Source organism: Mesoplodon mirus (genome assembly GCF_964341445.2).
Source record: "Mesoplodon mirus genome assembly, chromosome: 9".
NCBI classification, from domain to species: domain Eukaryota; kingdom Metazoa; phylum Chordata; class Mammalia; order Artiodactyla; family Ziphiidae; genus Mesoplodon; species Mesoplodon mirus.
The window spans coordinates 21,634,252-21,706,340 of NC_138985.1; the positions used below are offsets into that span (position 1 = coordinate 21,634,252).

Genomic DNA, 72,089 nt, shown 5'->3' on the forward strand with positions numbered 1-72,089 from the left:
ATCTAAAATCTGATACAAATGAACATATCTATGAAACAGAAAACAGACTCATGGACATAGAAAACAGACAGGTGGTTGCCAAGGGGGAGGGGGCTGGGGGAGGATGGAGTGGGAGGCTGGGGTTAGCAGATGTGAGCTTTCATATATAAAATGGATAAACAACAAGGTCCTACTGTATAGCACAGAGAACTATATTCAATATCTTATGATAAAGCACAATGGAAAAGAATATTAAAAAAAGAATGTATGTATATATGTATAACTGAATCACTTTGCTGTACAGCAGAAATGAACATTGTAAATCAACTATACTTCAATTAAAAAAAAATTTTTTAAATCATCTCCCAAATTAGAACACATGTCTATGTAACAGGGCAGAAGCACAAAAGCTTTCTTTGACTTCTCATTTGCCCCAGATGCACACTCACTAGTTCTTGCATGATTTTTCTTCAGTCCTTTCCTCCATTTCTCCACTGTTACCTCTTCTTCATCCACAGCCAGGACTCACTCTATCTATAGGAACCAGCTGAACGAGCTCTCTTTCCACTGCTGCTATAACAAATGACCACAGACTTTGTGCTTTAAAACAATACAAATGTATTCTCTTACAGTTCTGGGGGTCAGAAGTCCGAAATGACTCTTAGGAGGCTAAAATCAAGGTGTTAGGAGGGCTGTGTTCTTTCTGGAAGCTCCAGAAAGAATCAATTTCCTTTTCTCTTCCAGCTTCCAGAGGCTGCTGCTGGCATTCCTTGGCTCATTGCCCTTTGCTTCATCTCCAGAGCTCATCATTCCAACCTCTGCTTCAATCATTCCATCTCCTTTTGCCTTTGACTCTCCTGCTTCCCTCTTATAAGGACCCTTGTGATTGCACTGCGTATCTCCAGTGATTATCCAGCATAATCACTCCATCTCAAAATCCTTAACTCAATAATGTCAGCAAAGTCCTTCTTGTTTTTTGGCATGTAAAGCAACATATACACGTATTTTGGGGATTAGGATGTGAACACATTTGCTGGGGCCAGAGGAGGAGAGGGGACATTCTGTCTATCACATGTCCTGAAGCTTTCTGGCCAAGCACCATTTCGATCACTTCCTCCTTTAAGTGCTAAAATGTATTCAGTTGAATTGTGCCCCCCTCACTACCACCATCAAATTCATGTCCTTGGAACCTCAGAAGGTCACCTGTTTTGGAAACAGGATCTTTGCAGATGCGATTTTAAATTAAGATGAGGTCATACTGGATTAGGGTGAGCCCTAAATCCAGTATGACTAGTATCCTTATAAAAAGGAGAGATTTGGACACAAAACCTTTGTATGTGTTTGTACCACAGAACTTTATATCAAAAGAGTGAATTTTTCTGTATGTAAATTTTAAAAGTGAGTCATAACAAAATACAATGTGGCCTTTTATTGCAGATCTAACATGTAAAGAACTTGGAAGTCATCACTCCTATACTCACAACAAGATAAAAACTGAACAGACTGAAAATCAGTGACTTTTCTTAGATCCATCAGAAAACTGAGATCACATAATAACCTGTAACACCAAAAGGCAACAGAGAGAAATTCATATCTACATAAAGAAAGGAAAAGTACTGGAGAAGGAATAAATGAAGGTAAAATAAAGTTTTGTATTTTTCTTAGCCTTAATTGATCTAATAGGTAAATATTTGTTCAAAATAAGAACCACATTCTGAGCCATAAAACACATCTTTACAAATGTAAAACAACAGAAATCATACTATGGTCTTAGGCCACACTGGAATTAAACTAGAAATCAGTAACAGAAAGACAGTTAGAAAAATCCCCAAATATTTGGAGATTAAACATTATACTTCTAAATAACACATGAGTCATAGAAGAAGTCTCGAGAGAAATTTAAAAGTATTTAACTAAATGAAACTGAAACTACAACCTATCAAAATGTGTGGGATTCAGTGAAATCATTGCTTAGAATGAAACTTATATAACACGGAATGCATACACTAGAAAAGATCTAAAATTAGTAGCCTAAATTTTCACTTTAGGAAACTAGAGAAAAAGTATAAGTGAACACTAAAGCAAGCAGAAGAAAAGAAATAAAAGTTAGAGCAGAGATCAATGAAATTAAAAAATAAAAATTAAAAGGAAATCAATAGAGAAACCAAAAGCTGGTTCTTTGAAAAGATCAATAAAATTGTTAAACTTATAGCCAGGCTGTATAAGAAAAAAACCCAAAGGCACAAATTGTTAATATCAGAAATGAAAGGATCCCATACCTGGAATCTAAAAAAACGGTACTGATGAACCTAGTGGCAAGGCAGGAAGAAAGAGGCAGACACAGAGAAAGGACTTGAGGACACAAAGAGGAAGGGGAAGCTGGGATGAAGTGAGAGTGTAGCATTGACCTATATACACTACCAAGTGTAAAACAGATAGCTAATGGGAAGCAGCTGCATAGCACAGGGAGATCAGCTCGGTGCTTCGTGACCACCTAGAGGGGTGGAACAGGGAGGATGGGAGGGAGGTTCAAGAGGGAGGGGATATATGTATACTTATAGCTGATTCACTTTGTTGTACAACAGAAACTAACACAACATTGTAAAGCAATTATACTCCAATAAAGACACATTAAAAAAAATTTGAACCACAAAAAAAGAAAAAAGGAAATGAAAGGATCGCTACTGATTCCATGAACATCAACAGAATAAGAGCAGAATGTTATGAACAACTCTATATCCAAAACTTTGATAACTTAAATGAAATAGACCAATTCTTTTAAGAGACACTCCCTACTAAAACTTACACAAGGAGAAACAGATGATCTGGATAAGCCTATACTTATTACATAAATTTAATCAAGAATTAATAACCTTCCAAAAAAGAAAGCATCAGGCCTAGATGGTTTCACTGGTGAATTCTACCAAATGTTTAAAGGAAAAATGATGCTAACTGTCTACAATCTCTTCCTGAAAATAAAGCTAAGGGAATACTTCCTAACTCATTCTATGAGGCCAGCATTAATAAAACCAGCTAAGAACAAAATGAGATAAAGACATTATACAAAAGGAGAGCTACAGACTAGTATCTTTCATTTATATAGATACAAAAATCCTTAATAAAAAGTTAGCAAATTAATCCAACAATATATAAAAAAATTATATACCATGACTAAGTGGGGTTTATTACAGGTATTCAAGACTGCTTCAAGATTTAAAAATCAATTAATGTAATCCATCACATCTAAGGGCTAAAGAAGAAAAATCATATGATCTTAACAATAGATGCAAAAAAAAAAAGCATTTGGCAAAATCCAACACCCATTCATAAAAAAAAATCATTACGTTGAGACTTAATCAACTTGATAAAGAACTTCTATAAAACAAAACAAAAACCCTACAGCTAACATCATATGTAATGGTGGAAAACTGGATGCTTTCTGAAATCATTCCGTAGCTTATTATGAAGTAGCCAGGTAGGTAGAAGACATCCAGGGAAGATCACCTTCCCTATAGTATCTTCATGGGCTTACTTACAAAACAGAAGACCTGCTTGTTTTACCTTTTTTTATTTCATCACTTCTTAGAGCAGGGTCAAGGACCCCTCAAATAAATTATTCCCTTCCCTTATTCCTCTAGCCATTTCTTTGGACCCTCCAAGCAGTAATCCCTTCTTACACGATCTTTTTACCTACCTGTGATATTACACACTGTTGGGCTGCACTTTGCAGTCCTACAAGCCTTGTAATTGCCCAGCCATGAGACGGAAGAAAGAGCCTGGAGACAGCAACAGAGACAAAGACAGCAGTGGTTTAATGGACAGGGAATCTTACAAGTCCGAAGCAAAGCCCTGGAGCAGCATGCCACCATGTACGGCAGACGGTGGGCAAGACTCGGCAGCCACCCTTGCTATTCAGCGGGGAAGGAGGCTACCATTTATAGGGGGAATTGACATCAGGTTGGTTCATCAGTTACCAGGGAAACCAGCGGCTGGGGCGGGGGGGCAAGCATGTAGGCAGTTACTGATTCAGCCCTATGATTAAGAGGATTGGATAGTCATGTGAGTAGGGTATAAGTGAAGTAGGGACTGGCTGAGCAGGGGATGTACAGGGAGTAAGAGAACAACCATCTTGAGTGGCCTGACCATACACAAACCCACTCCTCCCAAACCTTCAGCCTTCGAAGTCCACACCTTCCAAGATACCCTCCTTAACAATTTCCCCATTTAACTTATCTTCATCCCCAAGGTACAATCAGATTCTGCACTTTCCCTAGATGAAAACATAATCAGCCTGATTTTGAATAAAAACAACTCATAAATAGGACGTCTGTTCCTCCTTCCCTAAACCTGCCTCACACAGTGCAGCACTTTAGAGCCTGTATTAATTGACGAAGATGATGACATAGTATCACAGTGAGAACAATTCTGTTCTGTTGAAGCTTTTCTGGTTCTGCCCCGACACTCACTGTTGACCGACTACCAGCTTGTGATCCCATCTTTAACTGGGAGCAAGAAAGTACACCCAGTCAACTATTCAGAATATAAACATCTCTACCACTGAATGGTACTTCACATGGTCAGGGGGAAGTCACGTGCCACCTCGCAGTTTACCCAGAGCTACTTGGAGTTAATAATGTATTACTCATAGCCAAAATATTACCTGCAAATGGCATCTCTGTCTTTAGAGCCTGTTGCTTTTTCTCCTTTTTTTATATTCTGTTGCTTTTAAAAAATGCAAATCCAGAGTAGTGTAATGGATGATGCTACAAATCTTAGGTTTTTAGTCATTTGTTTAGATGTGAGTTTCAAAACCATGGCTGTCTAGACAGTGAAAACTGGCTAAGCGCAGGGAGTTTCCAGTTTCCATAAATGTGAACTGATGGAAAGAGTCAGCTGAGGAAGCCATCGTGAGAGCAGGATGTTGCTGGAACCCCAAGGAGAGGAAGAGTCAGTATGAAGAAGTTAGCTTTAGATGGTTCATATAGAGGAGCTTCTTAAATATACCTCCAACATACATTCCACATAATAACAAATAAATGACAGGAGAAGTACAACAGAACCACATCAACAACAGCAATCTGTGCAGTAAAGAAGACACTGCGGAGAAAATAGATGGTTGTAAACGTTGCACACCTTATGGCTCTTGGGGTTGCCATACATTGTGGTCCATAACAATCATACCTCCTAGAGTTGTGCAGTGCACAGCCTGTGCAACCATAAGCAACAAGCCTGAAAACATTCTGGTGCTAAATATATATAATAGCAAATGCATGCCACAAAGAGCACAAATTTTATGTCTGAAGTTAAAAGTTTTAATTGGGTTTATTTAAGAGCGGACTTCAATAAGCTGGACTTCATCAAAACCAAAACTTCTGTTGCATCAAAGACACTAAGAGAACAAAAAGACAAGCTACAGACTGGGAGAAAATGTTTGCAAATCATATACGCAGCAAAGGTCTCATATCCAGAATGTCACACATTTAAGTACGTGAAAAGATGCTCAACATCATTAGGCTTTAGGGAAATGCAAATTAAAACCACAATGAAGGGGGCTTTCCTGGTGGCGCAGTGGTTGAGAGTCCGCCTGCCGATGCAGGGGAAACGGGTTCGTGCCCTGGTCCGGGAAGATCCCACATGCCATGGAGAGGCTAGGCCCGTGAGCCATGGCCGCTGAGCCTGTGCTCCGCAAGGGGAGAGGCCACAACAGTGAGAGACCCGTGTACCGAAAAAAAAAAAAAAAAAAAACCCACAATGAGGTATTGCTACACACCCATTAAAATGATTTTTTAAAAGACAATACCAGGGCTTCCCTGGTGGCGCAGTGGTTGAGAGTCCGCCTGCTGATGCAGGAGACACGGGTTCGTGCCCCGGTCTGGGAAGATCCCACATGCCGCGGAGCGGCTGGGCCCGTGAGCCATGGCCGCTGAGCCTGCGCGTCCGGAGCCTGTGCTCCGCAACGGGAGAGACCACAACAGTGAGAGGCCCGCATACCGCAAAAAAAAAAAAAAAAAAAAAAAAAAAAGACAATACCAAATACTTGAAAGGAGGCGGAGCAATTGCAATGCTCACGCATCACTAGTAAAAATGCGAAATGGTACATCCACCTTGGAAAATTGTTTGGCAGTTTCTTATAAAGCTCAACAGACACTTGTCATATGACCCGTTAATCCTACACCTACGTGTTTTTTCTAGAGACGTGAAACTTATATTCATATAAAAACCTGTACATAAATGTATATAGTAGTTCTATTCATAATTGACAAAAACTGGGAACAACACAAATATTCTTTAGGAGGTGAATGATTAAACAAACTCTGCTATACCTCTACAATGGAATACTACTTGGAAAAAAAAAGAACGAACTATTGATATGTGAATAACGTGGATATATCTCAAATGCATTATGCTAAATGAAGGAAACCTGCCTCGAAAATTTAAATACAATAAGGCTCCACTTCTCTGGTATTCTAGAAAAGGCAAAGCTACGGGGATGAAGATGAGTGGCTGTGAAGGCTTAGAGGTGGGGGAGGGGTGACTACAACAGGAGGCGTTTCTTGGGGGGGGGAGATGGAACTATTCTACATTACGATGGGGGGTCATTTACATGACTCTACATTTGTTAAGACTCATAGCACTATACACCAAAAGCTGTTCTTTTTACAGTCTGTGAATTAAACAACAAAAAGCATTTTTTAAAATTTAGTTACTTGTTTGTTTATTTTTGGCTGCTTTGGGCCTCTGTTGCTGTGCACGGACTTTCTCTAGCTGCGTCATTGCAGCGCGCAGACTTATTGCGGTGGCTTCTCTTGTTGCGGAGCACAGGCTCTAGAGGGCAGGCTCAGTAGCTGTGGTGCACGGGCTTAGTTGCTCTGTAGCATGTAGGATCTTCCTGGACCAGGCTTCGAACCTGGGTCCCCTGCATTGGCAGGCGGATTTTTTTTTTTTTACATCTTTATTGGAGTATAATTGCTTAACAATGGTGTGTTAGTTTCTGCTTTATAACAAAGTGAATCAGTTATACATATACATATGTTCCCATATCCCCTCCCTTTTGCGTCTCCCTCCCACCCTCCCTATCCCACCCCTCCAGGCGGTCACAAAGCACTGAGCTGATCTCCCTGTGCTATGCGGCTGCTTCCCACTAGCTAACTACCTTACGTTTGGTAGTGTATATATGTCCAGGTCTCTCTTTCGCTTTGTCACAGCTTACCCTTCCCCCTCCCCATATCCTCAAGTCCATTCTCTAGTAGGTCTGTGTCTTTATTCCTGTCTTACCCCTAGGTTCTTCATGACATTTTTTTCTTCTTAAATGCCATATACATGTGTTAGCATACAGTATTTGTCTTTCTCTTTCTGACTTACTTCACTCTGCATGACAGACTCTAGGTCTATCCACCTCATTACAAATAGCTCAGTTTCGTTTCTTTTTATGGCTGAGTAATATTCCACTGTATATATGTGCCACATCTTCTTTATCCATTCATCCGATGATGGACACTTAGGTTGTTTCCATCTCCGGGCTATTGTGAATAGGGTTGGCAGGCAGATTCTTAACCACTGCGCCACCAGGGAAGTCCAACAAAAAGCATTTTTAAAAAACCCCAAATCTGTCCTCATCTCTCCATCTCCTCTCCCAACTCTAATCCCTGTCACTTTCCCCTCTCCTGGACTATTGTAGTGACTCCTGACTAGCTTTCCTCCCAATTACAATCTTTAAATATATTCTTAAAATTAATTAATTATGACATATTTCTATTATATAAAACCTTATAAAAAATCAGTCAGATCTAAATGGCTCTCCTCCCTTTAGACTGGGCATGTACACCACTCCCTATGGTATCCCCAACACTGAGACCCAATGTGAAAATTAAAATAAGCCTCCAAAAGATTATGTATTTGTAGCATGTTACATATACCATCGTATAACGAAAATAAGAAAAGTTTGATTATAGTGCTGGAAATAGTGGGATTTTTTTTCTCATACCCAGTCCATTGTGCTTATTTGTGGTTCATTTCCGGGTCTCCTGCCCTAACCACTATGTACACTGCCTCTAGCAGGTGCTAACCTAATCCTAGTTGAATTGAATTTCTAGCTGTTTCAACTCAGTAGCTTCTTTGGCCTGTTGCCTCTGTCCTGTGGACCTGGAGGGAAAGTCAGTGAAAGAATTAACACGCTAGGCCTGGCATGACAATACTAATGCCTGGCAAAGAGCCATAACCTCCCAGAGACGGTGCCTATTAGACAATTAATTGGCTATTTAGGAAACATGAGCCAGAAAACAGAAGAAACCATGGGACGTTAAACTTCCCAATGGGATGCTAAAAAAAAATGCACTGGAGTTAAAAATTGGAAAAACAAATAGAACGAAAGAATTTTATCCCCAATGTCACTGCAGATGTTTCTGGATTGACCACATGAACCTGAGGAGAATGATTTCAAAACAAAAAACCAAAAAATGTTAAATATGCACTGGGTATGATTTAGCATGATTTTAGGTATAATCAAAGCTGCAGAAAACTACCTTTATGTGGAAACAATTAGTATGCCATAGCTACTCAGAGGAGCCACGTTTATTGCTAGTAACTGATGCTCAGGTGGTACTGATCATTCGATCACCCAAACCTAATTAAGGGTCTTGAAAGGAAGCAGGAACCCACACAGGGAGACAGAGATGGCTAAACAGATGGGGTGGCTCAAGGGCTCAGTGAAACGGGAGGCCTTCATTGCAAAGTGAACAATTAGCCTGAAAGTTCAGGCATGAACACAAGGCCTCTGGGTGCCTGGCATGAGCGCTGGGGACTATTAGGGAGCAAGGACATGAAGTGGCACTTCCTCTGTGCCGGGCACACTACCTGATAGACGCCTCCCCATCACCCCTGTGCGTACAAGGAGGAACTGAGGCTGAAGGGGGCTTTGGAACCTGCTCAAGGTCACACACCTAAGAAAGTCCCAGAGGTGGCCTTTAGACCCAGCCCACGATCTTAAGCATGACATGCTATGTCTCATGTACGCAGACTCAGCTTTGGACGCTTTTGCCATCTCTGATGATAATCAGTGTCACAAGTACAAGTTGTGGCCTATGTTCAGAAATGTTCTACTTGCAACCCTCTCTCCACCCCCGACCGCAATTCACTTGTTTCCAGATCTCTGGTGTCTGAGCTGGAATAACATGAAAAACAAATTGAAAAATAAATAAATGGTTAATATATGAATATGTTATCCCTTGATCTTAGCAATATATTTACAAGCATCAGAAGTTCAATATTGTAATAAAAGACATAGCTCTGATTTCACAATGGAGGCCAAACTCTTTGTTTGTTTGTTTGTTTGTTTGTTTGTTGGGGGGTACGTGTTTTTCTTTACTCATTCATCTTTACCCCGTAAAGAGGTGCCGACTTTCTATGTGCCTAGGTTGGCTGGTATGTTTCCTTTAGGTTGCAGTAAACAGAGTAGTGGGTATTTATTGTAAGGGCAGAAGCGGAAGTAAAAACCACAGGATTCTCAGCCACTGGACTGACTAGACTACAGAGAAAACGAGGAACCACGGCAGAGGCACGCCTTGCAGGCTCTGCAGGTAGTTCAGAAACTGACAAGCGGGTGACTGAGTACCCATCACTCTCTCGGCAACACAACCTGCTGATCCCTCCTTCAGAGGCCAGCTTCTCTCAGTCTCTGCTTCTACTTCATTTACCTTCACTATCACTTTTCCCTACACTGTGTCTGCTCACTCAAAACTTATGCTTGTAGAATTGTAGAGACATACAGAAAATATCCAAGGTAAAAAATGAAATGAAACCACCATTCCAGCATATCTTTCAATAATATATACATTACTATATACATACATATATGTACATACATTTTATATATATGCATATATGTATATTTTAAAATTAAAAGTTCCATTGAGCAAATAGTGCCGTAACAACTGAATGCCCACACAGAAAAAAAAAAAATGAACCTCAACATTCCTTCAGATCATACACAAAAATTAACTCAAAATGTATCATAGACCTACACTGAAAAACTAAAACTATAAAATTTCTACATAAAACAGAAAATCATTGTGACTTTGGGACAGGCAAAGACTTCCTAGATGGGTCACAGGAAACATAAGCCATATTCATTGGTTGTAACAAATAAATCATATGAACATTTATAAAAGGGAAAGCTGGGTATGGGGTTCATGGGAACTCTCTGTGTTGTTTTTGCAATTTTTTGTATAAATTAAAACTATTCTAAACAAAAAATGTATTATAAAAAAGCATGGAACATAAAATTTAAAACAGCTAAGCTGATAAATTTAAAACTTTTGTTCTTTAAAAGACATTATTATGAAGATGAAAAGATAAGTTATAAACTGATAAAAATATTTTCAAATCACATATCTGACAAAGGAATTGTATACAGCATATATAAAGAACTCTCAAAACTCAATAATAAGGAAACAACTAATTTTAAGAGATTTAAATAGATTTAAAAGATTTAAATTGTACTAGGAAAGATACATGGATGGCTTATAAGTACACGAAAAGATGCTTGACATTAGTCACTAGGAAAATGAGAAACCATTGCACACCTATTAGAACAGCTGAAATTTTTAAATGGGCAATACCATGAGCTTCGAGGATTCAAAGCAATTGGACTTCTCATTGCTGGTAGGAATGCAAGATGGTACAGGCACTTTGAAAAAGACATTGGCAATTTCTTAAGCATACACTCATCATACAACCCAGTAATCCTTCTAAAATGTTTATCCAAGAGAGGTAAAAACATTATGTCCTGTACACAAATCATCCATAATCATCAGAAACTGGAAACAATCCAAATGTCTATGGACTGGTGAATGAACAAACTGTGATGCATCCATACACTGTAATGTTGCTCCACAATAAAAGGAGTGAAGCCCTGATGTACAACATAAATGCGTCTCAGGTGTGAAAGCAGCAGATGCAAAAGGCAACACACTGTGTGATTCCATTTAGCTGACTTTCTGGAAAATGCAAAACTATAGTTTGCAGGGACTGGGAGCAGAGGGAGAGGACCGACTACCAAGGGGCAAGAGAAACTTCTTGGGGTAGAAGAGTCTATATCTTGATTGTGGTGGTTATCACATGACCACATACATTTTTCAAAACGAATCAAAATATAGACCTGAAAAGGGAAAATTTTATTGTATGTAAATTATACCTCAAAATACTTTGAGGTATTTGATTGAATATATAAATGAAACTGGGAATATATCTTCTATACAACTTTACATACTGCTGCTCTTTTTCGTTTAACATCAGAGCACTAAACATGCTATGAAAACATGACTTAAATGACTACATAAACTTTCACTGTGTGGGTGTATTGTAACTCAATTACCATCCCATTATTGGACTTCATTTATTTCCAATTTTCTTACATATATTCTTACACAAGCATCTCTGTACACCAATTTCATCTGTCATCTCTGATTATGGCATTAGGACAAAATTCTAGACGTGAAATTACTGAGCCAAAGGGTATAAGCAGCAGTTTAAGCTTCTGGGTATTTACTGCCAATTTTCTCTCCAGAAAAGGTAAACACAGCTTACATGCGCCAATCCTCATAACAGTGGGTCTATAATAGAAATCTTAAATACATCTGTTTTTTCTGAACATGGAACAATCATACAGGAAAAGACTTATTCAAAGTATTTTAAGGAGGCGGTACCGTAACTCTCAGATCTAGAACACCAAGCTAAAATGTGAGAAAAAGGTCTATAGGATAGTGAGACAATGAACAAATCTACATAAAAGAGGATTTTCTGTGAAATGTCCAGGGGCCCTTTATGATCAAAGAACTCTTGAATAATATTTTTTCTCAAGAAGAGAGATTCGTTTTTCCATCTAGAACAAAATACTTTGCATAATGCAGAACAATTAGCACAATAATGCGTTAGAATCTGATTTACACTTAAATTTTCAACAGCAATAATTTATTTCAACTAAGTTATCCCTCTCCTCTTAACCATCAGGAGTAAGAATGTTGGAATTTTCATAATCATGTTTCAATGTAAGAAACCCTGTATTCCACAATAGAATCCTAGGCTCACAATATTCTTTCATGTGCTGGTCACTATAATCAAGGCATGTTTTATGCAAATCGATGACTATTCTTTACCAAAGAAACAGAAAAACCTTATTAATTTTCTGACGACGTCTCTATCCAGATGTTAGCTCTGCTATAACTAAGATAAACGCATTGCTAATCTAACTAACATTTTAACTAAAAAGTGACCAAAATAGAAGAACTAAGCCTGGACAACATTAAATTCAATATCAAAACGTCTTCATGGTGAATGAATAAAATTTCTGAACCTCAGCCATATGATCCTGGAGTCCTGATCATTTTCCATCGCTGACTTGAAAGATGAAGAATGTCTGTCTGAATGGCTCCACCTGAAACCCTCTTTTCTGACTTATTCCAGCAGGCATGAATTTTGATTGTACAGAATTCACGTAGAACTTGCATCATGAAACTTCAGAATAGAAAGAACCCTGATTTGCCCAAAGCCTCACAGCGGGTTGGTAGTTGTGCTGTGAACTCAGCGTCTAAACCTTGCACTCTCCGTACTCACCCCACTCCGCCTTGCTCTCTATCCCACGTTGGCTGTAACTCACTTGACTGTACACTTCAGTTGTCTCCGGCCAGAATGTTCGACCTGTGAAATGAATCAAAAATCACACCAATAAAGGTCCCATTCCAAACCATCTTTTAACATTCCATTACATCTTCCAGGATTCAGAGGAGACCAAAGCCAACTTCTAAAATCAAAGAAACATATTTAGAAGGAATCGCTGTGAACAATGAACATCAATTCCTAGATCCAGTGTTATTTTTGTTATTATCATTATTACTTACGACTTACTTCTTTTTAAGAAAAATGCTCTATAATTTGAAACATTTGAAAATGACTTGAATGGGAATCAGAATAAATGTCACATCCCTCCACCGTGAGCCTCTTCCCCTCCCTCAGACACACACACACACACACACACACACACACACACACACATTTCCCACAGACTGCCAGGTACCCACGCAAGGCGTCCCCTACCCTCTGCGCTCAGGACCGTGCTGCCCCGAAAACCTCACTAAGACCAGCCTGGAGCAAAATGGAAGGAGTCAGAGTGTCCCCCAGGCCCACTGTCCTGGTCTTTCAGGGTCCTCTCTCCTTCCACGTCTCCCTGCCTCTCACCCCACCCAGTTGTCATGGCCCCTCCCCCAGCTCCAACTACCTGAGAAACCTACCTAGCGTTAGATTCCTACAGCAAAACCCAATAAAAGCCCAAGAAGGGCTAAGCCCTCCCAAGGAAATGGATCTGCAGAAAACAACGCTGGACAGACGACAGACTGTGAGAATTCTCCTCCCAGCTGTACCCACTCATTAGCTGAACAACCCTGGGCAGGCGCTGTGGCTCTCTGGGACAAAACAGGAAAATAAGGAGGCTGGGCTGGGGTGTTCTCAGAGCTTGTTCTAAGCCACACCTTTCAAGGTCCAGGTTGGCTGCACCTTAATAGGAATAAAGGCCCTGCAGCATGGGGACTCACCCCACAACTGTGTCCCTTGACCAGTGCTTTCCACAAAAAACCACTGAACGTTCGTCGATCCGTTGGGAATTTTGATGAGCCCCTTCTGGTTTGTTTTGCCTTGTTTAAAATATCTAGCTCCACACAGGGGAGTGTGACGGGGAGTTGAGTGGGCAGGGCTCTGGCTCCAGCCATCCCAGGCGTTGGTGTGCTCCACAAGGACGTTGTGGGATTTAAAAAAAGAAAAAAAAATCTAGCTCAAAAGTAAACGAGCTTTTGGAAAAAATGCATACAATTCACCAAGACAACAGACACATCCAGCAGTCCGTTCACTATAGAAATTCATATCCCCAAAGCACTGAATTCCACCTTGTACGTAACGAGAGAAAAGCCTCAGGCAGACACCTGCCAAATGACAATGAAAAAGCAACAGAAGGCTACGGAGTGACCCCCTGATGTAGTAGCTGCAAGCACAGCACATAAGCGTCACCCACCAACCTGTGAGTACGGGGAGGCAGGGTTTACCTCTAGCAGAGATCCTGGCCCAAAGAGGTCCTCGATAAATTTTTGTTGAATGTCTGAATAAAGCCATGGGTGGATCAATGAACTGAGAAGAAGAAGAAAGCAAGTAAAGTCCGGCAGAGGTAAACCTACCTGTTCTATCATGAGAAAAATAGGTGCTTTTAGCAATACCATCCAGGGAGTAAGCATTACAGGGCAAGAGAATGAGCAAAATCTCTTGGTGGTGTTTTCCCCCGTGATTGCAGGACCAGCTGATCCATCCTACAGCTGGGAAGCAGATAGTGCCCGGCTACCACGAGTTCTGGTACAAAGGAAGCAAGGGCCAACTCTCCACCTTTGCGAGAATCTGAACTTCCATTTAAAGACTCTCTGGGTGCTTCCCCACCTTGTCTTATCTCCCCCATTTTCTCCCACCTATCCTGTTCTTATTTCAGTATTATCTCTGATTCTGTGTCCGTTATTCCATTTTGCCTTGTTTTGTTTTTCAGCTCTGCAGTTTATCTAAGTAAAACCTCAGACGTAACCCTTATGAAGGTGTTTAGGAGATAAAAGGGAATTTGAATATATAATTTTTAGAACCCCACCCATATTGTCATGTTGTAGCAGTCCAACATAGCTGATACCATTATAAATTGGAAGAGGTGTCTGCAGTTGGCCTGCAGGATTCCAATACCGAGAGACTCTAGGAAGGCAAGTCTCTAGGGCGGGTGGAGGAAGGGTTTAAAACTCTAAATGAGTTGCATTCATGAAGTCTGTTTTTTAACTGGCTTACAAGTAACTTGAGACAACAGTTATATTCGATAACCTTCTCTTTCACCTGCTTATGGCATTTAGAAGAGGAGGCACATACAGTGGCTTTAGATGTCAGCCAGGTTGCCCTGAGATCCTCAGCCAAACTAAACGATCTAATCACAGGAGTAAAGGAATTCCTGCTTTAGTTCATTCATTCATAAACTTATTCATTTCACAAAGATTGAACATCTCTACTGTACACCAGGAGAAATACAAAGGTGAACGAAACAGGGTTCTTAAATTGATTTTTTTTTCCACCTTGGGATTTCACAATCCTATGATAGGTTCCTCCAGGGGTGACTAATTGACTTAACTTCCTCCAAATGTGTTTATAAAGATTAGTGGAGAAAGCGGGATACAACAGGTGTAGGTTCAAATCCTGGCTCTGCTACAGAGATGTGTGACATTTGACAAATTTCTTAACCTTTCTAAGCTTTAGTTTATTCATCTATTAAGTGGGAATGATAATGCCTATCTCACAGGATTGTTATTTTTGCTTGAAAGAAAAACAAGCATAAAATGCACACAGTAGTACATGGTGTATGGGAAGAATTAAAATTAATTTCTTCCTTCTATTGTCCTCTGTATTTCTGACCATTTTCCCCTCAGTTTGTACCCTTAGTACTTTTAGTGAATTTGACCTCCTCTCCCAAATAAGCTTGGCTCTAATATGCCGTTTTATGTACTGCAGCTGTTCTTTGCTTTCAGCACATGCTGATATGAAAATGTCAAATGAGCAAACTGAGGCTTTATAATGTTTTTTACATTAGTACTAATGAAAGCTAACATGTATTAACTCAAAGCCAGCCAAGTTGCAGGCACAATCCAGTGTTTTACCTGCGTCACCTCGCTTAATTCTTAATAAGAGCTCTATGAAGTAGGTGCTATATTGCACCTGTTTTTACAGTTGAGGAACAGGGTGAATAAGTAGCTTGCCCAAAGGTCTGCTGCTGGTCAGAGGGGAAGATGGGATTCTTGAACCCAGGCAGCCTGGCTCCAGAGGCCACCCTCTTAACCTCTTGCTAAGGGGCTGTAATGTAGTGATTATTAGGTAGCATTGGGTTGCAAGTAAGATCGTAAGAGAGATCAAAGTTTTCAGCCAATTGGTTTGATCACAAAATGCTAGGAATTCATCAGAAGTTTATTACATAGGATTCTGTAAAAAAAAAAAAACTATGTCAAAACACACATTATGTATTTTGTATATCAAAAATACATACATACATACATATTTATATATATATATATATATATATATATAACATTTGGGAGAATGAGGTCAAATATATATGTATATGTACATATATATATATTTTACATTATAGATTGTTTCTGTTATACATAAACTGAATCGACACAGCTAGTTCTTCTTAAAATTTGGGAGCCTGTGTCTGGGTTTGTCTGAACTCTGTAAACACAATGCATTCATTCAGTATCTACCAAGCACTTTGCACATGGCTGGCGTTACGCTAATGATAAAAAGATTAGCCCTGCCAATGAGGAATTTGTGGCCCAGAAGGGGAGAAAGAGACTTAGCAAGGAGGTAATTACACCATCATTGGTGTGAAGAAGTACTGCAGACACACAAGGGTCAAGTAAATATCCCCCCCAAGACCCTTTATTTAATAATAATAAAAAAAAGAACAAGTCCCTTTTAGACTTCTGGAGGCACCCTTCACATGGGTTCTCATAAGTATATTTTTCACTAATTCCACACATGTGAGGGCTGAGCCCTGCTGAGCCAAACCCTTCCAAGACAGAACTTCCCTCGGCTCAGTTGGCTTCAAGTAAACCAGAATATTCTGCACTTCTGCAGTCTCTGTCTTCCACCACCCAATCCCCAGCCCTCTCAATGCCTACGTTTCTAGAAAAATAAATATATGAGGTCAAATCAGACAGTTCCTTCCAGAGACAGGGTCTCCACTACGTTATGGATGATTTCAATGGAATCCTGTCCAAGGGCTAGAAAAGGAGCTCTGAGAGATGAACTCAGAGTCTCCTCAAATGCTAACTTTTATGACAATAGAAATTCACTGGGCTTGGGTTAACAATTGTCAACACTATTCCCATTCTCAGACCTGGTTTTGTACGAAGCATGGAGAGAAAAGAATTATTATACAAAAACACATTTTTAGATGCTCAGCTTTAAGATGGCAAGAAGAAAATATAGGGGGAAAATGTCGTTTCTTTTCATGTTAAAAGCAGAAGTAAAAAAAAGTCTTCAGCTCTGAAGAACAAGGAATAATAGCACTACCCAAAGCAAACTTTTAAAAGAAAAGTCTTATATAGCAGCAACTGTTTTAGTACAAAATTTACAGATTATGGTATTTCTCATAACTCCTTGCTGCCATAGGGAAAAAAATATTTTATTTAACTTTTATTTGATTTCATGGCTATCTTTCCTTTTATTTTTTAAAGCACAACTTATCCTCATTAATTAGATTAAAATAGTTTATCTTTTTTTCTTTTTATTGGAGTATAATTGCATAACAATGGTGTGTTAGTTTCTGCTTTATAACAAAATGAATCAGTTATACATATACATATGTTCCCATATCCCCTCCCTCTTGCGTCTCCCTTCCACTCTCCCTATCCCACCCCTCCAGGCGGTCACAAAGCACCGAGCTGATCTCCCTGTGCTATGCAGTTGCTTCCCACTAGCTATCTACCTTACGTTTGGTAGTGTATATATGTCCATGTCTCTCTTTCGCTTTGTCACAGCTTACCCTTCCCCCTCCCCATATCCTCAAGTCCATTCTCTAGTAGGTCTGTGTCTTTATTCCTGTCTTACCTCTATGTTCTTCAAGACATTATTTTTAAATTCCATATATATGTGTCAGCATACAGTATTTGTCTTTCTCTTTCTGACTTACTTCACTCTGTATGACAGACTCTAGGTCCATCCACTTCACTACAAATAACTCAGTTTCATTTCTTTTTATGGCTGAGTAATATTCCATTGTGTATATGTGCCACATCTTCTTTATCCACTCATCTGTCGATGGACACTTAGGTTGCTTCTGTGTCCTGGCTATTGTAAATAGAGCTGCAATGAACATTGTGGTACATGCCTCTTTTTGAATTATGGTTTTCTCAGGGTATATGCCCAGTAGTGGGATTGCTGGGTCATATGGTAGTTCTATTTGTAGTTTTTTAAGGAACCTCCATACTGTTCTCCATAGTGGCTGTACCAATTCACATTCCCACCAGCAGTGCAAGAGTGTTCCCTTTTTACCACACCCTCTCCAGCATTTATTGTTTCTAGATTTTTTGATGATGGTCATTCTGACTGGTGTGAGATGATATCTCATTGTAGGTTTGATTTGCATTTCTCTAATGAGTAAAGATGTTGAGCATCCTTTCATGTGTTTGTTGGCAGTCTGTATATCTTCTGTGGAGAAATGTCTATTTAGGTCTTCTGCCCATTTTTTTTTGTTTGTTTGTTTTTTTTTTTTTCATTTTAAATGACTTGATCTTTATTTTATTCTGGGAACTCCAGGGAGAGAAAATATACCTAGTGAAAAGATCCAAATGGAAACAAATTCTTTTTTTCTTTTTTTTTTTTTAATTTTTTGCCTTATAACAAATTTAATCAGTTATACATATACATATGTTTCCATATCCCCTCCCTTTTGCGTCTCCCTCCCACCCTCCCTATCCCACCCCTCCAGGCGGTCACAAAGCACCGAACTGATCTCCCTGTGCTATGCGGCCGCTTCCCACCAGCTATCTACCTTACGCTTGGTAGTGTATATATGTCCATGCCACTCCCTCACTTTCTCACAGCTTACCCTTCCCCCTCCCCACATCCTCAAGTCCATTCTCTAGTAGGTCTGTGTCTTTATTCCTGTCTTAACCCTATGTTCTTCATGACATTTTTTTTCTTAAATTCCATATATATGTGTTAGCATACAGTATTTGTCTTTCTCTTTCTGACTTACTTCACTCTGTATGACAGACTCTAGATCTATCCACCTCATTACAAATAGCTCAATTTCATTTCTTTTTATGGCTGAGTAATATTCCATTGTATATATGTGCCACATCTTCTTTATCCATTCATCCGATGATGGACACTTAGGTTGTTTCCATCTCCGGGCTATTGTAAATAGGGCTGCTATGAACATTTTGGTACATGTCTCTTTTTGAATTATGGTTCTCTCGGGGTATATGCCCAGTAGTGGGATTGCTGGGTCATATGGTAGTTCTATTTGTAGTTTTTTAAGGAACCTCCATACCGTTCTCCATAGTGGCTGTACCAATTCACATTCCCACCAGCAGTGCAAGAGTGTTCCCTTTTTTCCACACCCTCTCCAGCATTTATTGTTTCTAGATTTTTTGATGATGGCCATTCTGACTGGTGTGAGATGATATCTCATTGTAGTTTTGATTTGCATTTCTCTAATGAGTAAAGATGTTGAGCATCCTTTCATGTGTTTGTTGGCAGTCTGTATATCTTCTGTGGAGAAATGTCTATTTAGGTCTTCTGCCCATTTTTGGATTGGGTTGTTTGTTTTTTTGTTATTGAGCTGCATGAGCTGCTTATAAATTTTGGAGATTAATCCTTTGTCAGTTGCTTCATTTGCAAATATTTTCTCCCATTCTGAGGGTTGTCTTTTGGTCTTGTTTATGGTTTCCTTTGCTGTGCAAAAGCTTTGAAGTTTCATTAGGTCCCATGTGTTTATTTTTGTCTTTATTTCCATTTCTCTAGGAGGTGGGTCAAAAAGGATCTTGCTGTGATTTATGTCATAGAGTGTTCTGCCTATGTTTTCCTCTAAGAGTTTGATGGTGTCTGGCCTTACATTTAGGTCTTTAATCCATTTTGAGCTTATTTTTGTGTATGGTGTTAGGGAGTGATCTAATTTCATACTTTTACATGTCCCTGTCCAGTTTTCCCAGCACCACTTATTGAAGAGACTGTCCTTTCTCCACTGTACATTCCTGCCTCCTTTATCAAAGATAAGGTGACCATATGTGCGTGGGTTTATCTCTGGGCTTTCTATCCTGTTCCACTGATCTATCTTTCTGTTTTTGTGCCAGTACCATACTGTCTTGATTACTGTAGCTTTGTAGTACAGTCTAAAGTCAGGGAGCCTGATTCCTCTAGCTCCAGTTTTCGTTCTCAAGATTGCTTTGGCTATTCGGGGTCTTTTGTGTTTCCATACAAATTGTGAAATTTTTTGTTCTAGTTCTGTGAAAAATGCCAGTGGTAGTTTCATAGGGATTACACTGAATCTGTAGATTGCTTTGGGTAGTAGAGTCATTTTCACAATGTTGATTCTTCCAATCCAAAAGCATGGTATATCTCTCCATCTATTTGTATCATCTTTAATTTCTTTCATCAGTGTCTTATAATTTTCTGCATACAGGTCTTTTGTCTCCTTAGGTAGGTTTATTCCTAGATATTTTATTCTTTTTGTTGCAATGGTAAATAGGAGTGTTTTCTTGATTTCACTTTCAGATTTTTCATCATTAGTATATAGGAATGCCAGTGATCTGTGCATTAATTTTGTATCCTGCTACTTTACCAAATTCATTGATTAGCTCTAGTAGTTTTCTGGTAGCATCTTTAGGATTCTCTATGTATAGTATCATGTCATCTGCAAACAGTGACAGCTTTACTTCTTCTTTTCCGATTTGGATTCCTTTTATTTCCTTTTCTACTCTGATTGCTGTGGCTAAAACTTCCAAAACTATGTTGAATAAGAGTGGTGAGGGTGGGCAGCCTTGTCTTGTTCCTGATCTTAGTAGAAATGCTTTCAGTTTTTCACCATTGAGGACGATGTTGGCTGTGGGTTTGTCATATATGGCCTTTATTATGTTGAGGAAAGTTCCCTCTATGCCTACTTTCTGCAGGGTTTTTATCATAAATGAGTGTTGAATTTTGTCGAAAGCTTTCTCTGCATCTATTGAGATGATCATATGGTTTTTCTCCTTCAACTTGTTAATATGGTGTATCACGTTGATTGATTTGTGTATATTGAAGAATCCTTGCATTCCTGGAATAAACCCCACTTGATCATGGTGTATGATCCTTTTAATGTGCTGTCGGATTCTGTTTGCTAGTATTTTGTTGAGGATTTTTGCATCTATGTTCATCAGTGATATTGGCCCGTAGTTTTCTTTCTTTGTGACATCCTTGCCTGGTTTTGGTATCAAGGTGATGGTGGCCTCATAGAATGAGTGGGAGTGTTCCTCCTTCTGCTATATTTTGGAAGAGTTTGAGAAGCATAGGTGTTAGCTCTTCTCTAAATGTTTGATAGAATTCGCCTGTGAAGCCATCTGGTCCTAGGCTTTTGTTTGTTGGAAGATTTTTTATCACAGTTTCAATTTCAGTGCTTGTGATTGGTCTGTTCATATTTTCTATTTCTTCCTGATTCAGGCTTGGCAGGTTGTGCATTTCTAAGAATTTGTCCATTTCTTCCAGGTTGTCCATTTTATTGGCATGGAGTTGCTTGTAGTAATCTCTCATGATCTTTTGTATTTCTGCCGTGTCAGTTGTTACTTCTCCTTTTTCATTTCTAATTCTATTGATTTGAGTCTTCTCCCTTTTTTTCTTGATGAGTCTGGCTAATGGTTTATCAATTTTGTTTATCTTCTCAAAGAACCAGCTTTTAGTTTTATTGATCTTTGCTATCGTTTCCTTCATTTCTTTTTCATTTATTTCTGATCTGATTTTTATGATTTCTTTCCTTCTGCTAACTTTGGGGTGTTTTTGTTCTTCTTTCGCTAATTGCTTTAGGTGCAAGGTTAGGTTGTTTATTCGACGTGTTTCCTGTTTCTTAAGGTGGGATTGTATTGCTATAAACTTCCCTCTTAGAACTGCTTTTGCTGCATCCCATAGGTTTTGGGTCATCGTGTCTCCATTGTCATTTGTTTCTAGGTATTTTTTTATTTCCTCTTTGATTTCTTCAGTGATCACTTCGTTATTAAGTAGTGTATTGTTTAGCCTCCATGTGTTTGTATTTTTTACAGATCTTTTCCTGTAATTGATGTCTAGTCTCCTAGTGTTGTGGTCGGAGAAGATACTTGATACAATTTCAATTTTCTTAAATTTACCAAGGCTTGATTTGTGACCCAAGATATGATCTATCCTGGAGAATGTTCCATGAGCACTTGAGAAAAATGTGTATTTTGTTGTTTTTGAATGGAATGTCCTATAAATATCAATTAAGTCCATCTTGTTTAATGTATCATTTAAAGCTTGTGTTTCCTTATTTATTTTCATTTTGGATGATCTGTCCATTGGTGAAAGTGGGGTGTTAAAGTCCCCTACTATGAGTGTGTTACTGTCGATTTCTCCTTTTATGGCTGTTAGTATTTGCCTTATGTATTGAGGTGCTCCTATGTTGGGTGCATAAATATTTACAATTGTTATATCTTCTTCTTGGATCGATCCCTTGATCATTATGTAGTGTCCTTCTTTGTCTCTTCTAGTAGTCTTTATTTTAAAGTCTGTTTTGTCTGATATGAGAATTGCTACTCCAGCTTTCTTTTGGTTTCCATTTGCATGGAATATCTTTTTCCATCCCCTTACTTTCAGTCTGTATGTGACTCTAGGTCTGAAGTGGGTCTCTTGTAGACAGCATATATATGGGTCTTGTTTTTGTATCCATTCAGCCAATCTGTGTCTTTTGGTGGGAGCATTTAGTCCATTTACATTTAAGGTAATTATCGATATGTATGTTCCTATTCCCATTTTCTTAATTGTTTTGAGTTCGTTATTGTAGGTCTCTTCCTTCTGTTGTGTTTCTTGCCTAGAGAAGTTCCTTTAGCATTTGTTGTAAAGCTGGTTTGGTGGTGCTGAACTCTGTCAGCTTTTGCTTGTCTGTAAACGTTTTAATTTCTCCATCAAATCTGAATGAGATCCTTGCTGGGTAGAGTAATCTTGGTTGCAGGTTTTTCTCCTTCATCACTTTAAATATGTCCTGCCACTCCCTTCTGGCTTGCAGAGTTTCTGCTGAATGATCAGCTGTTAACCTTATGAGGATTCCCTTGTGTGTTATTTGTTGTTTTTCCCTTGCTGCTTTTAATATGATTTCTTTGTGTTTAATTTTTGACAGTTTGATTAATATGTGTCTTGGCGTATTTCTCCTTGGATTTATCCTGTATGGGACTCTCTGTGCCTCCTGGACTTTACTATTTCATTGCCCATATTAGGGAAGTTTTCAACTATAATCTCTTCAAATATTTTCTCAGTCCCTTTTTCTCTTCTTCTTCTGGAACCCCTATAATTTGAATGTTGGTGCTTTTAATGTTGTCCCAGAGGTCTCTGAGACTGTCCTCTGTTCTTTTCATTCTTTTTTCTTTCTTCTGCTCTGCAGTAGTTATTTCCACTATTTTATCTTCCACGTTACTTATTCGTTCTTCTGCCTCAGTTATTCTGCTATTGATCCCATCTAGAGTATTTTTCATTTCATTCATTGTGTTTTTAATTATTTCTTGATTCATCTTTAGTTCTTCTAGGTCCTTGTTAACTGTTTCTTGCATTTTGTCTATTCTAGTTCCAAGATTTTCGATCATCTTTACTATCATTATTCTGAATTCTTTTTCAGGTAGACTGCCTATTACCTCTTCATTTCTTAGGTCTGGTGGGTTTTTATCTTGTTCCTTCTCCTGCTGTGTGTTTTTCTGTCTTCTCATTTTGCTTATGTTACTGTGTTTGGGGTCTCCTTTTTGCAGGCTGCCGGTTCGTAGTTCCCGTTGTTTTTGGTGTCTGTCCCCAGTGGCTAAGGTTGGTTCAGTGGGTTGTGTAGGCTTCCTGGTGGAGGGGACTAGTGCCTGTGTTCTGGTGGATGAGGCTGGATCTTGTCTTTCTGGTGGGCAGGTCCACGTCTGGTGCTGTGTTTTGGGGTGTCTGTGGACTTTTTATGATTTTAGGCAGCCTCTCTGCTAATGGGTGGCGTTGTGTTCCTCTCTTGCTAGTTGTTTGGCATAGGGTGTCCAGCACTGTAGCTTGCTGGTCGTTGAGTGAAGCTGGGTGCTGGTGTTGAGATGGAGATCTCTGGAAGATTGTCGCCGTTTGATATTATGTGGAGCTGGGAGGTCTCTTGTGGACCAGTGTCCTGAAGTTGGCTCTCCCACCTCAGAGGCACAGCACTGACTCCTGGCTCCTCAATTTGGGATGATTCGTTGTCTATTCATGTATTCCACAGATGCAGGGTACATCAAGTTGATTGTGGAGCTTTAATCCTCTGCTTCTGAGGCTGCTGGGAGAGATTTCCCTTTTTCTTCTTTGTTCTCACAGCTCCCGGGTCTCAGCTTTGGATTTGGCCCCACCTGTCCATGTAGGTCGCCGGAGGGCATCTGTTCTTTGCTCAGACAGGACAGGGTTAAAGGAGCAGCCGCTTCGGGGACTCTGGCTCACTCAGGCCGGTGGGGGGGGGGAGTGGCACGGAGGCGGGGCGAGCCTGCGACGGCAGAGCCCGGCGTGACGTTGCACCAGCCCGAGGCATGCCGTGCGTTCTCCCGGGGAAGTTGTCCCTGGATCCCGGGACCCCGGCAGTGGCGGGCTGCACAGGCTCCCGGAAGGGCGGCGTGGACAGTGACCTGCGCTCGCACACAGGCCTCTTGGCGGCGGCAGCAGCAGCCCCAGCGTCCCACGCCCGTCTCTGGGGTCCGCGCTTTTAGCCGCGGCTCGCGCCCGTCTCTGGAGCTCCTTTAAGCAGCGCTCTTAATCCCCTCTCCTCGCGCACCAGGAAACAAAGAGGGAAGAAAAAGTCTCTTGCCTCTTCAACAGGTCCAGACTTTTTCCCGGACTCCCTCCCGGCTAGCTGTGGCGCATTAGCCCCTTCAGGCTATGTTCACGCCGCCAGCCCCAGTCCTCTCCCTGCGCTCTGACCGAAGCCTGAGCCTCAGCTCCCAGCGCCACCCGCCCCGGCGGGTGAGCAGACAATCCTCTCGGGCTGGTGAGTGCCGCTCTGCACCGATCCTCTGTGCGGGAATCTCTCCGCTTTGCCTTACGCAGGTATGTGGGGGAGTTTCTTGCCTTTTGGGAGGTCTGGGGTATTCTGCCAGCATTCAGTAGGTGTTCTGTAGGAGTTGTTCCACGTGTAGCTGTATTTCTGGTGTATCCGTCGGGAGGAAGGTGATCTCCGCGTCTTACTCTTCCGCCATCTTACCCGGAAGTCTCAGTTTATCTTTTTTTTGATGACACAAATGGAATATAATTTATACACCAAGTCTTCTTGTTCTTCCTTGTAGTACCTAGGATGTTTCCTTGCACATACATTTGCTGATCAATAAGGAAGATATTTTCATTTGGGACCAAAAAAGACATTAGTTTATTTATTCACGCTCCACAGAAAATACCAGCTCCTACCAGAGATAATAAAATATGTGGGTATTGAACATGTCAGTGTTCTTCCAAATGTTCGTATTCAATTTTAGGAAAAGTTTATTTGACAAGTTTGGTCAAATACGTAATGGAATAATGCAAAGGAAGCAAACGAAGCTCTGGAGGAAAAAGCACTGAAAGGTCATGAAAAAGGGGAGACTAAGATCCAGATCTCAAAAAAGCTCTAAATTTATACTGACGAATACTTTTCAGAGCTTTGCTAATCAGGTTGTATACGGTGCTTTGAAAATCTAAAGGGCTATAACTTTCTAAGGCAGAATTTCTCAAAGTATGATCTGACCCTTCCACCGCTTCCCCCCATCAGAACCATAAAGTGCTCAGATTCTAAGGTCCTACTCCTATATTTTTAGGAAACCTACCACTTATTGGTAAGATACCCAAAACTAGGACAAGGACTCCACTCTGCAAAGGATGCACAAACCCCAATTTCTTTATCATAAAGTTTATGTTAGTTTGGTAAATGGATGAAGGTGACAAAAACACATCAGCGTTTGGGAAGCAGTGAATCCCCTAAGTGCTTGAAATTTATCCTGCCCCTTTCTAAGGAGGAGCACAGACACTGCTCTATGGCCTCCCCAAACCATGTGCTTCTGTCAGAACTAACCCTGCTACCCTGGCTAAACACAAAGGTTAACCAGGGAGATGGTCTATATTCATATCTGCTAGACTCACTTACTAATCAGATTCTCACCACTGATGGGGCTGGGAGGTGAGAAAAATGGAGAGAAGCAGACAAACCCATGTGGCCAAGGACTGGATGGAGTCCAAGCTAACTGTTGCTATTGCCTCATCTTAAGTTACCGCAGCTGAGGCTACACCTCGGTCCACCATTGCTCTGTAATGATGTTAGAGTAGTTGTATGATGATAAGAATTAAATAAAACGAAATCTGGTAACTTAGCGTAAGTTAGAAAACATCAACAAGAAGACAAAGTAAAATCCTTTGTTTTCATTTGAATCGATAATTATAATAGATACAAAAGTTGCAGTGCCTCCTGGGAGGCAAGGTTCTTGTCAACAGAAGCACAAAGTCAATCCACCCACAGGAGCACCATCAGAGGGTTCATCCTGAAAGAATACTGAAACACATGGATCTTTAACATGGATTTGAAAAGGCTAGACCGACTGGTTTCTCCCAAACCCAAAAGCCTTGGAGTCTAGAATTCCTCTAAGTTTGCTTGAGGCATTGATAAGCAAAAGGAGTCTGTGGAGGAATTTTGGTGAAGCCACATACCCTAGAAATATCACAGCCAGTTTGTGACTTGGAGAAGAAGAAAAGGAATGACATGCAATGACATCAACCGTTCCACCCCATTGATCTGTTGTGAGCCTGAAATGCTCATCTGTGTAACGTACTTTGAAGAGGGCAAGTGGTAAGTGATCAGTAAAAAAAAGAAATTATTAGTATTAATGATTACTGACATTTCTTACAGTGTTTTAAAGTAGGTTATAAAGAAATCGACAGCTCTGCCATTCCATGCAGCTTGCTTTAGATGACACTACTGCCTTAAAGGAGTGCAGCCTGCACCCTGCTGTGTGAGCAAATCTCTCTCTTTGTTTAAGCCACTGGTGGCAAGCTTTCTGTTACTTATAGCTGAATGCATTCCTAACTGATATATTGTCAATACCACTGAAATATAGTTTCATATTTTATTGGTACAGATAACATTAATGATGCAGGCCTTATGAAAGGTGAAATTATTAAGAACAAAATTGAACAAATGACATTTGAGAAAAGATGCCAGAAAAGTTTCGTAAAAGAAGTAGAGTCTTGGAGAATCCCAGTGTTCTGCAATATAAGCATTCCCTCATAAAGCAAAGTAAACTGTAGGACCTACAGGTTCTCTTTGTTACTACATAACTGGAAGTTGAAGAGCGTTTTACTCCTGAATCTCAGCAGAAGCCCAACATAGAGAAGTGTTTTCTTCAAAGAATGGAGACAATACAGTGAAAGAGTGTTTTGGACCCACAAACTACTATAATCAGTAAGAAGACTGAGACAACTGTGCAGCTGCAGATACAGGCTATCTTTCATAAAAAAGGAAGAATGACTCAAAGCATGAAATCAAGAGTCCACAGGGTGGAACTGGAGCCATGGAAAATTATTCCCAGGTTTTGCATCCCAATGAAGGAACAGCCAAGCTGCGTCCAGCTGAATTTCAGAATTGCAATGGACCCTTGTGTACCTCCTTGTTTCCTACTTTTTTTTTTTTTTTTTTTGCGGTACGCGGGCCCCTCACTTTTGTGGCCTCTCCCATTGTGGAGCACAGGCTCCGGACGCGCAGGCTCAGCGGCCATGGCTCACGGGCCCAGCCACTCCGTGTCATGTGGGATCTTCCCAGACCAGGGCACGAACCTGTGTCCCCTGCATCGGCAGGCGGACTCTCAACCACTGCGCCACCAGGGAAGCCCCTTGTTTCCTACTTTTTGAAGAGCAGTGCCTATTCTGATTATCCTATGCCTGTCCCATCATGGAGTGTTGATTGTACCTTTAAGTCACAGGTATTCGAATTGAGGGGAAGTGTACTCAAGAAACTGTGCTTAAGAAACTGCCTCTGAGGAGCTTCATCCACACCTGGACCTAATTTAGATGTAACATCCTGGACGTTGAGCTGATGTTATAAAGGGCTGGGACTTTGAGGAGAGATTCTCAGTATGGGGTGAGGATATTTTGTATATGAGATGAGTGCAAATAATTTGATCCCAGAGGGCAGACCATGTTGGCTTAAAATATGTTCACAAATTCTTTTTTAGGACCTCCAAAAGTGGAGCCTAGTTCCCCTTGCCTTGAGTGTGATTTAGACTTAGTGAATCATTTCAAAAGAATAAAATAAGATATAAGTGACAATATGAGTCAGAAACACTATAGAAAGTAGATATGATAGTACTAACAGTGTTATAGTCTGGGGTCATTTAAGGGAAGGGGCAATGAGTCATCAAAATCTAGAATTCTAAACCTGTCAAAACTGTCAATTAAGTGTGAGAGCAGAATAAAGATATTTTCAGAGATGCAAAGCCTCAGAATATCTGATCTATTCACTCTTTAATAGGAAGTCATCTGAAGATGTACTCCCACAAAACAAGGAGAAGAGAAATAAAGAAAGAAGATAACTAATAATCGCTAGCATTTACTGAGTGCTTATTTTGTGCCAGGCACTGTGCTGTGTGTGTTTTTCATGTATAATTACATTTAACCACACAACAATCCTATGAAGTATATACTGTTGCTATTATTATCTTATAGAATAGAAGACTGAGTTATAAAGGGGCCAAATCAGTTACCTAAGTTATTGGTAAGTTGTAGAACTAAGATCTAACCCTGGGCAGTCTGGCTCCAGAGCCCATGATCTTAAATACTCCCTATCTTCCCAGATAGTTATGTTACCATGAAACTGTGGAACCAAATCAGGACAGCAGCAAAGGAAAACCTCAGGATGAAAGCTATAAAGCAGGACTATTGAGTCATCAGTATAATAAACTGGGGCAGGAGAAGAGAAGGATTCAATGAGACAACTCCAGGAGGAAAAGAAGATGACTTCGTAGATGGCATGATTTGGGAACATTAAAAGAGTGCAAGAAAACAAAGAGCAGTTAGAAAATCAAGGAAAATCAAAAAATACCCATAAGATGGACAATCCCTCGAGCCCTTCCTTTCCAACCAGGGCCTGGCAGGATGGCTCCCACAAAGAAGGGTGGCGAGAGGAAGAAGGCCTGGTCCACCATTAACGAGTTGGTGACCAGAGAATACACTATCAACGTACACAAGCACATCCATGGAGTGGGTTTCGAGAAGGATGCCCCTCAGACTCTCTAAGAAATCCAGAAATTTGCCATGAAGGAGATGGGAACTCCAGATGTACACATTGATACCAGGCTCAACAAAGCTGTCTGGGCCAAAGGAATAAGGAATGTCCCATACCGTATCCGTGAGTGGTTGTCCAGAAAACGTAATGAAGATTCACCAAACAAGCTCTCTATGTTTGTTACCTATGTACCTGTCACCACTTTAAAAGATCTACAGACAGTTAATGTGGATGAGAGCTAATTGCTTATTGTTGAGTAAAGTTATAGAACTGCCTTCGCATCTTAATTTTCCTTTTCTAGTTGCAGCTAAAGTTTTGTATATCTTTAAGCAGTTCCCAACTATAGGATCATTTGGAGAGCATTTCCTAAGTACTGTGCTTGGGCCCCTTCTCCCCAGTCCCTGGAGTTTTTGAATATTTGGACGGGGTCTAGGCAGGTGTTCTAAGGTGGTTTTGAAGTGCAACCTGGCTTGCGAATGACTATTTAGGTAGTTGGGACATTGTGGGTATAATGCTAATGCTTTTACATGCAGGTTTTGTTGATTCTAAGATACACATTTTCCCAGAAACTGGCATGTAGAACTTAATTGACATTTTTCACATTTTAACAAACTAAAATGATACACTTGATAGTCTTAGATTTAATGAAATATGTACAGTTCCTTTTTAGCTCACTTATTTGTAGTGGCCCCATGAGGTGTTTTTAGTCCTGGTTTATGTGGAGCTAAAGCTCAAGGGTAACCTTTTTTAAAGGTTACTAACAAAATCTGCTTATTTCAACCTGAAAGCAAGGTGTTGCAGGGATTATGTCTCAGTGTTTATACCACTGACGTGAATTAAATGCCATATAGCAGTCCCCTTTTGAAGCCCTACTGATGATGGTAGTGGGGTTGGGGGCCACCTCGAGTGTAATGTACACTGTGAAGATGGGGGGTGGGGGAGCAACTCCAGGTTATCCATTCCCTGGCACAGTCCAGACCCTAGACACTGAAACAGACCAAGTCAATACAAAAATCTCTTATGTAAAAAACCTGGAGACCAAAAAATATATATAACCATAAGATGGTCTTAGTCTGAATGAACCAACCCAAATGTGGCATGGTTTAAAACATTGATGGAGTACAGAGAAAAAGAATCCATTTCGCCTTGATACTAGGGATGTCCTCATTCAAGAGGTCCAAGTGTTGCAAAGAAGGATCAGTAATTCTAAGATTTGAATACTATTTACATAGTCATAAGAACATAAACCATTTTTTGGTTTTCAATTTTTAGAATCAAACTTTTCACAATTTTAAAAGGACTCAATTGCAGGGGAGAATAAAAATGTTAACAGCAATGCCAAAATAAAAGTACAAAGCTGATAGTAGGTGGAAGAGAAATAAAAAATGCAGAAAGGATGAGGGAGACATTCATCTTACAATGTAGGAAGTGAAAATTGATAAAACAAGCAAAAGAGACAAGTATCTAGTTTAAAATTACATAATGTGATGGTTAATTTTATGTTTCAACTTGGCTGGGCCACAGGGTGCCCAGATATTTGGTTAAACATTATTTCCAGTATGTCTGTGATGATTTTTCTGGATAAGATTAACATTTGAATCAGTAGACTGAGTAAAGCAGATTGCCCTCCCAAATGTCAGAGGCAATCTAATCTGTTGAAGGCTTGAGCAGACTAAAAGACTGAGTAAGAAAGAATTCACTCTCTCTGCCTGACTGTCTTCAAGGTACTGGTCTTCTCAGGCCTTCAGACTCAGACTTGAAATGGAACTTACACCATCAGCTCTCCTGCTCCTCAGGCCTTCAGACTCAGACCAGAACTATACCATTGGTTTTCCTGGGTCTGGACTTCTCAGCCTTCATAATCATGGGAGCCAGTTCCTACTGATACTGTTTCTTTGTAGAACCCTGACTAATACACTTATGAACTTCATCCATTATGCCCTTATGCCCTCGGATCCGATTTCTGCATTTCTCCTACAAACTACATTTCCTAGGTTCTTTGCCAGCTGGCTTCCAGAGTGGTTTGACCAACAGTAGCTTGACTGCAGAAAGGAAGGGAGGTATAAGCCCAGATTCTATCTCCCTTCTGGGCAGCCCCTTCTCCTGTGATCCCTGCTCCTACTAGGCACAGTTCTGTGTTTCTCTAGTCCTGGGGTAGAAACACTTTCTGATGAGAGTAATTCCTGGTCATCATTATTTTTTTGGCTCCTGGGATCTCCCATCACCTATGAAACTATTTAAAATACCTATAGTGAATAATTTTCTGGCTGGACCCTGACTGAAATGTAATAAAGATAGGAATTCAGCAATATAAGTGTACTTGGAGGAGAGCAGAGAGAAGAAAGGTGGTATAAGGGAACTACATCTCATCTTCATATAGCAAGTCAGTAGATGGTACCTAAAACTGATAAATCAATAAACAGTGCTACAGTATATTATCTAGAATTATGAAGATAACAAACAAAAGAATAAAAACCTGAAACAGTTCAAACTGTTGCCTCAAACTATTGAGTCAGTAAAAGACCTGTGGTTGCCAAGGACTCAGGGGAGAAAGAGAGAGATGAATAGATGGAATATAGGGGATTTCATGGCAGTGAAACTACTTTATGGCAATGGTGAATGCATGGCATTATATATTTGTAAAAATTATAAAACTATACAAAACAAAAAATAAACTCTAAGATAAACTAGGGACTTTACTAGTATCAATATTGCCAGATAAACTGTAACAAATGCACCACACTAATGCAAGATGTTAATAACAGGGGAAACTGTGTGTGTGTGTGTGTGTGTGTGTGTGTGTGTGTGTGTGTGTGTGTGTGGTGGCAGGGATGGGGAGGTACATGGAAACTCTCTGTACTTTCCAGTCAATTTTTCTGTAAACCTAAATCTGTTTTTAAAAATAAACTCCATCAGTGAAAAAAGAAAGAAGGGAGGGAGGGTAGGAAGGAAGGTGGAAGCTATCTAAAAGACATGAAGGAAACTTAAATACACATTTCAAACTGAAAGAAAGCAATCTGACAAAGCTATGTACTTTATTATTCCAATTATATGACATTCTGAAAAAGGCAAAACTATAGAAACAGTAAAAAAAAAAAACAAAACAAAACAAACAGTGGTTGCCAAGCATTCAGGGGGAGAGAGGAAGTGATGCCTATGTGGAGCACAGTGCCTTTTTAGGGCAGTGAAACTATTCTGTATGATACTGTAATGGTGGATACATGACATTATGCATTTGTTAAAACATATGAAACTGTGCAACAGAAAAAGTGAACCCTAGTGTTAGTTAATAATAAAATGTCAGTAATGGCTCATCCAGTCCTAGCCACAGCAATGAGACAAGAAAAAGAAATAGAAGGACCCCAAATTGGAAAGAAAGAAGTAAAACTATCACGGTTTGCAGATGACATAATACTATACTTAGAAAATCCTAAAGACAACACCAGTAAACTACCAGAGCTCATCAATGAATTTGGCAAAGTTTCAGGATACAAAATTAATATATAGAAATCTGTTGCATTTCTATATACTAACAACAAACTATCAGAAAGAGAAATTAAGAAAACAATCCCATTTACAATCGCATCAAGAAGAATAAAATACCTAGGAATAAATCCAATTAAGGAGGCAAAACACCTGTACTCAGAAAACTATAAGACATTGATTAAATAAATTGAAGATGGCGCAGACGGAAAGCTCTACTGTGTTCAAGGATTGGAAGGATTAAAATTGTTAAAATGACCATACTACCCAAAGCAATCTACAGATTCAAAGAAACCCCTATCAAAATACCAATGGCATTTTTCACAGAACTAGAACAAATAATTCTAAAGTTTGTATGGAAACCCAAAAGACTCTGAATAGTCAAAACAATCTGGAGAAAGAAGAACAAAGCTGGAGGTATCGTGCTCCCTGATTACAAACTATACTACAATGCTACGGTAATCACATGGTATGGTACTGGCAAAAAAAGAACAAAAAAACCTGACACATAGATCTATGGAACAAAATGGAGAGCCCAGAAATGTACCCACACTTAAATGGGCAATTAATCTATGACAAAGGAGGCAAGAAAATACAATGAGGGAAAGGCAGCTTCTTTAATAAATGTCACTGGGAAAACTGGACAGCTACATGAAAAGAATCAAACTGGACTGGTTTCTCACACCATATACAAAAATAAATTCAAATAGTTTAAAGACTTAAATGTAAGACCTGAAACCATAAAATTTATAGAAGATAACATAGGTAGTATGCTCTTTGACATCAGTCTTAGTAATATTTTTTTGGATATGTCTCCTCAGGCAAGGGCAACAAAAGCTAAAAAACAAATGGGACTACATCAAACTAAAAACTTTTGCACAGTGAAAAAGTATCAACAAAATGAAAAGGCCGCTTACTGAATGGGAGAAGGTATTTGCAAACAATACATCCAATAAGGGGTTAATATACAAAATATGTAAAGAACTCATACAACTCAACATTAAAAAAAAACCCAGGGCTTCCCTGGTGGCGCAGTGGTTGAGAGTCCGCCTGCCGATGCAGGGGACACGGGTTCGTGCTCCGATCCCGGAAGATCCCACATGCCGCGGAGCGGCTGGGCCCGCGAGCCATGGCCGCGGAGCCTGTGTGTCCGGAGCCTGTGCTCCGCAACGGGAGAGGCCACAGCAGTGAGAGGCCCGCGTACAGCAAAAAAAAAAAAAAAAAAAAAAAAAAAATAAAAAAAAACCCAATTAAAAAATGGGCAGAGAACCTAGACATTTTTCCAAAAACACAGAGATGGCCAACAGGCACATGAAAAGATGCTCAACATGATCATCATCAGGGAAATACAAATCAAAGCCACAATGAGCTATCACCTCACACCTGTCAGAATGGCTATTATCAAAAAGACAACAAATAACAAGTGTTGGTGATGATGTGGAGAAAAGGTGTACTCTTGGTGGGAATGTAAATTGGTGCAGCTGCTATGGAAAACAATATGGATATTCTCAAAAAATTAAATACAGAACTACCACATGATCCAGCAATTCTGCTCTTGACTATTTATCCAAAGAAAACAAAAACACTAATTAGAAAAAATATATGCACCCCTATGTTCATTATTGCATTATTTACAATACCCAAGATATGGAAGTAGCCTGTGTCCATCAATAGATGAATAAAGTAAGTGGCATATATATATATATATATATATATATATATATATATATATATATATATACATATATATACATATATATGTATATATATGTACATAGACATACAATGGAATATTACTCAGCTATGAAAAAGAATTAAATCTCTCCATTTGCAACAACATACCTTAGAGGATATATGCTAAGTGAAACAAGTTAAACAGAAAGACAAATACAATTTCACTTATCTCTGAAATCTAAAAAATAAAACAAGTGAACAAATATAACAATATAGAAAGAGACTTATAGATACAGAGAACAAACAAGTGGTTGCCAGAGGGGAGGGCGGTGGGTGGAAGGGAGAAATAGGTGAGGGAGATTAAGAGGTACAAAATTCCAGTTGTAAAATGAACTAGTCACAGGTATGAAATGTACAGTGTGGGGAATAGAGTCAATAATTATATAATATCTTTGTATGTGACAGATGGCAATTAGATTTATCATAGTGATCATTTTGAAATGTATAGAAATATTGAATCACTGTATGTAATAGGAACTAACATAGTGTTGTAGGTCAATTATACTTCAAAAACAAACAAACTCATAGAAAAAGAGATCAGATTTGTGGTTACCAGAGGTGGGGGTGGAGGGAGGGGGAATTGGATAAAGGCAGTCAGAAGGTACCAACGTCTAGTTATGTTATTACTAGGGATGTAATGTACACTGTGATAAATATAATTAACACTGCTGTATGTTATATACGAAAGCTATTAAGAGAATAAATCCTAAGCGTTCTCATCACAAGGAAAAAATAATTTTTTCTATTCTTTTAATTTTGTATCTCTAAGAGGTGATGAATGTTCACTAAACTTACTGTGATAATCATTTCATGATGTATGTAAGTCAAATCATTTTGTTATACACCTTAAGCTTATACAGTGCTATATGTCAATTATATCTCAATAGAACCAGCAGAAAGAAATTTAATTTAAAAAAATTTAATTAAAAATTGGTTCATCCATCAATTATAATAAATGTACTCATATTAATGCAAGATATTAATAACTGTAGAAACTGGGGGGGTGGAATTTTGTACTTTCTATGGAATTTCCCTGTAAACCTAAAACTGCCCTAAAAAAAATAGCCTATTTAAAAAAAAAACCCTGACTTTTAAAAAAATGTAGGGAAGGGGTGTTTGTGGGTGAGGCACGGCTTATTATTGTTAGCCCTCACGTGCTTTTTAAGGTGTTTTTTTTAACTGTGTATACATTACTTGGGTTAAAATGTTTTTAATTTTTTTTTTAATCTGTTTACCCACCAGGAAATGAAAAAGACCAAAACTACCAAGTGTTGGCAAGGATATGAAGTATCCAGAACACTAATATGAAAGTTCATGTAAATTGGTATAACCACTTTAGAAAACTGGCAGCGTCCAACAAAGCTGATAATTTGCATAGCGTGTGACCCAGCAAATTCACTCCTAGACAAATATTCCAAAAAAAAAATTTCACCACAGGACATGTTTGTTCTCTATGTGCACTGAAGCTTTATGCATAATTGCCCTAAACTGAAATCTACCTAAATGCCCATCAAGAGTTGCAGAAACATTTTCACACAATGGAATTCCATACACCACCGAGAATAAATGATTTATAACAACATGTAATAATAGGAAGGAATCTCACAAATAATTTTGAGTGAAAGAAGCTAGGCATGTGACACTTAATTCCATTTATATAAAGTCCAAAAAGAGGCAAAATCATCTATGCTGTAAGAAGTCAAAATAAAGATTATCTTGGAGGAAAGATGGGGAGTGATTGAAAGGGGCATAAGGGAGTCCTCTGAGGGTACTGGCCAGATTCTGTTTTTTCAATCTGTGTGCTAGTTCCACGAGTATATTGAATTTATGAAATTGTATCAAGCTGTGCTTATACTTTTAATATATGTACTTTTTAGTATGTGTATTATGCATCAATAATTTATTTTTAACCTGAGAGTTTTGTACCCTAAGCCACACTTTTTTTCTATACTCTCGCCACTAAATATTTAAACACAGAATATGTACTTGAAAAAAATCCGAGTATATATATATATATATATATATATATATATATATTATATATACACATACATTTTACAGTTAATTTCAGTACTTGGAAGAATCTCAGTGTAACATTTCTATGAATACTTTCAGAAGCAGAAGAAGTCCAATTTTGAGTCCAACAGAATATTTATTCAAACTTGCTGGGCTAGCCATAGTGTTTGCTGTTGTTATGATTGTTACCTTCCACTTGGTTTCTGGATATGCTTATCATGTTACAGATCATGGTTTAGGGTGACATTTACCAAGACAAGTGAGCATTGACAGCGAGAAGTCATCGCTCTTGTGAAATCAAATCGGCAGTCAGGCTCCATTTTGAGCTTCTTACTATGGGATAACTTCCATCTAATGAAATTCTTTTGTGTCATCTTTAGATACTGAAACCTCAGCTTGCTCACCAAGTTAGAATATGCTCTGTTATTCTCTGTGCTAAGAGAAATTAGAACTAAACTACAGGCTTTAGACCCAAAATCTGAAAATAAGTGTGTCACTGCTTCAAAGATGAAGATTGTTTTACTTTTAGTAATAATTTTCTGCTCTTCAAACATAACTGTCACACTCATTTGTTTCCTTGAACACCGGAAGTACAAACTTCACAGAAATTAATTCTAATTTTGTCTGTACATGCAAATTAATATGGTTCTCAAGCAACCCTTCCTGCACTTACACCAAGGGAAAACTTAGTGTGGAAATCTGGCAAGTTATGGGATCAACAATAGATTACTATTTTAATTATCTTTCAGAGATACCACGATGATAAAAGAGACCCCCAAATTTTAAGAAAGTCTAAAACTCCAACAGTAAAAACTTTTTTAAATCAACTTACTCCAACCTCCTGCCGGTTTGTCAACAGGCTAAAAACATTTCGAGATTTCTCTGTCTTCGATTTAATTCACCCACAAATTACCATCTCTTAATTCGTCTTTTCGCTTTCCCAGACCACACTCTATTCTCAGGATGCTAAATTCCCAGAGGACCCCACTCTCAGCATTTGTATTCTCAGCACACGCCTCCAATTAATAGCATTTATTAAGTATTTTCTATGTGTCTACCATTTACATCCCCTTTAGCCCTTTCAGTAGCCTCATCACTTCTTTTACTAACCACATTTGATACTTGAGGAAGCTAAAGCACAGACAGTTTACATAACTTACCTCAAGTTCTAATGCTTATGAGTGGTGAAACCTTAATTCCATTCCAGGCACTGGAATTCAGTTATTACACTATTGCTGCCTCTAATTATTGATAGGAACTTCAGGCCACACAGTAGTACTATGAATCCTGCCCTCCCACCTCCACTCCTACCTTCTAGACTGTAATGAAAATTCTGGCTTTACTCATTCTGTGGAACAGACGTTACTGCTGCTACTCACATGAAGCACTTGGACTTCCTTTCCTAGCATGAAAGAATGTGAGCTTTAGACTTTTTAATCACCAACACAGGAGGACATGGGGCTAGGGCTCAAAACTGAATGTTGATGCATTTTAAAAGTCCTTTTTGCTGGCAAACTTGGTAACGACTTGGGATTGGCCATGAAGTACTATTCTGGAGATTCACTAGATCATTCAAGAGTTGATGTCACATAGAGTCCCAAGACAGCACAAAACACAGATCTCAAGTTCACACACACACAAAAAAAGTCAAAATTGATCGCACTGTTAATTATGATGTTTTCCAACTCACATGCAAACATAAAATCCCATTTCAAAAACTTTCAACATCATTAGAAAAACCAGTCACTGTGTATTCTCTAAAATTTATTTACAGTTAATAAGTTAAAAAGCAAAGTACAACCAGATTGTAAATCTTAATCATATGCACATCAAACTGTCCGAGGAAACAATTCGGTTCCATTACAAACAATTGCCTTCTACTGCACTTAAGACATAACAGTCTATCAGAAAATGTTTCAAAACACACCAATAAAGTATTATAATAAAGTAAATATTATGCATATACGTCCACTAAAAACCACCAATTTAAAGAGTGCTGTGGCAACCCTTAAAACAAAAAGCTTTCAGTTCAAAATTGATTTTTTTTTTGTATTCAAATATTTTTCATGTTTCTTTATTGAAGAGTTTTCAGAAAAATAGTACTATCATGTGCACGTAGCAAATCAATAAGTGTCAGCCACCAGCTTAGTTACACGTGTCCAACGGGGTACTCGAACTCCAACAAAATAAATACACACCACAACAGCAACACTTTGCACTATCAACAACGGAGCTTGCCCTCAACGATCATGACATTCCTGGTTTCTGGAAGGAAAAATAAGTTGCTGGTTGACAGGAAGGAGGATAAAAAATGACATCAGGAATCCCCAAAGGTTAGTGGAGATGCCAGTCACCACATTTAGGCACTCAAAAGTTAAAAATGAATTAAAAGCATAGCAAGGTGATCAACTTCCTCCTAGCTTCCCCCTCTACTTGCGCCGTATGAGATATAAGATAATCTTATAAGAGAATGAATAAAATCATGAGTTTTCTTTTAAAAAACTATATACAAGCTAAGCTACAGACTTAGAGGACAGGAAATGGATGCCTCACCATAAAGGCCACCTTGCCAAGTTCCTCTTCTCATTCCGCCCAATGTACCCATAAAATACTTTCACTTTCCTGTTAATATACTAACCAACTCTATTAGTTGTTTCTTCACGTTTTAGAAGCTGTAACATAGGCTTTGCTAAAGAACAGTTGGCAGAAATAGATTTTTTGACATCTTATTCCACAAACTAGAAATGGCATGATTTTTAAATAGACCAGATAAATAACATACTGAATTCAAGATGGACAATCAGATCCAAACTGAAATCAGACAGCCCAGATAATCCAAAGAAGCATTTTTGCTAGTTCAAGTGCACTAAAGTAACAAGGCATGAGGAAAAAATGTTAAGAATCTCAGTTAAAATAAATGCATGGTGTCAATGGCTGTTTCAGTTTTGAGCTGAGCAGTTATCCTCCCAGCTAAGTCTAATTTCATAATCCTCTGGGAAACTATCTAGATAAACTGTACGTTAAAATTACATTCTAATATGGCCACTGAATTTATTTTTTAATTATTATAAAACTATATACAATAGTGAGTGATACCAATACATATTTTTTCCTCAGGGGCCAGTTAGCTAAAAAGTTTTAACAATTTGGGGGTGGGAGGGGAAACCCTATGTATCTGAAATACAACTGGCAATAAGCTAATAACCAAAAGAATATATATAAGCTTCCTATCACACAAATAAAATTTAACACTCTCCATCAACTAAGTGATGATTCACTTTTATTTACTCATGTGACAGTGTTTGTAACAACGTGTTATTATTAAGTAGTGAATAAAAGAATATGAAGCATACTGGGAAACTGGCATCAAGTCGTAGATATATATATATATATATATATATATATATATATATATATATATATATATATATATATATCTATCTGTTTTCTACAAAACAAGAACACTGAAATTAAAGTCACAAAACTCCTACTTACGGACTATTCAACTTGAAAAACTCAATCCAGAAAGCTATGCCATTTGAATTCTAAGAACACAAGAGTCAAAACTTCAACTCTTATTATTCTCCTACGAAGCTGCCAAGCAGAGATAAACCTTAATACTGAGGATTTCATATGTCGAGTTCCAGCCAGTATGAATCGTTCCATAGCAGAATACTTAAATTTGAAAAACAGTGGTACAAAAACACCACTTGACCCTTTAGCTATTGCAGTAAAATCTGGCTGTGGCACCACCGGCTAAAAACCATTAAGTCTTGCTGCCACCAATGACCAAAGGCACTTGGATAATCAAGAATTCCACACCGGGCCGTATGATATAAATGCTATCATAAAAGTGTAAAAGAAGGGTCAGTACTCTGAGACTCGCCTGTTCGATTCCTGTGGTCTTCAGCTGTCAACAAAAAGACCGGTAACTGCAAACATAATTATGAATGGAATTAAGATAAAAAAAGGAAACTCGTGGAGCAAAAAAGACAATTAATTGTCATGATGTATATAAAAGCGATGGATATTAGTTTGGACATTTCTTGCTACCCAACAACAAAAAGTAAAGAAAGATCTATTTTGCCCAAAGTAACTTCAACCAGTTATATGATACCAAGAAATGTCCCCACCCCCTCGAAATCACTAATAGTTCTGAGAATTCTAATGGGTATTCTGTTTATCATTTTAATCACAAGGTTTACACACATTTATTTCTCCTGTGCGATTCCCAATTTAAAATAGGTTATCCTTGAACTATACCTGGATTTGTATGTTAGACCAGTACAAGGAGACCAAATCATTTCCAATAGGATTCCATCCATCTCTTTAACCAACACCAGTTCTTTATAGCTCTTTTTTTCTTTATCACAAGCCATGTGGTTTCAATGCACTTTAATTTTTATTTAATCAAAAAGAATTTAACAACTCAACTTTTCCTAAGCAGAACTTTATATGAGTTTCAACCATTTTCTTTAGGAGCTCAGCAAATATAAACATTAAATCTCAATATAAAATCTTTAGAAACACCTCAAAAATGTTTAAACAGTTGTAGTTTGCATCTCTTTGTTTGCAATCACTGAGCCCATGGAATTCACAGCATACAAATCCTTGCACTATTATCAGTTATAAGCTTGAATCTCTTAGAAAAATATCCTTGGTCAAAGCTTTGGAATCCGGTTAAAATTAGGAAACGAGTGGGATTCAGAATACCCTGAGCACAAACGGGTGCAACAGCACAAAACAGGTTCGATCTTTCGTCCAGCAAGAGGGGTGGCAGTCAAAAACAAAAACGGGGGTGGGGGTAGAAGAGCGGGGTGAAAAGCAAGTCGATTCTGGCGTTATTACACAAGCATGAAACCAAATTCCTTTGGAAAAAATAACGACTTCTTCGGAGGACTTCCAGACCAGTGAGGTAGAGTCCAAAGGGAGAAAACGGATCTGCCCCTCCAGTCCTGGAGACGTCTCAGTCCGGGGTATGGAAGCAAAGGGCCCTCCCCCACGGGTCCGACGGCCTCCTCCTCCGCAGCCACGAGCCGGGAAGGGGCGGAGGACGCACCTGCCCCGGAGTCCCAGACGGCGGCGCCGCCGCGAGCCCGGGGCGCGGGGCCGGGAACACCAGCCGGTGACTTCTTCGCCCGTAAAGTGCACGAGGGGACGGGGTCCAGGCCGGATCTGTAAACACTCGACTGACACTTGTCCATCCCTCCGGGCGGAAGCTCCGTCGCCGGCTGGGAGGGCGACGCGGGCCGCGTCTCACGCCCGAGGCACCGGGAAGCGGCGGAGCCTCACCACGGGTTCCAGGTTCACTCGCAGGACTTGGTGCGCCTTACGCCGCGCCGCCGCCAGGCTGCGCTCGCCCCACACGTCGTCGCCGACGCGGATGGTGGGGAAGATGGTCAGCGTCGGGGTGGCCGCCCTCCAGATCTCCTCCAGGGTGCGGCCCCCGAAGCAGGGCTCGGGCGCCGCGGGCTTGGCGGGGAGGCTCTCCCCGGGGTCCGCCGCCGGCGGCGGCGGCGGGGGCTTCCTCCGGCGGGCGGCGGGCGCCCGGGCTCCGCGGCGCCTCCTCCTGGCCGCCGCGCTCGAGATCGGCCTGCGCGTCGGGCCGCGGGCGGCATGGGGTCCCGGGGGATCGGGGACCAGGGCCCGGCAGGAAGAGTAGCCGTAGACGTCCTTGCTGCGCAGGATATGCGGGGAGAACTGGTGCTTGAAGCTGCAGAGGAAGCTCCAGAGCTCCGCTTCCGAGCTCATGAACTCCGTGCTGCGTGGCATGAACAGCTTGAAGGCGTCGCCCAGCGCCTTGGTGCTGTCGGCCAGCGAGAGTTGCGACCGCGAATACACCACCTTCTCCTCCCGCGCCTCCAGCGCGGCCCCTCCTCCCGCCCTAAAGCCGACGCCCCAGGCGGCCGCGGCCGGGGCGGCCGGGGACCGGCGCCGCCGCCTCTTCACGCTGCGCCGCATCGGAGGCCGCTCGGGGCCGCCCGCGCTCGCCGGGTCCCGCCGCCGCCGTCCCCGCCCGCCTTCGGGTCCGCGGCAGCAGCAGCTGCTGGCGCCTCCCGCCCGGCGCGTCTCTAGCTACTTTTCTCGCCGCCGCCGCCCCTCCCCCTCCGAGGGCGGAGGACGCGAGTGAAGATCCTGCTGACCGGCACAAGATGGCGGCCGGCGCCCACCCCTGGGCTTTGTCATTGGACGGCGCCTCGCCCCCCTGGTTTCTCTTTCTTCTCCTCTCTTGCCTCCTTTCGCCCTCTGCCTTTCTTTAAATGTGCCCGCCTCAGGCCCCTCCCACCGCAGCCCCGACTCCACCCATTGGGTGCTCTCAGAAGAGGGGCGGGGACTAATGGGGGAGAGGCCAGTTTCTGGTAGATGGTGCTGGGGTGGGTGATGGTGGTGGCCCTTGAACGCGAGTCAACAGTTAGGTGGGTGTATGGGGAGGGTGCCTTGTCTAGAGTAAGGGGTGGACATCAGCTCCACCTTGGGGAGAGTCACTCTCGGAGTGAGTGGGTGTGCATTTGAAGACTGAGCTTGGAGGTCTACCAGTCTGAATAACAAAGAGACGTGCCCAAAGGCTGTGGTTTGTAACACAGAAAGGGAATTTGGGTCTAAGTCCAGGGGGAATGGGCCTTTCACCATTCCCTTCTAAACCTTCAGAACCCTCTTTTGCATCTTCATCCAGCTCTTCCCGCTTTTGACCCCAATCCATGTCAAACAACACTAGTAATCCAGAATCATTCAGGTAATATGGATGGCATCAATGGCATTGTTTCCTTCTAGACAATGGAACCATCTTCACCTTTAAGAGATACTCTGCTTATCGGGAAAGCAAAGCCTTTTATACCCGTAGAACTAAATACTCTGCTCAAGTTGATCAAAGATCAATTACAACAAAGCCATTCTCCCTCTGGAAAACAGCATTTTTGAATATATAATTGTTTTTTAAATGAATGCACTTCACTTTTCATTTAGTTTTAATATGTCCCTTTGCAGCACCATCTCTATCATTGAGAAAGGATGCAGCTTCACAATCAAAAAGGTTCTGCTGAAGAGAACACATTGTTAAGAACCCATCACCTTTTGTATTTGAGAGGAGGGGATTATGAAGGTTTATAGAGTAATGGACAGTCTTCAGTCATCTTTTCAATCCTCAGTACTTAGTTCAGCACCTGTCAGATAGTGGGCACTCTATGTTTGTTGAGTGAATCGATGAAATACCACTGATAATTTAAAATGATGTGAGAAAGAAAGATACATTGAAATCGCTAAGAACAGGACAATTTTATTTTTCATATTTTACATTGCAGTTTTCTCTTAACTCCATTAAAGTTTTAAGGTTAAAAAAATCTCCTAATACTTAGAACTTTGAGGTAGGCATGCAAATTTTACCCTTCAGTGAGCACCTTATTTGCAGCAGAGAACTAATAAAGCAGAGTTTTGTGATTTGCACATAGCTGCTAATGGTTCCCTCGAATATTTGAGCTGAAAGATACCTAGGTTCAATCTCCTTATTTCACAGATGAGGAAAGTTGGACCCACAGAGGTTCAGTAATACAGCTTCTTGATAGCAGGACTAGGACTATAGTTTAGGTCTTTGGATTTCTAATCTAGTGATCTTTATATTTCACTGGAGGTTTTTCAAATTGTACTGCTCAGACTCAAAGAGGTTAAATAGAAAATGCTTTATGCAAGAGTGGAGTGACTAAGGGACGGAGTATTTCCACTTCCACTCCTCTCAGAATTGAGCAGTTTTTATCTGCCCTATATTGGACTTACAGATATTTTCTTAGAACCAGATTTTGTTCGTTTAGTTTCAAAACAAAGGAATAAAGTAAATAAAATGAATAAATAAAATTAAAATATTTTGAAAGTTGCTTCTCTACACCAGAGCACAGTCTTCACACACTGGGTTTATGGTAAAAACCAAACATCCTACCAGGAGACCAGTTTTCAACTTACCAAAATCATGGTAACTTTCTGAAGAGAAAATCATTTTCCTAGAAAAGCACACCCTGATCTCAGGACAAGATTATGGAGCCAGTTACCAGCTTCCTAAGTCCTTATAAAGAAATGTCATTACAATAACTCTTTATATCACAATTAGTTCTCTGGGTAATTCTGGGAACACACACGAATGTGAAATTTGTATAACTTCCATTGGAATGCCCCTGCAAGATAGACATAGAAAATCTCACAGAGTAAGCCAGCAGAGTAGTAAGGGGACTTCATAGTGAAAGAAAAGGGTAAAATAAGGATTTATGTACTCCTGGCTTCTCATATTATTTCCTCCCTTCCATGTTAATCATATGATAAGTACTTAGGGTTCTTAACTATGGAAATGTTTAGGGTCTTTTGCCACATAAATACATACCAGGCATCTACACAAACTTAGCGAATTGATTTCAGTTAAAAGGATGAATCTTTTTATAAGACCATTCTTATTCTAAAAAAACATAAGGTCTCAACAAATTGCAGAGCATTCAAAAGTTCATTTTATAATACATACTCATTTAATTTACTTAAAACCAAACAATATCTTTATGAAATATTTTTAGGAATTAATATCATGTCAAACTACTTAAATTATTGTATAATTTTAAATTTGGCATTGTTTGATTTCTCTATTCTTCTGTTTTCACTGTTTATTTTTACATTTCTTCTTGATCTCTACCTTTTGATTAGCTTAAATAGTCCTACAAATGTTTCTTATCCATTCTCCATAAGTGAGTAAAATTTACACATAAAGATAATATATTTCTTCTAGTTCCTGGGACACTCCTAAGACACTATAAGGTTTTTGGAAAGTTGGCAAATTGAAATTTTGTTCTTGAGGAAACACTGTTTAAAATGCTGAGTTTATTCCTTTACCTCTCAAGGAGAACGATGCTTCCTATATATCTGATAAGTAGTGGATAATAAGAATAAACAACAAAAAACTACCTCTATGTGTATATTTTCTGAATTTATAATTTCTGTAGTTTAAGAATGAAACCAAGCAGTGATTGGAGAAATTGAAAATAACATATATCTCTTAGCTATCCAGAACTTGTGCTTTAAGATTCCACTTCTATGAAATAATTTGCTTCTTGCAAAGTGGCCAAAAAATAAAAAAGTATCTGTAAGTGGCTGGGAGCATCCACTCTGGAATCAAACAGACTTGGAATCAAACAGATCTTTATAACAAAATATCCTTAGATACATTTTTTATCTTTCTGAGCCTATCTCCTCATCTATAAAATGGGCATAATCTCTACTACAATAGATTGTTTTGAGGATTGGATGAGTGAACATTAGTAAAACTTTTACTAGAGTGCCCAGATCACAGCAGGCAGCCAATAAATAATAGTTATCTTTATTTGTCTTATCTAATTGAGGATTTTACTTGGTTTAACCTGTGTATTTCAAATCCTATATTACAGTGGGAGTCTATAGATTTTTTTTTAAGTAATAGATTGATGAGAGGAAAATCAAAATGTTAGAGCGAGAAGGAAATTTAGAGATCATGTAATGAGTCCAACATTCTTAGTTCAGATGAGAATATTGAGATGCCAAGAGATATGCCCAAGTTCACACAGCTGAATGGTAGAGTACTCTGAACCAGAACCTAGGTCTCCAACTGTTAATCCAGAGTTGTTTCTAACTTTCTTGTATTTAATCCAAGGAGATAGCATTAATTTTTAGTTCAAGTGAAATTACATAGGACATGATTCATCAATTTCAGCCTTTTCATTAGAATCATCATAAAGTAATTTAGATCTTTCTATAAAAGTTATCTCGAAGCTCTGATATGCTCTAAAACTGCTTAATGTAAAATACACAAAATACACACTTAAACTGAGAGGCCAGAACTTCCACTTCCAGGAAGATGAAATACCTGTACCTTTCCTATTCGTCTTGCTACTTTCAATTTAAAACCCTGGACATTATATATAAAATGAACATAAGAAGACTGAAGAAGGGAGAAGAGAAAGCAGACAGGCTAAGGATCTCAGAACCCAAAGAACAACACAGCAGTGAGTTCCCTGCGTTCTCTTTTTTTCTCTTTTCTGCACACATCTCAGACTGAGCGCTGGAGAAGCCAGCAACCAAGAAATGCCAACAGACATAAAAGACATAAAAGCGCCAACAAAACCTTGTTCTCTCTAGCTTTAGGACCAAGAAAGGAGTAGCCTAGCAAGACAGAAACTTTTAGAAAATTATTGATCTACTGCAGCAAAACACCACCAACCCCCCAAAAACACTATGGCTTTTACCCTCACCAGGCTATAACTAGGCACCCCACCACTCCTTTGGGGGTGATGTCAGAGAAGACCAAATAGGGAACCACAAATCTCATCCCTGCTGGGCAGTGAAGAAGCAGTTCTCTCTGCAAAATCCCAAGGATGAAATTCAAGTTGAGGATGGGGCAGTGGGGACGAGAATAAAAGAGTCTAGATCTTCAACGACATTGTTGAACCATCACACCAACCCTGAGACTGCCCGCCTCTGGGTATCTAGTTAAGGAATCAGTAAATGTCACTATGACTTAAACTACTGTTACTTGAAGCCAAACACAACGTAACTGATACAGACCCCAGGTGACTGTGACATGCACTGCACACCGCCCCCAATAGACGCCCCCTTATGCACCTGCCCCCATTGACTACCAGTGTTAGAGATTTTGCCAAAATTATTTTAGATTTCAAAATATTTCCTGAGAAATTCCCCCACATTCAAGCAGAAGCTCGTAATAAATAATCACTGTCTCAAGCAAAACACGATTAATTTACAAAAATATGTTGGACAAGAAAAGACCAAAAGACCACAGGGTTATGTCATTTGTAAAATATTTCCATTTAAGTTACTTAACTCTTAGTTTTGAAGATTTGTAGCTAGATTTACTGGAACTGTTTTCCCAAAATTGTGGCCAGGAAGATATTTCCACTATCTTATCAACCTACTCCCACTCTCTGTTTAGTATCTAGACTGTAGCTCAGTGACTCTTCCCTCCTATACAGATAAAGAGAATTAAGGATCCTCTCCCAAACGGGTTTTCTAGCTTTTATTGCACTGTCCCCACCAATGATTTTTCAAATTAATCAGACAGTAGGATATATTTTATATGGTAGTAAACTTTAACATAAAATACGTTTATTGTGAAAACGATATTACATTAACATTTATTTTTTAAATGTAAATAAAAAGCCCACTCCATAATATCCATATTCAAATATCTATTTTCATGTTTCATTAGTTCTAATTTTATATGTCATAGTTTTCTTCACTTAACATATAAATATTCCTTTGTATTTTTACACAATCTTAATACACCGTACTTTTACTTCTTCATCATAATATAATATTTCTTCTACCAAGATGTTCAAATATAATATTTGTGGAATATTTAGGCCATAAGGAGACTGTTTTCAGTTTTTCAGGATTATAAACAATGTTCAAATGCACCCCTTCAGCATTTTTTTCTTCTTTTCATTACTTCCCTAGGATAAATTTCCTTGGTCAAGAAGTAAGAAAAAATTTGAGACTTCTTAATACATATTGTTATATTGATTTCTAAGAAGATCACAACCAAGTTACAATACTTCCAGCAATATGAGTATGTGTTTCACCCCAACCTTTCCAGAATTGTTTTATATTTTTTAAGCATTTTTGCCTGTCTTAGTTATTAATTATTATTCAACTTGCATTTCTTCTATTACTAGTGAGAGTGAACATCTTCTCTTACACTTCTTAACTTATATTTACTGTTATTTGAATTATCCCTTCATGGTCTCTCACAATTATTTATTGTGGTCTCTTGGTAGTAAACACTTAAAAGAAAATATATTTGTCTAGTGTGCCATTAAAATAATTCTTTTATGACATATCTTGTATATATTCGTTGAAATCTGGAATTAAGATCTGCAGTGGCGGTGTTTTCTTTAAAGGGTAGTTTCTTATAATTGCACTTATGTAGGCATATACCTTGCTTTAAATTACAAGTTTCTGTTTAAGATGCGAACAAGCAATTTCCTATGCTCTGTCTTTTACCATTTTCAACATTTTGATCTGTGCTTTAGATAAGATGATGAGTGGTGGGTGGGCTTATCAAACTTAGAGATTCCATGGAGAGATAGGAGAGAGCTGATACCTCCTTCTAAACCATCTAAAACAGTGAACCAATTCTTTAAAAATGTAATTTCATAGAAGCAAGTATAAAGTCTAAACCAGGAGTCTGTCAACTCAACCATAGAAGTATAACATAAAAGAACTACACTTAATAGCAACACATGTTTAAAAGACCAAGAGGGTTCAGTTGGTAGCAAGCTTAATATGAGTCCAATACGTTTGCCCAAGACCTTATGTGATCCTACAACTGTATCCGTCATAATCACTATTGCTCTGCACTCTTCAGACCATTCCTGGAGTATTATGTATAGTCCTGGGACATTGGCACATGGGAGCCTATTCCCCAGAAGAATGATGTGGAAGAGAAAGGGACTCAACACTGGGTCATGGGAAGAATGGAGAGATGGCTTGGATTATTTTCCTTGGAGAATAGAAGTCTCATGTAGGATATTATTAAGGACTTGCAAACATTTTAATATTTGCATGTTCTCTAAGGTTCTAAACAGGGAACCAACTAGCTATGGAGCGCTATTGTATGTTTAGTAAAAAGCATTCCCACTGGGCAAATGAATTAGAAAAAAGTGTTCCTGTCTCTGGGCAAATAGATTGTCACACTTTGTACAGAATATGGCAAAGGGAGTACAGCTGCATTTCAGACCCCGCTTATCCCCTCGGTCACTTATTTTTGTGCACAGATTGTTCAACTTTATGCAGTGGCCCTAGCTCCATGGTAGGGTCAGTAAACTATGATCATGGATTGAATCCAGCCTATGGCCTGTTTTTGTAAATAAAATATTGTTGAAGACAGCTACACTCATCTGTATTGTCTATGTCTGCTTTCCCACTATAATGGCAGAGCTGACCAGTGTCAATGGGGCTGTATGGCCTGCAAAGCATTAAATATTTACTGTGTGGCTCTTTACAGAAAAAGTTTACTAACTCCTGACCTACAACACTTTTTAAAAAAATTATTGTTATACTTGACATACAATATTATATTAGTTTCAGGTGTACAGCATAGTCGTTCGATATTTTCATACATCATGAAATAATCACGAAAAAAAGTCCAGTTACCTTAATTTTCTTCTGCTCACAAATACCAGCAACTGGGGGTGCAATTAGGGATTTAAAGAGTGAGTGCTCATTTTTAAGAAGCAGATTTTGGAAAAGAAAATTCACTCTTTGATTTTCATTTCCCAGAAGCAACCATTTTCAACACTTCTGGCATTTCTCCTGTCCATGTTTCGAAATAACATGCTTATACTGCTATTGCTTGATTCTTCAGTTTTAAATATTTTTCGTGTATTTCTTGCTATGCCAGATGTGGATTCTTCTTTGCCCTACCTCTTAACATATTTATATCACATATTTTTGCTAAATCTGTATCTGGCATTTACATTGCCATGACTATGCAAATAAAGCAAACTTTCTAACCACTAAAGCCTTCCAAAAATAGAAAAATATCTTGTAAGGTTAGTGTGTTCCTGTAAATAACTTCCTGTAAATCCTGGAAGGCAGATATTTTCTTATTTATCTTTGTATCTCCAATACCTTCTACAGTGCCAGTATATGTGAGGTAATCTTTAAATGGGAATGTTTATTGAGAAAGAGTCTGGCACTTACTATTTCCCAAGAAAGCATCAAAGTAGCCTCATGGGGAAAAAAAGAATCAGAATTCTGTTAGGTTTCCTGACTCTTAGTTAGCAATTTAGTGTTATTGTGATTTGAGATTATAGAGAATGGTAGAAAAGAGGAAGAGCTGTACAAACTCTCCAGCGCCTCAGGCTTCCAAAGGGCATCCCAAGGTCCTGAATGTGTGGATAGATATAGCACCCATGTGTCACGGCGCACAGATATGCTGGCTTGGATGCAAGTGAAGAGAGGATGTCTAACTTAGATTTAGGACATTTTCACTTCTCTCTATTGGAATGCCATATAAATCTAACAGAATGCCTGGATTTCTACTAATGTTCAGACAGAACTTGGAGCAAAGCAGGAAATGGGTTTCTGTGTAGAACCAGAGAAAAATTTATGTAACTAAGAGCTAGAGCAGAATCAAGCCAGGGCCTTTATGTAACTTTCAAGATAATATCTGGACCTACAGCATGACCACCTTTTCAATAAGTTTTTTTACTGGTATTTTATAATCATTATTTTGCTTTACTTTGTAGTAATGATGACTCTTTCATTTACCCGAAATTACATTTATTTAGTCTAACAATTTGTCTCTCAGTATAAAATGGGGGAGGAGGAGAGGGTGTTATTTTTTATTCAACACAGTGCCAGCCTCTGAGTAAGATGTTTTACCACATGAATTTAAGTACTATACCATGAAAACCAAGAAAAAGACAATCAGAAACTTTCTTAACTTTGAGTTATAGGATTATTTTTCAGTGACAGGACATGGACTCTCCCAAGATCTTGTATAAGACTAATTCCTATTTTGTTACAGGACTATAGCCTTGGTCAGGGGTTGCAAACCTACAAGAGTGCTTCAACTGAACTTGCACAGAATTTCAATAACCATGAAAGTTTAAAAGAATTACGGTTCTCTTGCTGTTCTTGAAAAATGTTACTTCTGTCACTAATGGGTCCTCATTCAACATGGTCACAAGGGCTGGAGCTGAGAAGGTTTTGTAATCTGTGTGCCCTCAGTAACGTGTGGGTCTGCAATCCTTGGGCTCTAGGAAATCTCAAGATTATCAGATCAAAGTTTATGGTCTTAATACCGGTGGTACTATTTGTTCCCACTCCACTACTTAGGGTAGCTTCAGGGAGTAGAAGTTAACGTTTTGGTGCTTTGAGAAACAGGGCGTATATTTAGGAATAATAATAATAGAGAAGACTTTAACACACTGCGATGGACACAGCTTTGTCGTGATGATGTCCAGCAATTCACTTTTTTAACTCCCATCTTCTTGAAATTGGCCTTCCGTTTTCATGTATTTGCTTATTTGCAGAATGTTTGGACTATATTTATGAGGAAAAAGCCCCAATGGGGCATCGATTCTATTAAAAAAGTAGGGCAGAAACCCAATGGAGAAAATATTCTTTTGATAGGATACCAATAAGGAATATATTAAGTAAATGATTAATGTTATAAAAAGTATTACCATAGTACATGATTAAAACCACAGGACAGCATTTCCCTGAACTCCCTAATGATCTTTGTAAATCACTAAAAAAAAAACCCAGGACTTGATTTGAAAACCAGAAACTTCAATGCAGAGTCTGTCGATAACAGTGTGTCAATACTTCTCGTCCACCCTTGAAGTCAGGATGTCCAGTGAACAATCTGAATATGGGTCGGTAGAGGCTGTTCTTTAATATATTTTAAATGCTAAAGAGAAAATTAAGCATTACTACCCACCAGAAATAGGTAGAATTATAGTAAAGAGGGAACTTTCTTATCTTATTTTGTTAAGACTATTAGCATTACTCATTATGTAATTTTTTTATCCATATCTGCATTTTAGCACTTAACACAATATTTTTTAGTTTGCTTCCATGTTTCTCTTTCCTAAAAGTCTTGAAGACATAATCAAGTCCAATTTCCTTTGAATCCCCAGCTCTTCACATAGTATTTGGTATTTGGGTGTTCAGGAAATATTTGTTGAAAGGATGAATATATCAATTCATTAATCATACAACAGGCAACTTTTGAGGTAATTAACTATTACTACTCAAATGTTCAAATTTTAAAACTTGGATCGTAAAACAATCTAAATAATTGGTCTCTTCCTTAATTTCAAGTCTGCGCTCGCTCACGCATGCACATGTGTGTATGTCTGTGTGCATGCCCATGCTTTCCCTACAATCTCCTTTCACTTGGCACCCTCTAAAGATGTTTATGCGGCTGACATCATCCCACTGAAGACTGGGCCTTAGGCTTGACAAAATGCCCAGCCTGGCCCAAGAAGCTTAGGGAAGTTACAGTTCACTGCAATAAGCATGAAAGGTAGATTCTTAGCCAAGAACACCAGTATTTCAGTGTGTTCTTTTCAGTCTTACAGTGGGAGACTTCAGTTGATGGCAGTAACAACCTGCTTCTCCGAGGTAAGGTCCTACCAGGTGCAGGAAGCACTTGAACCTAATCAAGACTTTAGTACCCTCCAATCATGTCACTCTGAAACTCCAGCATAATTACCTTAACTGGCCTGCGTAAATAAAAAGCTGCTTCTCACAGGCCAGGTCCCCTGGATCTCCTATTTAGATGGCTGACATTATTTCTTGCTGCGCCACCAGGACCTTCCTGCTACATCGTCAACCTGCTGTATAACAGTGACCAGGCGTGAAGTACTCTAGCTGCATTTGTCACACTGACCAGTCTGTGGGCACAACCCATCATCAGAATGGTTCTTTCACTTAGTGTTCATCAGAATTGCCTGAGAAGCTTGTCCAACACACATCCCTGGACCCTGCTCCCAGATATTCTAACTGAGTAAGTACAGGATGGATCCAGTTCACCTCCGATTTTAAGAAGCACCTCAAGGGCTTCCCTGGTGGTGCAGTGGATAAGAATCTGCCTTCCAATGCAGGGGACACAGGTTCAATCCTTGGTCTGGGAAGATCCCACATGCCACGGAGCAACTAAGCCCATGTGTTACAACTACTGAGCCTGTGCTCTAGAGCCCGTGAGCCACAACTACTGAGCCCGCATGCCAAAACTACTGAAGCCCATGTACCTAGAGCCTGTGCTCCACAACAAGAGAAGCCACCACAATAAGCCTGCACACGGCAACAAAGAGTAGCCCCCACTCGCTGCAACTACGCGACCAAAAATAAATAAAAAAAAAATTTTTTTAAAGGAAGCACCTCAAGGGACTCTGAGGAAAGTGGCCCACAGAGAACACTTTGAGAAACTCTTCATTTGAGACTAAATTATTCTTTATTATGCATGTTTTCTATGGCAGCAATCCACTAGCAATCTTCCCTCCCTTTTCCCAGATCTCCACACATTCTTTAGGAATCTTCTTTGGTTATAACTTAGTTTTCTATACAATCTAGGCACAGACATATAGCTATTATCCTTCTGTTTTAAATGTCTCCCATATGCTTTCCTCTAGACCAGCAGCTTTTGTGCTATGCCCCATGGAAATTCAGGATTGTATAAAGCTTTTCTAATGGATTTTAAATTGTTCATATGTAAAGAAATGTTTTCCTTTGATATGTACTTTATTTGGAGACATACAAAATATGTACAGTTTCCACAACCTTGAACAGAAAAGGAAAAACAGAATGGTTGACAACTTCATAATGTAATACACATTTATGAATGTCTGCCTAATTTAAAGTAAATACTTAAAAACTCATGATCAGTGTTTCCCTCTACAAAACTTCCAAGAAAATTCACAGGTGACAAAAGCGTTAAGTCAGCTAAGATTATATCCTAGGTTCACTGCACAGCAAGCAGGCTTCCCGTAGGTCTTTGATTACTTTGCAGCTATACCCACTATCCAATCAAAGACAGGCTCTAATTTTTAAAGCATTAGGGGTTCAGCCTTCACTTGTAATATTAGAAGTATGAGAATTAAAGGCAGAGTAGATTTTCCAAAAGCCTATATTTTCATTAAACCAAATTCTTCTATGTTTCTGTGTTTCCTGTTTTCAAATGCTTTTCATTCTTTTGTGAGGATCTGGTTCATTAAGATGTTTGAAATGTGCATCCTTTGGGTGTGCTGAACATAAAGCCCCACATGGCTGGTCTGCCAGAGTCCATCCCCTGTGAATGAAGTTGAATGCACTTGACTGAGCAATGATGTATGAATACCCTTAAAAAGAAAGGCACTGGTGATGGAGCTTCAGCTCCATTCTAAGCATCAAACCCTTCAAGATGCAGTGGAGCAGTCTCTGCCAAGACAAAAGGCAATGCAAACATAAACTATCACCTCTAGCTATGTGGCCGGAGAAGAAAGGAAGAGAATAAATGCATGCTCATGATGAGGTTTTAGTGGGTCTTCAGAACAAGTCAAGCTAACTCAGCAAATGTTTATTGAGCACCTTCTGTGTACAAAAGCATTAATGAAAATGTTTATATTACTGTAGGACCCAGAAAGCTATTCCATTCACTGAGACATACCCCAACCTCCAGGCTTGTCTCCAGAGGACCTGAAGGAGAGTTGTCTGGTCCAATGTGAGATGGTCCGATTGGACCCTGCCCAAGCCCAATCCATAAGAGTCTGATTGGAACAACTGGCCAAAAAATCAGTACTAAGTGGGAATCAGTAAGTTTTGTGTGAGGGGCAGGGTCCACAACATCAAATGATCTGGCTAGATCTGTGTTTTTCAAATGCAGGTTACAATATCAATTAATGTCACAACCCAACACATTTTTAAAAAACATAGAACAGAATAGAGGACGGGGGGTGTCAGCATATTATAAACAGTAAGCCAAAGCACTGTTTCATGAAATATGTACTAGTGTGGGAGGAGAGGCAGGATGAGCGTGTGTGTGTGTGTGTGTGTGTGTGTGTGTCTCCTACGTTGTTACGTGAATAGATTCTAATGGTGAGTAGGGGTCCAAAAAGTTTGAAAGCCACTGAACAAATGATCTACTAAAATCTTTTCCAATACTGAGATTCCACAGTTCTCAAATTTTCTAATTTCTTCATGATTTTTAAATTACCTTGTATCAGTTATACTTGTATATAGTTTTAAAACAAATAATTCTACAATTTTTAAAAAAAAAGATCAAAATTCTAAATGTTACCTCTTCCCTTTCAATTTCCATGCCCTAAGGGAAGTAAATGCTTACATTAATTTAGAGGTAAGAAATCGTTCATTCTGTTTATAGTTGTTATTCATAGTTAGCTCCATATTTCAAAATAGTATGCTTATACTGTTTCTTGACATTTTTATCTTAAATATTATCTGTTGGGTTTTTTTAATGAAAGTTGAGTACTTAGCTCTCTTACCTCACACACACACACACACACACACACACACACACACCCTACTCTAACATCTAATCCCATTAATATTAAAATTATTTAAATCAATTATTGCTATTTACATTAAATGACTATATGACTATTATTTCCAGCTGAACATGTAAGGTAATACGACTATATATTTTTGCTTGCTTATGTTTTGTTATTCCTGGAGTTATTAATAGCTTCTTTTTCATTTCTTTAGTTTCCATGTATACCTCTTATTCATACACAGACTTTCAACAGAACTATAAATACTCTCTCAAAACTGTTAGACACATCTGGCAAAATGTCAGTTTCATTACTTCTTAGAGACTTCCCTCTTGATCTCCTCAGCCCTTTTGTGCCAAACTGAATTACTGTTTCTCTTGACCTGATTCTCTGCTGTCATTCTGGGTTCCCTCTTTACCATCATTTTGGGAATTTCCTTCATCTTTCTCCTGTGTTGGATCTCTTTGGATATCTGAATCCTATGTCATCATCTTCTTTCTTGGCTTACTCCTTATATTAGAAGAACACCTCCTTCAGTAGTTTCTTGAAAAAAATGTGCATGTGGGTCAAAGATCTGGAGAGCTTTGTACCTAAGTCTCACAATTGATTAAAAGTTTGACTGGGAATGGAATTCTGGGTTGGTAACCACTTTCCCTCGGCATTTTAGGGAGATTGTTCTATTTTCTTCTCGTTTCCAGTGTTACTATTGAGAAACTGAATGCCATTCTGATTCCTAAACCTTTGTGTATGATCTGTTCTTTCTTTCTGGAAGCGTTAGCATCTTTATTTTATTCTCAGAGGCCTGAAAATTAATGATTATTGTTTTGCTGTGGGGTTTTTTTCCCCATTATTCATGCTGGGTACTTAATATGGAAACTCAAACCTTTCCATTCTGAGAGATTTTTGTGCTATTTCTTAGTTAATTTTCTCCCTTATATTTTCCTACCTCTCTATTTCTGGAACTTTTTCCTTTGGCTATTTTACATACTATTCTCTCCTTTCTTTCTATCTCTATTACTTTCCTACATACTGAAATATTTCCCCATCTTCTAACTCTTCTGTTATATTTTTCACCTCTGCTATCATATACTTCATTTTTAAGATATTGTCATTGTCATCTTCTGAATGTTTCTTTTCAAGTATGTATTATTTTCTCTTACCTTTCAAATTTTAATTATAATTTTCTAGTGTTTTCTGCTCCCTGCCTTGCCTGTGTACCTTCTAAATTCCTTTTTTTTAAAAATTTCCCCTTCAGTTCTGTACACACTATTTCATGTTAAACAGTTTTTTTCCTCAGTTTTCTGGTGACCCTTGGATCTTTGATCAGATTTAAAGATGAAGCACTGAAAAATGGATAGTGAGTGGATAGGGCTTTAAGACTTCACTGATTGGACAGGGATTCCGCCATCTGTTGGGAATCCCAAACCATCAGTATCTGCTGGTTTTTCTCTTGGGTTGATCAGTCCCCCACGAAGAGGAATTCTCCAAATTCCTGCCTAGGGTGTGCAAGCCTCTCTGTCAACATTGTTTGGAGCCATGTAGTCTGCAGGAAGAAAGAATTGCATCCATTTAATACATAGATTTACCCTGTTTTCAGGGCAGTGGTCTGCCTACAGGTGTGTCTACTGTCCCTGAGGCCAGAGTCCTTCTGATTCAAAGGGTCACCTTCCATCTTCTGTCAGGCTAAGAGAGGAGTAGTTGCCTGGTATGGAGTATGGGAAGAGGTCCTGAGTAATTCTCATTTGGAGTTTCAATCCAATTCACTTTCAGATTCAATTTCTGGGTGTTTTGGAGGCTCCGCAATAAAAGTTTACCCGCTCCTGAGCACTCTTCACTGTAAAATTAGTCTTTAGCTTTCTGTGGTCCCACTATTTGTTTTTTCCTCCCAAAATGTTGTTGTAATCACCTTCTCTTTAATTCTCCTTGTCTTTTGGGGATTTGGGTCTTTAAAATTTTTATTTTGGTGGGGTTTTATTTTGGTGGAGAGGTTAATAGATGCCATGTTTTTTAAGCTTTTAAAATGATTATATTTAATGCCACCTTTTACGTATGATTTTTCACAAATGAATTTTCAATCCTCAATTCCAGTGCTGTGCAATAAATTTAGGGTGGGCAGCTGCTTAAATCGGCGTGAGGTTTCATACGGGTGGTATTTTTAAATGCAGTTTGGTACTGAGTTATCAATACAGCATTTTTGTCTAATTCATTAGAGAACTGGTTTTAATTCAGTTAAATTCTTCTAGATTCTCAACAGTGAGAAAGCAGGATTGCATTGGAGGGTGTATTCCTCCTTTCTTCCCCACTCCCTCCCCATGGCTTTGTGCCCTCAATACAGCACACAGATATGCTGTTCCCAAGCATAACTTGGGATCTGAAAGAGAATGCAGACAGCAAAGTAGAAAACAAGTTATCTAATGCATTGGTCTAGCAGTGCCTGCCTTGTAGTCAATCTGTATGTCCTTTTTGTATCAGAAGTGAACTTGTAGTTGCTTTACTGGCTTCCTTTCCTCACTGTACTTAGATTAGCTGCCATCAGGTGCAGGGTGCAATGCAAGAAAATGAGGAAGCAGGTTGGAAAGAAGGATTTTCAGGGAATTCCCTGGCGGTCCAGTGGTTAGGACTCTGCACTTCCACTGCAGGGGACACAGGTTCAATCCTTGGACGTGGAACCAAGATCCCACACGCTGCATGGCATGGCTGAAAGTAAATTTAAAAATTAAAGAAAGAAGGAATTTCCTGACTCGATGTCTGTACTATCTTACTAAATGCAACCTGGAAGCAGAGGAAAGATGTGGGCAAAACACCGGTGACTGGAGTAGAAAAGAGTTTTCCATAAGGAAGAATGGGATGAGACACATCTCTTGTCAAATCCTTCTTTCTCTTTCCTTTCATCTCCTCTTTTCAGATACAGGTGCAGTGACTAGGGAGAGAAAAGTTCTTCAGTGCAGTCATGCGTCAAGGTCTCCCATCCAGATCTTTTATTCACTCTTAGAAATGCCACAGAACAGCAAGGGATTATGAATTTTATGATTCCACTCTTTTACCAAAACTAATAGATGTAACTTAAGTAAACTTGGTATACTTTAGTCTTCATTTATGAGAGTCCTTTACTCTTTTCATCATACATCCTTGTCACTGATTAAGTCTGAAATTTATGTAACCAACCTCACTATTCTGGGACGCAGCCTTGCTCCCCAGATTAGATGCACTGTGACCAGTGCAGACACACCTCCCACTGTGGAGGACAAGGCAGCCTGGAGTGTTGGACGGAACACCAGCTCTGGGAGCAGATAAGTTCAAACTCTGGCTCTGTCATTTATGAGCCGGTTGATTTTCTTTGTGTGTGAATTTACGTGTCCTTTCAACAGAAACTGAAAGCTATGTTAACTTCATTGCTTCTTTTCTTCCCCTTAGTCTGCAGAAAATTGGGAGCTCAACCATCACTCTGTTGTACCAGATGAGTCATTTCAGGGAGCTGGTAGAGTCTTTTCCCTTTGTTTCCCAAGATGATCTTTACTGTGTTTGATTGTCAGTGTCTCATGTTATATTTCTGTCTGTTGTAAACCAGATAAAGTCATCATGTATGAATCTAAAACACTTTTTACGTATTGATGCTTCTATTGATGTCACTAATCCAGGCTGACCTTTCCCTACATGGCTCTTGATGCCACTTTACTCTCCATCTGACGATTTTTGCTGGGTGAGTGGTGCGACATGTTGAATTCAGTTCATTTTATTTGCTCCTTTTATAGAAAGGTGAGTTGGCACTGATATTTTAAAAGCCTGATTTTTAAAGTTGTACAGTTTTCTGAAAATTAATGTAAAGGGGGAGGTGTTTGGAGCTACAGTTTTCACTTCCTATCAGAAATCATACAAGTTCATAAACTAAGGAATTTTACTTAGAACTGCCAAGCAAGCATTTGATTCTATTTCTTTTAAGTATACATGCAATCCATTCAGCAAGCATTTATTGAGTATCCATTATGTGCCAGACCTGTCCCTGTCTCTCAGAACACAGACATGAAAAGACAGATCTTGTTCTTGAAATATCTGGCAGTCCAGTGGGAAAGACTAATAAAAAAAATGAACAAGTACAATGAAGTACGATAAATGCTGCAGTAAACTGCTATGGGATCATGGAGTTGAAGTCAACTCTTTCTAATAGGAACTGATTCTTGAATGCTTATGAATATGTTTAGCTTTCATAAATACCAGTTTCCCAAAGTGGTTGGGAACTTTGCTCTTACCAGCCATGTATTTGTATTTTAGTGATTCCACATCCTCACCAACACTTACTATTGTAAGTGTCCTTCATTTAGCCATTCTGGTAGATATGTCATATATCATGGTATCTCATTCTGGTTTTAATTTGCATTTTCCTGATGAGTAGATATTGGTGGAGGCAACAGGTATGGAAGGGTGGGAGGAGGAAGGTCATTACAGACAGGGAAACCAACATAAAGAGGAAGACTCAGAGGCTAGAGATAATGATGGATATGAGAGGTACAGAGAATGGTAAGAGATGAGACAAGAGAGGAGACTAGGAGTATGAAAGTCTTAGCACAGCACACAAAGGTCAAACTTCCCATAAAAATCACTGGAAAGTTAAACCATCAGAAGATTTTTAAGTAGGAGATAAATATAACTGGACCTGTAGTTAAATGATCCCTCTGACAACAGTGTGCAGGACAGATGGGAGGACACACTACTAGAGGAAACAGCTAGGGAAGGAGACAAAGAGAGCCTGGATAGAGACAGTGATACCAAGGACCATGCAAAGAAGTGGTTTAAGAGACATTTAGACAACAGAATTAGCAGGATTGACTGGACAAAGCAGGTGAGGAGGAGTGCAGAGCCCAAGATGGCACACGGGACTCTGGCCTGGTAATGAAATAGATGGTGATGATATTTACCAGCCTGGTAAATAAAGGAAAAGAAGCAGATACAGCCTAGGATATGATGGGAGAGGGTAGCAAAATTCATTTTGGACATGTTATATTTGAAGTGATGGGAGAGCATCCAATTAGATAGACATTTTTCCTTCCCTAGCCTCAAAAACCTATCCCAGAAACCAAGTAGTGTATCCCTAGGTTTGATAGTTCCTTGCCTTAGAAAAGAGTGAAGAGAATTTTGTTTTCAATCCTTAATCCATAAGAATAACAGAGCTATATTTCTAAAGGGAAAAAAAGGCCCTGGGGATTGAGAGAGGAAATAAAAAGGAAGTGCCACGGCCTTTGAGAGTAGGAAAAGGGCCCCCTGAGGAAAAAAAAAATCTGCAAAACAAGAGGGATGCTAGGACAGGCATTGCTATATGTCTCTCAAAGCGGCTGGCAGCAGTCAAAAGCAAGACTGCATAGCAGAGAACAAAAGTATAAGAGTCTGAGCTCTGTAGATTACATACTGGTCATCAGCATGTGTAGGGTGGTTAAAGCCATGGGGAAGGGTGAACTTACTCTAGGGTTGCTTATAAGGTAAGAGGAGAAAAGGGCCAAGATGATGGGAAACATCAGTGTTTAGGGTTTGACAGTAGAACAGAAGGAGTCTGAAAAAAGAATGCCCAGAGACACAAGAAGAGAACCAGCAAAGAGCAATGGAATGGAAGCCAAGGAAGAGAGAGCTTCTAAAAGGAAGTCGTCAAAATGGTCAAGTGCTGGAAAGAGAAGTTAAATAAGGTGAGTATTTTAAAGAGTTAGAAAGTCATTAAGGACTTTGCCAGAGCCATTTCACCAGATTGATGGGTTATAAGCTTTATTATGGGGAGCTGTAAAGTGAATGAGAATGTTTGAAGTGAGGGAATGTTTGATATTCTTTTATGGGGTTAAATAATGAAGTGGATAACATATAAGGTGATCTCTAAGAGGGATTACAAGTTTGGGGGAGAGAAATTTCCTTTAATATGGTAGAAACTTTAGCATAGTAAAAGGCTATGGAGAAAATAGTGATAGAAAAATTGAAAAAATGGGAAAGAGAAGAGGTTAGGAAGAAGTGACTGAGGCATCAGAAGGAAAACCAACAGAGAGGTCTAAGGGAAGGGAAGGTTGTCCACTATACCAATTGCTTTTAAAAACTCAAGAAACATAAGGGCAGAAAGTAGTCTGCTGTGTTTGTCAACTAGGACATCAAAAATGACTTTTGGAGAGTAGGTCAACTGAGTACTGAAGGCAGAAGCAAGAGTGCAAGGTGCCGAGATCTGAAGGGAATACAGGGAACTGAAAACCGGAAGTTTAAGATTATGTTGTCAAGACATTTGCCTGTGGTAGAAGAAAATAAGTCAATTCACTAAACCTATCACCTCTACCAGGCCCAGGGCCTCCATGAGTGGCCAGTGTATAGGGACCCTGCCTTGCTTATTGGAGTGGGGTGGGCACTAGAAAAGGGAAGTGAACTTTATGGGCACAGATATCAATCAAGGTGGGACAGCTAAAGTAATAACGTTGACTTGCTCTTGGTGGAACCTCTTCTTGGGGGAAATTAAAAGTCTGCTCATGGTTCAGTGACAGAAGCACAGTGACACTATTGGAAGAGATTTTATATTTTTCGATGGAGGAAACATTCCCCTTTTTCTTGGAGATTGATGTATCTCCCCAATAATTTAGCTGTTGAAATAATGTTCAGAGACATGCTCTCTGCTAGACTGCCTTTCAGCAATCATATTTTCCCTTTTCTAAATTCCTCATTATTTTGAGCCATGAATAGGAAAGCAAAGGGCCATGAAGGAGCTTATAAGCCAAATACTTTTGTTTACACCCTCATGATCTCAGAATAGCTAAGTAATCAGTCAATACCAAAAAATAAAGCCAAATAAGATAACAATCATTGAATCAAGTCTACCTTGTTTTTGTATCAACTTACTCATTCTGTAAGTATGGACACTTATAATTATGTCCTTAAAGCAAACGAGGATTTTCAAGAGTCAAGTGTAACCATGGGCTGTGGCTTTTATTAGTCACAGCCTCCAGGAGTGTTGATTCAGCTGAGCAGGAAGCAACAGGAGCATTCTGACTTAGTTAGTAGTCATGTGTGGGGGAAGGGTGTGGGACTGGGTAGAAGATGAAAGAAAAAGATAAGCTAGTAATTTTAAAAAACACCTTGTACTATGATTTAGAAAGTAGCATTTATTATTATTTTTATGCTGTAACATGTTCAGTTTCATAATGGGTTATGAAATTTGCTACATTCCTTTAATGATATCTGAGCAGAGTAAGAGCAGGGAGAAAATTACCAAGCATGAGTGTAGGCAATTGGTGATAAATACTTTTGCAACACTTAAAAATATTTAACACCCTCTGCCTTTGTTGTGTAAGGGTATACTACCATTCCATTATTATTTTTAAAATTTTACAACTCAAGTTGTTGAGTGCCATGTCTAGTCTATTGGAGATAAAGAAAACAAAACAATCATTACTGAAAATATCTCAAATAAGGATATGTTCATCAATTTGGAGATAGCCTGCCTTTCTGAATACTTGAGAACATTCTTGAAAAATTTGAAGAGTGTAAAATTTAAATTACTTTAAAAATTAACTTAAATAAAAAATTAAGAATTTAAATTGTAAAAATACAAGCAAAAGCCAAAGCTAACTTGAGATTAAAATTTTGGTCTTAAGAATCCTTTGGGTATGAATAGACAATCTTTCTGAGCGTAAAGGGTTTTTGGCCAACTTTTAAAATTCCACTTCCACCCCATCTCACCCACTCCACAACTTAATACAGCGCCTGATGCATATGTATTCAAGAAATATTTATAGAGGACAAATGTGTGCCAGGCATTTGCTAGGGGACAGGGACACAGGAATGAGTAAGAAGGTATCTACTTCCTGTTGGAGAGTATAAAGACTAACACCAAAAAAAATCTATAAATAAACAGTTTAATGATGTGCTCTATACATTAACACCTAGATTTTATAGATGTTGCATCAGAAATTGGTAAAATATACAGAGTGCCAACTATGCTGAAATGTCCAATGGGTTCAATGGGTCAGAAAGGACTTTACAAGAGGTGTCACTGGGGAAAGTGATCAGACCAAGAGAAGAGACATCTAGATAATGAGATAGTTGAGCATTCCACAATAAAACTGTCTGGGCTCTGCCTGATGGCCCTACAGCAAAGGCCTCCATGAAAAAACCCAGCCTCCCTACACAGAGCCTCAAATCAGCATTTAGTGCCTGCTTATAAATATGGGCAGAAAGCCAAGGATCACCAAATATTTGAGGAAAGCTTCCAAGGTGAAAGACAGAATCCAAAACAAACAACAACAACCCAAGAGCAAATTGGGAAAAAGCACAATTTAAAGAGAAATGATTTCCAGATATCATAACTGATATTCTTAGGAAAAATAAGAAAAGTGGATGTATTCACAAATAGGGATGGAAAGCTATGAAGAAGGACATTCAGAGAGCAAAAGAAATTTAATGTGATACTAGAAATACAAAACTCGGTAGAAGAGTTAAATGACAAAAGTGAGGAAATATCCTAGAAAGTAAAACTCTAGATGTTGGACTCTGGATGATCCAGCATTCAAATCACAAGAGTTCCAGAAAAAGAGAACAGAATAAACAAAGGAAGGAAACAATCAATGAAATACTTTTCAGAATTTAAAGATAAAAGTTTCCAAATTATGAGAGTCCAATGAGGGCCTAGCACAGCATCACAAAATTTCAGAGTCCAGAAGAAAAGAGAATCTCTAAAGTCCCTGGGGTAGGGGTTGGGGGGGGATTAAATTTGAATAATCTAGAATCAAGATGGCATCAGACTTCCACTGCAAAATTGGTAGCAAAAAGATAATTAATGAACACTGCTCCCAAATTTTGGAGGAAAATTTACTTCAACCTAGAATTCTATACTCAGAAAAACTATCAATCAAGTGGTAGAGGGGACTAGAGTCATTTTAAGACATACAAGGTCTCAAAACATTTACTTCTCCACCATCCTTTCTGAGATTGCTACTGGAATATGCACTTCACCAAAACTAAAGAATAAGGCAAAAAAGAGGAAAGCATGCAATACAAGAATGTTGAGATCTAACAGAGGAGAGATGTGAGGGAAACCACAGGGTGATAGCAAATGGAAATGTCAGGATGGCAGTTAATATAGGCCTAGAGAACACCCAGTCCAGATGGGAACAAAACAAATCACACACAAAGAAATATTATCCCCAAAATAAAATTAATAGGATATCTGAGGGTTTAAATGTATTGAGAAAAAATACCGATTTTCCAAACAATTTGAACATGAAATAGTGAGAGAAATAGAAAACTAAACCAACAAGTGAAGGAGATTATTAGTTAAGGAGATCAAAAAATTATACAAGAAAAGAAATGAATTAATAGTATACTACATGGCTCAGGTAGGAATACACAACCATAATATTGAAAATGGTGAATACTAATCTAAGAATTATAACCATACTGGGAGGAAAAGGAAAGTGAGGAGGATGTGTAAGATGTCTTGAAGGGTGAGAGGTGGTCATAGAGCATGAAATACTTATTAAACACTTGTTTTCTATAATGAGAATTTAATAGATAGGTCTAACTGGAAAAGAAAATCAGAAGAAAGCAGTATAAGGATGCTACTTAGAAAAAAAGGGGCAAATACCAGGAGAAACATCTAAAAGATTAGAAAGTAGTTGCCTCCAAGAAGCAGAAATGGGGGTATGTGCCTACAAGAAACCTGACTTCTATTAAAAAAAAAAAAAAGAAAGAAAACTTGGAGAATTACCATATTTCACTGAATTTCAATGTACTAAGATGCATTATTATTTTATGTACCACAAAGAAAAACAATGCTGAAAAATTAGGACAAAATGCCGTCCTATAGCTTAGAATTTTTTATATTGATTGAAAGAGCTATTTTGGCTTAGATTTCTTCTCATATCTCAGTATTATACATACATAAAAAAGAACATGTAAATTAAATAAATTAACCACAGTATTTCTAAAACTTCCTTAGAGAGTCCAACTCTTCTGAGTTGTCTTGGACTCAAAGTTGTTGATCTCCATATTTTTCCAGACAGTATTGATCTCTGTGCTACCAGAGTATTAGCAATACACAGCATCTACTAAAAGAGTGCTTACTTAGCCTTCCTAAGTAAGCCACTTAATATTTTAATATTGTGTTTGGGCTTTCTTCCGAGCTGCTGACACCCACTCTGCAGCTTTTCATACTGTCATAATTTAATTTTACCAGAAGATGTCAATAAAAGTTGATTATATTCCTTCCTCAAATGGTCCTTCAGTGGTTATTGAATAAAACACCAGAGAGCTGCAGTTGTCCAATCATATCACCCTAAATAATAATCAAGTTTGTGCAAGCAGATAATAATCACTATGTTAGAATGACTTCCTGGCTGACAGCAAGTGGAGGACACCATCAATTATAAGTGTATCCCAACTTCAGACATGTTAAATATAAAAACAAAAAAGCTCCATAATTACCTTCAATACAGACTTTAAACACTAGAAGAATAGAAGGAGGATGAAGAAAAAGAGAAGAGAAAGACTATTCTAATAATCCAGACAAGAACTAAGGCACAAGCAGTGAGGATGCAGAGAAGAAAATGGACACAAGGCATATTTAGAAATTACAATCAACAGGTCTTGGTATTGATAGAAAGTTTGAGGATGGGGGCAGAAAAGGAGTAGAGGATGACTGTAGGACTTCTAGGTTATATATCTGGATAGGGAGCAAAGAAAGTATTAGGGGGAAAATTAGTTCAAGTTTTGGATACAGCAAATTTGAGGTTTCATTTGACATCCAGACAGAGTTGTCCAGTAGGCAGTTGGATGCATAAATCGGGAGCTTAATAGAGTTGCTTAGTCTGCAGATATAAAATTAGGAGACATCAATCTATGGTACTGGATGATATTGCCCATGGACAGCCAGAAACCAAATCAAAACAAACAAAAAACAACAAAAACCCCTTAACAACCAGTACTGTATTGGTTAGTATTCACAACGAACATACAAAGAAGAGAATCCACTGTGACTAGTTTAAAAGGAAACAGATTTATTACAGAATATTAAGTGGCTTACTTAGGAAAACTAATGAAAAAGACTCTCTCCTAAGCTTTTAGAAACAATTCTCAAAGGCACACTGCAGAACTGGGCAGCTGAAGAAGCTGCTGCCTTTAACATTATCAGACATCTGTAAAATCAGGAAACTGTCTACCACATCAGAAACTATTGTTACAGCCACCTGCTCCAGAACCCCACAATGTCCACTAAAATCTGCACCAGCAAAAAATAAAAATAAAAAAGCCTCATGGCCTGAGTCCCTCGTCTCAAATTAGTTTCAAATCTAAGTCTTGCACAAATGTATCTACCTGACTGGCAGAACTTAAATTATATCCAAAATTCTAGGATATCTAGAAAACTTTTTTTTGTTGTTGTTGTTGTTTGCTGGGTGGTGGGGATCTGGGGGGGTTTATTTGGCTTTCTGGCTTTCATGTGTAAGAAGGAGGTTGGGCTGAAATGCATGATGAATGAGCCAAACCACGTTACCTACCGTAAGGATAAAAACAGAACACTGGGGAAAGAGAACATTGAAAGTGTGAGAAATCAATCAGGGGAAGAGAAGGCATGGTCAGAATGGTAAGCACCACGGTGAGCACACTACAAGGAAAGCCAGTAGAGAAAGGAATTTTTAGAAGAAAAAATGAGTGGTAAAGCAGCATTAGAACCCGCTAAGAAGTAAAAGTTTGAACAGGTAGGTAAGATTTTTTTTTTCCTTTGGCTGTGTTATATCTTTATTGGAGTATAATTGCTTAACAATGGTGTGTTAGTTTCTGCTTTATAACAAAATTAATCAGGTATACATATACATATGTTCCCATATCCCCACCCTTTTGCGTCTCTCTCCCGCCCTCCCTATCCCACCCCTCCAGGCAGTCACAAAGCACCGAGCTGATCTCCCTGTGCTATGTGGCTGCTTCCCTCTAGTTATCTACCTTAAGTTTGGTAGTGTATATATGTCCATGTCTCTCTTTCGCTTTGTCCCAGCTTACCCTTCCCCCTCCCCATATGCTCAAGTCCATTCTCTAGTAGGTCTGTCTTTATTTCTGTCTTACCCCTATGTTCTTCATGACATTTTTTTCTTAAATTCCATATATATGTGTCAGCATACAGTATTTGTCTTTCTCTTTCTGACTTACTTCACTCTGTATGACAGACTCTAGGTCCATCCACCTCATTACAAATAGCTCAATTTCGTTTCTTTTTATGGCTGAGTAATATTCCATTGTATATATGTGCCACATCTTCTTTATCCATTCATCCGATGACGGACACTTAGGTTGTTTCCATCTCCGGGCTATTGGAAATAGGGCTGCTATGAACATTTTGGTACATGACTCTTTTTGAATTACGGTTTTCTCACGGTATATGCCCAGTAGTGGGATTGCTGGGTCATATGGTAGTTCTATTTGTAGTTTTTTAAAGAACCTCCATACTGTTCTCCATAGTGGCTGTACCAATTCACATTCCCACCAGCAGTGCAAGAGTGTTCCCTTTTCTCCACACCCTCTCCAGCATTTATTATTTCTAGATTTTTTGATGATGGCCATTCTGACTGGTGTGAGATGATATCTCATTGTAGTCTTGATTTGCATTTCTCTAATGATTAAAGATGTTAAGCATCCTTTCATGTGTTTGTTGGCAGTCTGTATATCTTCTGTGGAGAAATGTCTATTTAGGTCTTCTGCCCATTTTTGGATTGGGTTGTTTGTTTTTTTGTTATTGAGCTGCATGAGCTGCTTATAAATTTTGGAGATTAATCCTTTGTCAGTTGCTTCATTTGCAAATATTTTCTGCCATTCTAAGGTTGTCTTTTCGTCTTGTTTATGGATTCCTTTACTGTGCAAAAGCTTTTAAGTTTCATTAGGTCCCATGTGTTTATTTTTGTCTTTATTTCCATTTCTCTAGGAGGTGGGTCAAAAAGGATCTTGCTGTGATTTATGTCCTAGAGTGTTCTGCCTATGTTTTCCTCTAAGAGTTTGATGGTGTCTGGCCTTACATTTAGGTCTTTAATCCATTTTGAGCTTATTTTTGTGTATGGTGTTAGGGAGTGATCTAATCTCATACTTTTACATGTCCCTGTCCAGTTTTCCCAGCACCACTTATTGAAGAGACTGTCCTTTCTCCACTGTACATTCCTGCCTCCTTTATCAAAGATAAGGTGACCATATGTGCGTGGGTTTATCTCTGGGCTTTCTATCCTGTTCCACTGATCTATCTTTCTGTTTTTGCGCCAGTACCATTCTGTCTTGATTACTGTAGCTTTGTAATATAGTCTGAAGTCAGGGAGCCTGATTCCTCCAGTTCCATTTTTTGTTCTCAAGATTGCTTTGGCTATTCAGGGTCTTTTGTGTTTCCATACAAATTGTGAAATTTTTTGTTCTAGTTCTGTGAAAAATGCTAGTGGTAGTTTGATAGGGATTGCATTGAATCTGTAGATTGCTTTGGGTAGTAGAGTCATTTTCACAATGTTGATTCTTCCAATCCAAGAACATGGTATAGCTCTCCATCTATTTGTATCATCTTTAATTTCTTTCATCAGTGTCTTATAATTTTCTGCATACAGGTCTTTTGTCTCCTTAGGTAGGTTTATTCCTAGATATTTTATTCTTTTTGTTGCAATGGTAAATGGGAATGTTTTCTTGATTTCACTTTCAGATTTTTCATCATTAGTGTATAGGAATGCCAGTGATTTCTGTGCATTAATTTTGTATCCTACTACTTTACCAAATTCATTGATTAGTCCTAGTAGTTTTCTGGTAGCATCTTTAGGATTCTCTATGTATAGTATCATGTTACCTGCAAACAGTGACAGCTTGACTTCTTCTTTTAAGATTTGGATTCCTTTTATTTCTTTTTCATCTCTGATTACTGTGGCTAAAACTTCCAAAACTAGGTTGAATAAGAGTGGTGAGAGTGGGCAACCTTGTCTTGTTCCTGATCTTAGTGGAAATGGTTTCGGTGTTTCACCACTGAGGACGATGTTGGCTGTGGGTTTGTCATATATGGCCTTTATTATGTTGAGGAAAGTTCCCTCTATGCCTGCTTTCTGCAGGGTTTTTATCATAAATGAGTGTTGAATTTTGTCAAAAGCTTTCTCTGCATCTATTGAGATGATCAAATGGTTTTTCTCCTTCAATCTGTTAATATGGTGTATCACATTGATTGATTTGCATATATTGAAGAATCCTTGCATTCCTGGAATAAACCCCACTTGATCATGGTGTATGATCCTTTTAATGTGCTGTTGGATTCTGTTTGCTAGTATTTTGTTGAGGATTTTTGCATCTATGTTCATCAGTGATATTGGCCTGTAGTTTTCTTTCTTTGTGACATCCTTGCCTGGTTTTGGTATCAAGGTGATGGTGGCCTCGTAGAATGAGTTTGGGAGTGTTCCTCCCTCTGCTATATTTTGGAAGAGTTTCAGAAGGATAGGTGTTAGCTCTTCTCTAAATGCTTGATAGAATTCGCCTGTGAAGCCATCTGGTCCTGGGCTTTTGTTTGTTGGAAGATTTTTTATCACAGTTTCAATTTCAGTGCTTGTGATTGGTCTGTTCATATTTTCTATTTCTTCCTGATTCAGTCTTGGCAGGTTGTGCATTTCTAAGAATTTGTCCATTTCTTCCAGGTTGTCCATTTTATTGGCATAGAGTTGCTTGTAGTAATCTCTCATGATCTTTTGTATTTCTGCAGTGTCAGTTGTTACTTCTCCTTTTTCATTTCTAATTCTATTGATTTGAGTCTTCTCCCTTTTTTTCTTGATGAGTCTGGCTAATGGTTTATCAATTTTGTTTATCTTCTCAAAGAACCAGCTTTTAGTTTTATTGATCTTTGCTATCGTTTCCTTCATTTCTTTTTCATTTATTTCTGATCTGATTTTTATGATTTCTTTCCTTCTGCTAACTTTGGGGTGTTTTTGTTCTTCTTTCTCTAATTGCTTTAGGTGCAAGGTTAGGTTGTTTATTCGACATGTTTCCTGTTTCTTAAGGTGGGATTGTATTGCTATAAACTTCCCTCTTAGAACTGCTTTTGCTGCATCCCATAGGTTTTGGGTCGTCGTGTCTCCATTGTCATTTGTTTCTAGGTATTTTTTTTATTTCCTCTTTGATTTCTTCAGTGATCACTTCGTTATTAAGTAGTGTATTGTTTAGCCTCCATGTGTTTGTATTTTTTACAGATCTTTTCCTGTAATTGATATCTAGTCTCATAGCATTGTGGTCGGAAAAGATACTTGATACAATTTCAATTTTCTTAAATTTACCAAGGCTTGATTTGTGACCCAAGATATGATCTATCCTGGAGAATGTTCCATGAGCACTTGAGAAAAATGTGTATTCTGTCGTTTTTGGATGGAATGTCCTATAAATATCAATTAAGTCCATCTTGTTTAATGTATCATTTAAAGCTTGTGTTTCCTTATTTATTTTCATTTTGGATGATCTGTCCATTGGTGAAAGTGGGGTGTTAAAGTCCCCTACTATGAGTGTGTTACTGTTGATTTCTCCTTTTATGGCTGTTAGTATTTGCCTTATGTATTGAGGTGCTCCTATGTTGGGTGCATAAACATTTACAATTGTTATATCTTCTTCTTGGATCGATCCCTTGATCATTATGTAGTGTCCTTCTTTGTCTCTTCTAGTAGTCTTTATTTTAAAGTCTATTTTGTCTGATATGAGAATTGCTACTCCAGCTTTCTTTTGGTTTCCATTTGCATGGAATATCTTTTTCCATCCCCTTACTTTCAGTCTGTATGTGTCTCTAGGTCTGAAGTGGCTCTCTTGTAGACAGCATATATGTGGGTCTTGTTTTTGTATCCATTCAGCCAATCTGTGTCTTTTGGTGGGAGCATTTAGTCCATTTACATTTAAGGTAATTATTGATATGTATGTTCCTATTCCCATTTTCTTAATTGTTTTGGGTTCGTTATTGTAGGTCTTTTCCTTCTGTTGTGTTTCTTGCCTAGAGAAGTTCCTTTAGCATTTGTTGTAAAGCTGGTTTGGTGGTGCTGAACTCTGTCAGCTTTTGCTTGTCTGTAAACGTTTTAATTTCTCCATCAAATCTGAATGAGATCCTTGCTGGGTAGAGTAATCTTGGTTGCAGGTTTTTCTCCTTCATCACTTTAAATATGCCCTGCCAGTCCCTTCTGGCTTGCAGAGTTTCTGCTGAAAGATCAGCTGTTAACCTGATGGGGATTCCCTTGTATGTTATCTGTTGTTTTTCCCTTGCTGCTTTTAATATGTTTTCTTTGTATTTAATTTTTGACAGTTTGATTAATATGTGTCTTGGCCTATTTCTCCTTGGATTTATCCTGTATGGGACTCTCTGTGCCTCCTGGACTTGACTATTTCCTTTCCCATATTAGGGAAGTTTTCAACTACAATCTCTTCAAATATTTTCTCAGTCCCTTTCTTTTTCTCTTCTTCTTCTGGAACCCCTATAATTCGAATGTTGGTGCGTTTAATGTTGTCCCAGAGGTCTCTGAGACTGTCCTCTGTTCTTTTCATTCTTTTTTCTTTATTTTGCTCTGCAGCAGTTATTTCCACTATTTTATCTTCCACCTCACTTATCCGTTCTTCTGCCTCAGTTATTCTGCTATTGATCCCATCTAGAGTATTTTTCATTTCATTTATTGTGTTTTGAATCGTTGCTCGATTCATCTTTAGTTCTTCTCGGTCCTTGTTAACTGTTTCTTGCATTTTGTCTATTCTATTTCCAAAATTTTGGATCATCTCTACTATCATTATTCTGAATTCTTTTTCAGGTAGACTGCCTATTACCTCTTCATTTGTTAGGTCTGGTGGGTTTTTATCTTGCT

The 72,089-nt window shown here is 38.9% G+C and overlaps 1 protein-coding gene and 1 pseudogene across 2 annotated transcripts; one reads left to right on the plus strand and one right to left on the minus strand.

Moving 5' to 3' along the window:
* Window positions 1–28,854: 28,854 nt before the first annotated feature.
* Window positions 28,855–29,256, plus strand: LOC309810778 (large ribosomal subunit protein eL31-like; annotated as a pseudogene). The gene has a single exon. The product of its transcript is annotated as a large ribosomal subunit protein eL31-like (transcript).
* A 12,134-nt stretch (window positions 29,257–41,390) lies between these two features.
* CCDC71L (coiled-coil domain containing 71 like) lies at window positions 41,391–42,298 on the minus strand. The gene has a single exon (XM_082632990.1). The coding sequence runs from the start codon at window positions 42,206–42,208 to the stop codon at window positions 41,504–41,506; it is 705 nt and encodes a 234-aa protein (XP_082489116.1). The 5' UTR covers window positions 42,209–42,298; the 3' UTR covers window positions 41,391–41,503.
* Between the last annotated feature and the right edge of the window lie 29,791 nt (window positions 42,299–72,089).

Bases quoted from the DNA above. Each gene is read 5' to 3' on its own strand.
- CCDC71L (XM_082632990.1), bottom strand. From the start codon at position 42,208: ATGCGGCGCAGCGTGAAGAGGCGGCGGCGCCGGTCCCCGGCCGCCCCG.